This window comes from Eublepharis macularius, chromosome 2 (assembly GCF_028583425.1).
Source record: "Eublepharis macularius isolate TG4126 chromosome 2, MPM_Emac_v1.0, whole genome shotgun sequence".
Taxonomy (NCBI): domain Eukaryota; kingdom Metazoa; phylum Chordata; class Lepidosauria; order Squamata; family Eublepharidae; genus Eublepharis; species Eublepharis macularius.
In genome coordinates, this window is record NC_072791.1 from 148371913 (window position 1) to 148443642 (window position 71730).

Consider the following 71730-nt stretch of genomic DNA (forward strand, 5'->3'; position numbering starts at 1 on the left):
CGCAAAGTAGGGCGGCCGCGCAGTCATCCGAGGGATCCCCTGCCAGTGTTCCAGGGCCCCGAAAAAGTCCGCCTTGATCCGCTTGAATTTTGAGCGGCATTGGTCTGCGGATCGAGGGTAACCCCTCGCGCCAAGCTGTCTGGCGACCCTGGAGAAGAGGCTTTTTGTGGGAAGGTGGCTGCTGCACATGATGCGAGCCGCCTTGCCACTCTCCAGAAGTAGGTCAAGGAGCGCCTCAACCTCCCGGTCTTTCCAGAAGCGCCCCTTGATCGCCGCCATTTTTGCTCTGGCTTTTGCGGGGCTGCGTAAATGCGCGGGAACGCGACTGAGCATGCCCGAAATTCAAACTGGTTTTTGCTAGGAGGCCTGCGATTGGACAGTTGAGAGCGGCCATTTTAGGGTTTGCAGAAGTACTGGCTCTCATTTTGCACCTTTTCGCACCGGCGAACATATAGTAGCACAGCCAACCGTGCACAATTCGACCACATCCTTTTATCCCAAAACTGCTTTTTGTCCGATAACGCCATACAGAAAACAAAGATATCGTGCAGGCACCGGATCGCCCTCTAGGCCATGGGCGGGGGGGGGGGGTTATTATGCGGAGATCGAATGCCGCCATCTCACGGGGAGCGGAAATGATCCGGCGCCATTTTGTGGATGATCGAAGTGGCGAAAATCAGGCGGCACACGGCCATCCCTGCATAACCCATACACACTCTTTTAAGGTTAACATTTGGTTGTCTCACATTACCGTTCGACCAACCCACACATCATGCAATCGACATTCTCCATCCTGCGATGGGGGGGGTAGAACACCCTTCGCCAATGCTGAAACTTTGTTCAGACATATAGCGGGGTCGAAACGTGCCGCTGGCATTGACCACATTTTCGTATCTGCGCAAATGCGTCAGCCCAACAGCCCCACAATATACGGCCGCCCATCACTCCTCTGAACTCAAAAGTCGCAGGAGCCGCAAATATTCTCCCGCACGCTTAACAACACCAAACGAGACCGCTTACCCCCTGGTCTGTGCGAATAATACAATTGCGAGAGATGGATGAAATGCCCCCCCTTTTCCCGCTTCAGAAACGATCCCCGCAACGGGGTCCCCTTCAAACCCCAGAATGCCGCTGCCCACACACACTCAGTTGGTCACTGGTAATAACTGCGAGGCCACCATCATTTCATAAATCAAATCTTTATTGTCACCAAAGAGTCTGCATTGCAAAAGATACCGTTGCTGGTCACGCATTCCCGGGGCCCACAAGGAAAACCAGAGCATCACCGCCTGTCCCTTGCATACATGAATGCCGCCATCGCATCACGGACCTCCTTCCCCTCCTCCAACACTCCCCGGTCGTTCTCCCCGAACTCCAGACCATCGCCGGGCATTGTCAAAGGCGTGGGATCCCGCAATGAACCCAGCACGCCATGGCCTTTGGCCTCACACAAATTGTGCAGGATCACGCATGCAGTCACAATTGTCACCACGTTCTCCTCTCTGGCCCTCAGGCGATGCAGGAGACATTGCCAGCGTCCCTTCAGACGACCGAAACTGCATTCCACCTTATTCCTGGCCCGTGCCAGACACCGGTCAAAGTACTTCTGCTGTTGCGTGATTGCGAATTTCCCATAAGGTTTCATAAGCCATCGCCGCATTGGATACGCACCGTCAGTGATCATCAGTGGTGGCACAGATACACCGTTCACAGTCAGGGTCGGATTTCCAGGGACAAAAACGCCAGTGTCCATTGCCGCACAGATGGCCGAGTTGCGGAAGACAAAGGCATCGTGATTCTTGCCACTCCAGCCCACCTCCGCGTCCACAAAACGTCCGGTGTGGTCAACTGTCCCCTGGAGCAAGATGGAAGAGAAGTTCTTGCGATTTCCATATTGGTCCGGCCTCCCCCGGGGCTGACCGATGCGAATGTGAGTTCCATCTATCGCCCCGACACAGTGGGGGAACCCCAGCGCGGAATACCCGTCCATGATCTGAAACGCAAGGAAAAGAGGATCAGTCTAGACCCCGAGTCGGCCACGCACGACATGACCAAACCACACACACACAAAAAATCACTGCGGTCGTGGACTGGCCAATCATTGTTGCGATGGCTCGAAATTCTAAATATCGCTAGTGCGCAAATGCAGATATAAATAAAAAAAATTTCATTAGGGAACAGTCTACTTGGCAATGACACTCACCTTTCCGACCTCCTCCCCAAGGCAAACCAGCTTAGAGAGCAGCTCCTTCTCAATGGCGAAGCAGACCTCCAGCACAGCGTCCGAAACAGTCGATAACCCCAAACCGAAGTTGTCCCCCGCGACGCGGTAACATGCTCCAGTGGCAAGGCACCATACTGCCACGGCCACCCTCTTCTCCACGGAGACGGGCTCACGCATGTTGGTACTCTGCCGTTCCAAGGTTGGTCGAAGCACACCCACAAGCTCCATGAAGGTCCCCCTGCTCATTCTGAAGCACTGGATCCAATGTTGGTCGTCCCAAACACGCAACACTATGCGCTCCCACCAGTCCCAGCTGCGGGGATAGACCCAACAGTCCCGCGGTTCTCTAATGTGCGCAAGTGCATACCACCGCTGGTGAAGCCGATATCTTCGCAAAGCGGCCCTTCGAGCGGTTCTGGCCGGGTTGCCACAATGGAAAAGTAGTGTGGCAGCCCTTCTTCTCCGCATGATGTGCCACAGATGCGCTTGGCACAGCGCCGTCGAGCTCTGGAGCAGGAGAATCACCAGCTGAGCCATCATGAGAAAAATTTCTCTCTCGGGCGCCATGTCAGCTTCTACTGCTCACGACGCACTAAGACAATGATAGAGAATCCAGAAGAGAATCGGCAACCAATACTCTTCCTAAGAACTTCGCGGGTCGAGTTGACCGGCCAATCGCCAGCCAGTTGACGTAGCGTGGTCGCAAAGCTGCGCAATTGCGCAGCTGCGCAAAATACGTAACAAAAAAAAATAAAAAAAAAACACGGGCCAACGAGGGCCCCCGACGTCAACTGTGACGGGAAAAAAGCAACCAATGCCCGGCAACTGCAGTTGCCCGTGCGAGCAGCCGGGAGCGAGACTACACGGGACTACACGGAACACGATGGGACCAAACGCTGCAACGCGAAACGAAACGGATGGCCGGTAAGCGAATATAACCGCTAAAGAAACGCGATTTCTGCCCATCTGGAATCGGCCCTATTCTCCATGAATTTATCTAACCCCCCTTTAAAGCTGTCTATGCCTATGGCCATCACTACATCCTGTGGCAGAGAATTCCACATTTTAATCACTCGTTGAGTAAAGGAGTACTTCCTTTTGTCCTTCCTCAATCTATTGCCCATCAGCTTCATTGGATGCCCTTGAGTTCTAGTATTTTGGGAGAGGGAGAAAATGTTTTCTCTATCCAGTCTCTTTGTCCCATGCAAACATGTATCATGTCCCCGCTCAGTTGTCTTTTTTCAAACGAAAAACTTGCAGTCTGTTTAGCCTTTCCTTGTAAGAAAGGTGCTCCAACCCCTTAATCATCTTGGTTGCCCTCTTTACTTTTTCCAGCTCTGCAATGTCCTTTTGGAGATACTGTGACCAGAACTGCACAAAGCAATACCAAATGAGGCCATACCATAATTTTTACAAGGGCATTATAATATTGGCTGTTTCATTTTCAATCCCTTTCCCAGGACAGAGTATGCCTGTTTCGCTGAGTAGATATTTTCATACAGGTATCTATTATGATCCCAAGATCTCTTTCCCTCTTACTCTCAGCATGTACTTAGTTAAAACTTTTTGTTCCAATGTGCATCACCTTACACTTGTCTACATTGAACTTCCTTTGCCATATGGTTGCTGCTCACCCAGTTTACAGAGATCTTCTTGGGAGTTCTTCAATTGCCCTTGGTTTTTATCATCTTGAATAATTTTGTGTTGTCTGCAAACTTGGCCACTACACTTCTCACCCCTAATTCAATACCATTTATGAATAAAATAGAACTGGCCCCAATACTCATCCTTGTGGACTTCCCTGCTCACTTCCCTTCATTGGGAGAACTGTCATTTATTCCTACTCTCTGCTTCCTGTTGTTTAACCAATTTTTAAACCATAAGAGGACCCGTCCTCTTATCCTTTGACTGCTAAGCTTACTTGGGAGTTTTGGTGAGGCACCTTGTCAAAAGCCTTTTGGAAGCCAGGTATATAATATCTACTGACTCACTATTATCTACATGCTGCTTCACTTTCTCAAAGAACTCCAAAAAGTTGGTGAGGTAGGGACTTCCCATCCCCACTCAGATATGTGCATCTAAGCATGCACCACCACACTCACCAGCAAAAGCCTTGTATTTGTGTACTGAAAGGAAAAAGGGCCAAATGGCGTCTCCCGAAAATGTATGCACGAACCAAAAGAGAGGAACCCTCACGGGAGAGTCAAAGGAAAATGCTTAAACTATATTCAACAGCGTTTTGCTCATATAATTTCACAGACATTATACAAATATCAGGAACATTTCAGTGTATATCCAAACTTTACACCGCACCAAAGTGCTTAATAACCCTACAGTATGTACTGAAGTCCATAAGAGTCCAAAACAAAATGTCCTGCATCCTTCTTAATCCACAGCCGTACGCCCAATCCGGGGCCGGCTACAAACTCAGATTTCGTAAGCCTTCTTCTTCAGGGGCGTGGCCTGATAACAAGTAATAAATTCACACATAGCATTCAATAACTCCCACAATTGAAATACCTTCCTCCTGCACACATCCAGTGACCCCTGCCCCATGCCCAGAAGGTAGCAAAATTGGGTTACAGAGGTCTTCCCTCCCTGCCCCCCACCCCCGCATTGCCTACAAGAACTACGCCTTGCAAATCGGGTCAAAAAAGATTTCTGAACTACCTACCCTTGATTTTATATCCAGGTGCACAGTAGAAGCCCTGAACACGTTAGGTTCCTCAGAAGCCTGTCAATCTGCCTGGGGTCTTCTGTGAGAAAGACAGGCTATAAATGAAATGCATTCATACATATATTTTGTTGTTTTAGGTCTAATGAACCAGGGACCAGCATCAGCCACATAACAGTTACAACAGTCAGTACTCCTTTATCTTTTTCTTCTTTACAGTTCTAACAACTGAGGGAGGAAAGGGGGAAAAAAACACCACCTCCCGCTCCTAAATCCATCCACTTAACTGAAGCACATTTAAATTGTCTTAAGAAAAGTGAGTAATCCCAGTATCTTTCCTGCGTTAATAAGGGGAGCAGGTTTGTTTTAATTAATTCCCCCTTCCTACTGCAGACCCTCACTATTTTATTCCGGAAAGTCCACGGACTTCTAGGAACGAAATCTGAAAAGCTTAGTGGGCTGCAGAGGGAGAGGTAATCAGCAAAAATTACTGCCCTCTCTTAAGAAAACTTCATCTCTCATGTCTGCAAGACTTACATTTTCCTAATCGCGTGGTTGAAAACAGGCCGCTGTCTTTCCCGTACGCCCATCGATAGAGAAAGCGAAAGCCAACCAGAACTCACCTTTCCCAACACCAATCTTTCACTTTCGCAGCCGCTCCTATTCTAGAAGTAATCCGTTCGAAAACGCATCCGGAAGGAGGAGGGGATGCGTTGAATCTTCATTGGGTGATTACCGAAGCGGCGAAGGCTTTTTATTGGATGATGTTACTACCGGAGTGCTTTTGGATTTAAGAGATGTGCAGTTATTTATTAATACCACAGAATGAGATTTTTTTTTAACTAAAACAAAGAATGAAATGGGTATGGTACAGTTTTTCTATGCACTACACTGCAGCAACAGTAACTGAGAGGGTAGTTACCAGTCCCCCGAAATTCAACAGCACTTACTCCTGAGAAAATGTGCAGAGTACTGGGATTGCTCAACTCTCATTTCCTGGAAATTTCAAGACAGAAACCTGTTGAAGGTAGAGAAGCAGAACGATGGAAACTGGCCATTGGCACCCACTTGACCTATCAAATACCTGCAGAGCTCTACTGGATAATTTATCTGTAATACCATCTCTTGCAGAATAACAGTTCCAGCTGTCACTTTGCTAGGCCCTTCTTTCATGAACTAATTTACTGATGAGCTGAAAGCTTGCATTGGCTTTCTCTTTCTTTCAGCCGCAGAAACTCTTAAGATGGCTTAATACAACATGATTTAAATCAACAGCTACATAAACGAACCAAGGCAATAAAATATAAAAGTATCAGAGCCCAGATAAGAAAACCCCAAAGAAATGCAAAGGTTAAGAATGGTATAAATTCTACTACTATTGAATACCATGAAATGGCCAGGCAACAGGGATAATGCTTACCTTGTTGCCAGTGTGTGTGTGTTATGTGCCGTGTTGTCGCCTCTGACATATGGCGACCGTATGAATGAAAGACCTCCAAAACATCCTACCATTAACAGACTTGTTCAGATCTTGCAAACTGGAAGATGTGGCGAGCCAAGCTACAAGTGACAAATTACACTTGCCTGGCCAGTGAACAGACTCATGTGTATTCCTCCCTGTTCACTTGCCATTCACTTGCTCTCCACTTGATCAAGTGGAGAGCAAGTGAATGGCAAGTGAACAGAGCAATACACGTGAGTCTGTTCACTTGCCAGGCAAGTGTAATTTGTCACTTGTAGCTTGGCTCTCTGGCAAGCCATCTCAATTTAGAACTTCCTCTTTTCCTACTACTTGGTGCCTAACTGCTAGCAAAGTCAGGATAGACATGAAAAGAGACTTTTATAGATGCAGTACTATTCTGCCCTGTTTCATTTTCAGCCCTTGGCAGCATTTTGCTACACAGCACCATCATAAACAGACTCACACCCTTCTAAATCCATTGCCTTCAACTGCTTGACATAACTGCTTGATGGCTCTGTGTCTTTGTCACACCTTTAAGTTTTGCCTAGATTTCTTTAGTTAACAAACATTTTAAACATTAAGAGCAGAAAATGTGTTCCTTTGTCTTTCTGGATTTTAAAGAATGCACAGCAATCTTGTAGGAGGACTGCTAGATGATGATGAAGCTTCCTGTGGAGCATAGGGGGAAAATAGAGTTAGATTAGCTCCAGATATTTTACCTTTGATTTTAGTGAAGAATTATGAAAAGATCAGAAATATGTGTGAATTTAACATGTGGATCAAAGAGAATCTAACCAGAATTATTGTGAAATATACACATATTTTGGCAATGTCAAGGATTTAAAAAAATCAGATGGAACAGCTTCCCTTTTGTCATTACTTACAAGTGAGGAAGTTTTTTGTTACAAAAGCTAAGGAGTCCTACCATATAACAAAATTTGACAGACTTTGAACAATTATTGTTTAGCTACAAAAAAACAGGAGCTTTTCCCAAACAAATTTAAATTCTAGCTAATTTGGAAAAAAGAGATTTTACTTTATCAACTAAAACAAGAAAGGGAAGTGAATGTTCTAGAATCTCAGAGTATGGAGAAGAAACAAGGACGTATTGGGACTTGGACGAAGAGAAATTATTTGTCAAGTTCTGAGATGGTATGGCTGGTGCTGTTAGGTCCCATGATTGTGCTGTCAGAGTGAATATGAGACAGAGTAGGCATCTTTGTTTGTTGCAGGCCCTTGCCCCAGAGTCCGTGTTCACATTAGAAAGTGAATTTTGATTAATCTCAAGTATAGCCACAATGTATTTTATTTTAAATCCCACATCTAATGATCCCTAAAAGCAGTAGCCCAACTGGAGCAGAAAAACAAACTTCCAAAATGTTTCTTCCCACCTCACCCCACTGGCAAAACATACCGTTTAATATTATTAACCATCTTAACCATTATTAAATCAGAAACTTTATGTGATTGTATATACAGAAAATGGAACAAAGCTACTACCTGATATTTTATTCAGCTAGAGAATTGCTTCTTGAAACAAAGAATTGCTCCATCAGATGGCTATGACCTCTCATTCTCTCAGAGATAAATATTTAAAAATAACAAAATTGCACTGCAGTATATATAAATTGTCCAGCTGGCTGGATTTGCTCTGGACGGCAGAGATGTTGTCGAGACACTAGGTGGCAGTAGGACATCGGTTTAGAAGCTGCTCCAGGAGTCCAGGACTGAAGGTGGGGGGCAGTATTGCATTTCCCTTGGAGGAGCAAGTTCATAGCCTGGGGGTTTCTCGTGCTGGATCCAGAAGGCTCAAATCTCCTCTGTGTCACATAGCGCATTTTATCAGCTTTGGATGATCATCAGCTACGGCTGTTTCTCGAAAAGTGTGATCTGGCCTGTCAGTCTGCCCAGTGCATTTTATCTTGCCATTCCTCCAAGGAAGTTGAGATGTCATACATTATTAGACATACAAGCTATCATAACCCCTGTCAAAGCAGGAGAAGATATTAAAATGGTCCATCCCCTGGAGGCTGATGGGTTTGGGTGTATTCTTGCTTGCATTGGCTTTCTCTTTCTTTCAACTATCTCCCAAGATGGCTTACATCATCATTTAATCAAAAGCCACATAAATGAACCAAGGCAATAAAATATAAAAGTATCAGAGCACAGAAAGAAAACCTCAAAGAAATGCAAAGATTAAGAATGGCATAAATTCGACTACTATTGAATATCATGAAATGCCTAGGCAAAAAGAATAATGCTTACTTGTTGCCTAACTGCTAGCAAAGTGAGGATAGACATGAACAGAGAGTTTTATAGATGTAGCACTATTCTGCCTTGGGCCATTTTCAACCCTTAGCAGCATTTTGCTATACTAACAGTGAAATCCTAAGCAGAGTTACTCTAGTCTCCAGTCAATGGGCTTAGACTGGAATAACTCTGTTTAGGATTTCACTGTAAAAGCACCATTATAAACAGACTCACATCCTTCAATAGATTTAGAAGAATATAACTGCTTGATGGCTCTGATTCTATCCCAAAGACTGACTTATATTTTTAAAATGTACTAGGCCCAAATCAGTCTAGCACTTGTCTTTCTTCACAACTTTTAAGCTTTGCCTGGATTAGGTAAACAGTTTCTTTAGTAAGCAAATATTTTAAAAACGAAGAGCAGAAAACCTGTTCCTTTATCTTCCTGGATCTTAAAGAATGCACAGCAATTGTGTATGAGGAGTGCTAGGTGATGGTGATGGTGATGAGTCTTCCTATTGGATGTGGGGGAAATGGGCAGCGCAATCCTCAGGCCCGCTGGGGTGCCAGCATAACTGCAGCACTGACGGTCCCTCCCTAAGGAGTTTGGTGGGAGAGCTGCAGCAGTAGCTGGTCCCAGCAAGGCATGGCATTGCAGCTGCTAAGAGCAGCAGCCCCGCCATTCCTCTAACAACCCCACCAGCATTCACAAAGTGCCATGCCCCCCCACCCCTCTATTCCCCACCCCCAGCCTGGGAGCAGGCGGTTGGGGACCATGTACCCCTGTAATCACAGCACCTGCATTGGGGCACCCAGCTGGGCTGGCTGCCTGGTCAAGCAGCAGTGAGGCATGAGGACTACCCTTGAAGGTGCAGCCTGTGGTGTGGGGGGCCTGTGGCAACTGCCCCACCAGAGGGGAGGAACCCATCAGGAGAAACCCACTGAGGGCCTGGCCAGGGCAGCCCCAGGGCCCAACATAGGAACAGCCAGTGGATCCCCCTGGAGGTTGGAGAGGGGGCCATGGCAAGCCTAGCAAGGTGCAGCCTGGAGAGAATGCTTCCTAGTTGCCCTGGCAAAAGCAGCAGAATCCACCAATTGCAGAGCAGCTGCAGTTGACAGTGCCATGATTGGCAGGGGAAGGCATAGCCAGTCCATGGGCTGGGCTGTGTTCATCGTTGGCAGATGCCAATGGCACTCCCCTGCCCTGCAGACAGCAGATACACAAAGCAGACAGATCCCCACAATCAGGCTTGCTGCAACTCAGCAGAGGCACCTGCCTTGAGAGGAGCATTGTCCTATGGGGAGAAGTACACCACCCACCTGCTTGCCCAACCCCCATGTCTGTTAAAGGCCAGGCTGGTAGCTGAAGCACTGCCCGCAGACTAACTCCCCCCACCTCTGCTACTTCAAGAAGTGTGTACCCGCCTCCTTGAAAAGTTAGACTAGAAAGGCAGCAGGACTTGGCGAGGGTTGTGCTCACAGCCCCCAGCACTCAGGATCCACTGCCCTAGTCTCAAAGAGACAGCTCCGTAGAGGCAAGTGGGGAGCAGGTTCTGAAATGAATCACAGGAACACCCATTGGAAACAATGGGAAAGGCTGGAAGGCCCATTGGATATGATGGGAGCCACGAATGCCCATCGACATTCAGTGGCTCTGTTGAAATACATTGCTCCATCAGAAAGATGCAAAGAGAATGTGCAGTGGACCCCAAGAGCCTTGCTCTGGTGCCAAGATGACGACCTCTAGTGTTGAATGATGGCCTTCAGGACCAGCGAACCTGCACCATGGCACCGGCATACTTACACCAGTGTCAGTCTGGGATATGCCAATGTAACTCTTAATTGGCTCCCTAAGCGCTTTTGTGTCCACCCCCTCAGGACTGCGCTGAGTTAGAAGTAGCTCCAGATATTTCACCTTTGAGTTCAGTTTATTTTTACTGAGGAATTTTGAAAAGGCCAGAAATGTGTGAATTTGATATGTAGATCAATGATGTTTGTTGTTTGTTGCCATCCACAAACAGGGACTCATGAACAACCATGAACATGGCCCTGTTCATGAACATGTTCGTGGTTGGCTGTTCGTGGGGGCCAGCAGGCTCTCCTTCAGCCATCATCCAAGTTTGGTCAAGATCCCTACGGCACCACTCCCAGAAACCTTACCGGAGCAGGCAGCACAAAAGGTACCAATAATAAATAATAGCTTGGCCCAGAGCCTGGCAGCAGCCCTGGAACTTGAAGAGGTAGATGCCTATCCCACCACACACGAAGAAAATTCAAGCTCCAATAAACTCTATCAAAATGCCAACAGCAACTGTCTCTCCTTCTCCACTGTCTGTAAAGTCAGAGCTGGGTGCCCCCTCCCGCCGGTCTTTGCTCCCTTGTTGTAACAAATTTGGAGCTCCACACTTGAAAGGAAGACCTGCCTATCAAGCGAAATTGGGCTTAGATTGAGGTTTCCAGGGCAACAGCAGGAGTTCAGACAGAGTTCAGACAACCCTTCCTAAGTTGCCAAGGGAACTGATTGCAGGTGCCGAACAGCAAGACAAACAGCAACGAAGGAGGCTTGCAACGACCACCTGTTCGTTTAGAATGGGGCCTCATGAACAGCTTGTTCGCAAACAGCAGATTGGGCTGTTTGTGGCTTTTTTTTGTTCGTATTGCTGTTCATGCCTATTTCTAAACCAGAACTATTGTGAAATACACACATATTTGGTCCAGAGGAGTTAGCCGTGTTAGTCTGTAGTAGCAAAATCAAAAAGAGTCCAGTAGCACCTTTAAGACTAACCAATTTTATTGTAGCATAAGCTTTCGAGAATCAAGTTCTCTTCATCAGATGCCTGATCAAAACTGGGCAGATACAGAAGAGGAGGGGAGAAGAGAGAGAGAGAGGAAAGAACATATATCACAAAGAGACAGAATGCAATTAGCGTGGAGGCAATCAAAACATTACTTTGCTTGGAAATGTAAACATCTCCTTTTGGTGTGCAGTCAGTTTGCCGTATTAGTTTGTAGCAGTGAAGGTATCCAATTCCTATGTAGTATAAGCCTTCGATAACCACAGCTCTCCCTGCCAGCTGCATCTGACAAAGAGAACTGTGGTCCCCGAAAGCCCACACCAGGCATCACTGGGCTCCCCCAGATCACGTAAATATGTGTAAACACATATTTGGCTATGTCAGGAATTTTAAAAAGTCAGAGAGAACAGCTTCCCTTTTGTCACTGCTTATAAGTGAGAAAGTTTTTTGTTACAAAAGCTAAGGAGTACTACTGTATATAAAAAATTGACAGACTTTGAAAAATTGCTATGTAGCTACAAAAAAGGCAGGAGCTTCTTCTAAAAAAATTTAAATTCTACCTAATTTGGAAGAAAGAGATTTTACTTTATTGACTAAAACAAAAAAGGGAAGTGAATGTTCTAGAAACTCAGTGTATGGAGAAGAAACAAGGACTTATTGGAACTTGGACGAAGAGAAATTATTTGTCAAGTTCTGAGATGGTATGGCTGGTGCTGTTAGGTCCCATGATTGTGCTGTCAGAGTGAATATGAGACAGAGTAGGCATCTTAGTTTGTTGCAGGCTGTTGCCCCAGAGTCCATGTTGTTCATGCTAGAAAGTGAATTATTGTGGGTGAGAAGTTGTTTAAGGTTAAGGGATTGTCTGCGGGCAAGAAAAAGTTTGCCTCCCAATGTCTGAGAGCAGTATCATTTTCACATACAGCTGTCAGCTAGGGTTGCCGGTCTCCCGGTGGGGGTAGGGGATCCCCCGCTCCCAGCCTCCTCCCCCTAACACAACTCACCTGGTCGGGAAAAAGGCATGGGAATGGGCCTCCCAGGGCGTGTTCCTGGCATGGTGCGATGATGCCATTCCAAGGAAGGACGTCATTGTGCAGACCCTGGGAGTGCTCTGTTTTAATATTTCCCCCACAACACCAAGTTCAGTCCAAGGAAATGGAGTCCCTCATCAGTGTCTGCTAACAATCTCCATTTTATCCTGCTGCAAAGCTGGCAACTGAACCACTGAGTCATCTCCATTGGGTCTTGAGAGTGACATCTGTCGGGTGATGCTGGAGCAAACTAACTTTTAAAGAAGTGTGGAGAATTGTTTGCATATTAATTTCCAGTGCATTTTCATGGCCTCCACCAATTCAGGAAGCAGGAAATAGTGGAGGATGGGACTGGAGCTCAGACCAATATGCTCCCTGATAAGATGGTTTATGGCTCCTATATCTAATACAGGAGAAGCACACAGTGCAAATGTAAACATGAATTTAAATGACAGTTGATTCTAGGGCTTGAGATTAAGGGAATAGCAGCAACCTGGCTGTGATACAGAGGTCACAGAGCATGTGCTGTGGGGAAGGCTGTTTCCATATTATCCACATGGACTTTTCTTTTAAAAACATTAGCTGACTATTCCATTATCGAGTTCCTGGTTCCACTGGCAAACATACAAGTTTTCTTTGGGTTCCCAACAGGCTCGGAGAACAACATTGTGCCTCTTTAATGGAGGTTTAATGTGTGGAAATGGGCAACTCAACCTTTTCATGGCATGGAAGTAAATAACATCATCTGGTAAAACAACATCCCATTAAGCCTCTATTAAAGGCTCAGGACATTTTTTTTCTTTCTCCAAGCAATTGGCAACCTTAGTTGCTCCTCAGGAAAAACTGGGTGAATCTAGGTTTGTAGCGTAGCTGTAACTGGGTAACAGGGTTTCCAAAAATAAATACAGAAAAAAAGACCAAAGTTCATTCTCTTTCCCAATCAGCATTATTTTGTGTGAAAAATATGGGTTTCTTGTATAGTTCAACTTTCTGAAAATTAATTTATGTTGCAGACACATTGGAAGGGGAGGTTGTGACTGTTAGCAAGTTATGACAGCTCCTTTCTTAATGTTGCAGGTTGGAGGTGGGGCTATGACCGAATGAGAATGATTCAGAACAACCTTGCACTGTAGTCCAATGCTGTTGTTATCCTTATTTGTAGTTGACATTTAAGCCACATTTTTAAAAAGAAAGTACAGGCTGTGGGGTGTGAATTGCAGAAATGTCACTGGGGGACAAACTGCTTTCCCATTCTGGAAAATTCAAAAATGTAGGGATTGTTCACCACCTTTCCCAGTGCTATTGCTGATCAACTTTGCATTCTCCAAGACCTCACAGACACCTGCATTTTCTTTTAAGAAAAAATTAGAACAGAAGATCCAGAACAAATCTCCCATTGTCATGTGTAGTAAGATTATTTAAGATTATTAATTAAATAGTGTTTGAAAATGCTGCAATGGAAGTTTCATTATATGAGCTTGAACCAGTCCCATATTCTCAATTTAATCTACACAGAGTTGTTACGAGGGAAAAAAACAGAGGAGAGAAGCATGACGTAAGCCACATTAGATTCCCATTTGGGGAGAAAGGTGGGGATGTTAAATAAAAATAAACTCCATAATGTGCATTAAATCTTTATGAGAAAGGCAGACAAGAAATGTAGAAATTAAGTAAGAGTCTCTCAACACAAGACATCTTACATGAAGATGCTCAAGTGAAAGATCTTAAACTTGTTCTCCCATTGGGGGTACACATGCACTGCTAGGGAGACAGAGTATACTTGAATATAAGATAGGGTTGCCAGGTCCCCCTGTCTCTGTAACAGGAGGTGGAGGACCCAACACCTACCTTGCCTGCTTTGTGCATGTGCGCACGTTCCTAGGCCCATGTAATGACATCACTTCCAGGAAGTGATGATATCACACAGCCCACAGCCACCTCCTGGAGCACTCCTGTGCTCCATGGGGGGCTGAATCAGGCCTGATTCAGGCCCAGATCAGCCCAGAATGGGCTCGGATCAGCCCGGAAAGGGCTGCTGCATTGAGTGGGAGTGCTCCCGAGCACTGCAGCGGCCCAATTCAGGCCTGGATTGGGATGCTGCAAAGCGTGGGAGTGTTCCTGAACTCCACAGCGACCTGATCCGCACCCAGTTTGGGCTGGATCAGGCTCGTGGGAGCATGCCACGCCACCCAGGAGTGTGACCCCAGAAGGGTGCTTCCCCCACCGGCCAGGTAAGCAGGGGTGGGGGGTGGAGGGTGGGAGCGGGGAAAGCTTGTGTAGAGAGGCTCACAATAAATAATTCTAGCCAGTGCCCAATTGACTGAAGGTTTCTTAAGAATATAAGAACATAAAAAGATCCCTGATGGAACAGACCAATGGTCCATCTAACCCAGCATTTTGTATCACATAGTTGCCAATCAATTACTCTGAAGGGCCAAAAACAGGGCATAGAGCCTGAGGCCTTCCCCTGAAGTTGCCTCCTGGCACTGGGATTCAGAGGGTCACTGCCTCTGAATGTGGAGGTTCACTTTAGTCACCATGGCTAGCGGCCACTGATAGACCTTTCCTCCATTAATCTATCTAATCCCCCTTTAAAGCTATCTAAGCCTGTACCCATCACTATGTCCTCTGGCAGTGAATTCCAGATTTTAATTGCTTGTTGAGAAAAGGTGGGGGGTTTTGTCCATCCTGAATCTACTGTCCATCAATTTAATTGGATGCCTGGTCTCAAATTCTAGTATTTGGAGATAGATCCAGAGGAGTTAGCCATGTTAGTCTGTAGTAGCAAAATAGTAAAAGAGTCCAGTAGCACCTTTTAGACTAACCAACTTTATTGAGGCAAAAGCTTTCGATAGTCACAGCTCTGCATCTGATGAAGAGAGCTGTTGCTCTTGAAAGCTTATGCTACAATAAAGTTGGTTAGTTGGACTCTGGTATTTGGAGAGAGAGAGAAAAAGTTTTCTCTGTGCACTCTCTTTACTGTCTTGCATGATTTTATAAATCTGTATCATACATAGTGTTCCCCATCCACCTTGTGGTTCTGCTGGACATCATCAGGGGGTCCATGAGAGATCATTAGGGTTGCCAGCCTCCAGGTAGTGGCTGGAGATCTCCCAGAATTACAACTGGTCTCCAGGCCACAGAAATCAGTTCACCTGGAGAAAATGGCTACTTTTGGGGGTGGGCTCTATGGAATTATGCCATGCCAAAGTCCTTTCCCTTCCCAAACCCCACTTTCTCTAGGTTTCTCCCGGTTTCACCACCCAGATCTCCAGGAATTTCCCAACCTGGAGCTGGCAACCCTACATGAAAGAAATAAAAATCTGAACTACCATAAAAATTCCAAATATCCCTCCAAAGATCATGGTTATCAGGTTACATTTAGTTGTACTGTGTCTGTGTTCATTTTGTATTGTTATAGAGCACTGACAATAAAAAGGATAATAGAAATGATTAGAAATGATTAAATACGCAAACCCCACTGGCAACTTTTTCTGGCCTGTAAACATTTTCATAGGAAGGGGTTCCTTGGCATTTGAAAAAATAATTTAGGGGTTCCTCCATGGAAAAAAGGTTAGGAAACACTGCCTTATTATCCCCCCGCCCCCAGTTGTCTCTTTCCCAAACTGAAAAGGCACAGATCTTCAACATTTCCTCATAGGAAATGTTCTCCAATCCTCAAAACATGGTTTCCCCTTCTGTAATATTTCCAGTTATATAATGTCTTTTTGTAGCGATGCTGACCAGAATTGTATTCCAAATGTGGCTGCACCATAGATCTATACAGGGTACCTGGAGCCAAGCCCCTCCCTGCCCTGGACTTACCTGCAAAGCCCTGGATGGTCGCAGGAGCAGCGGTGGTGGGAGCCCGGGAGGCCACCAGTGCAACGGCATCGCTCGCAGCCACCTCTGGAGCCCCAGCAGCAGTAGCGGGAGCCACCTGGCACAATGGTCCAGCTTACAGCGGCCCCTGGAGCCGCAGGAGCGGTGGCAAAGGCCAAGCTTCTTGGCTGCAGAGGCAGTTCTTCACAAGAAAGGAGTTTAAAGGTGGCTGCTAATTTGTTCGCCAGAATACCCCAAAGAATCTAGCAGGAGAAGCTGATTATGTTCTTCTAGCTAAGATTGGCCATTGCTTTTAGAGAAAGGGTTTTTTCAGGCCTTGATTTAAGTAAAATGGATCACTGTCAGGGCCGGATCTACATATTTTTTGAGGGGGGGCAAAAGTGAAAAATGGCACCCCCTTATATTTTTTCTTCATATATACATATATGATCAATGTTTTAATATAGATATATAATAAACAACTCTTAAACCACAGAATAAATTGTGTTGACTTCTATGAATTGTTAATAATAACAACTTTACATTATCTTATCCATCATTAGCTAAGCATTCCTCCTAGAATTCTTTTTGTTGTAGGGAGCTAAGGGGGTTCATAGGCAGACATGCATGTTAGATATTAGGAAGACAGAGTTTAAGGAACTCAGAGGCCTGATAAGAGTCATTCCATGGCAAAAAATACTGGAAGGGAAAGGAGCAAGTGAAGGGTGGGCTCTCCTAAAACAAGAGCTATTGCAAGCTCAAGCTGTCAATATTCCAGTAAGACAAATGTGGTAGGGAACTCACAATGATGGGGGGAAATTTAAAGTCCAACAATGGAAGCCCACTACCCAAATAAAGAAAAAAAGATTCAAATTCTTTATTCTAGAAAAATAACATTTATTGGTTAGCCAAGGCAAATTTCTGACACCCAAAAGAATCCACAGCAGATGCAAAGTAGAGATACATGAAAAGTAAACTCTCTTGCTAGGGCATCATGTCCTTAGGAGAAAATACAGATAACTACTTAACTTCAACTAAAAGTGAACTTTTCTGGCTTTTTTTCCTGCAAAACTTCTCACTGCATCATCATAATTTATGGTATTTGCCACATCACTTTCAATAGACAATATAGCCAGGCTTGACAAACGCTCCTGATACATTGCTGACCTGAGGTAGGTTTTTATAAGCTTCATTTTGCTAAAACTTCTCTCACAGGATGCTGATGTTGTTGGTAGAGTGGCATACGTTCTTAAAGCTATACACAAATTAGGAAATGCGTCCTGTAAATCCTTTGTGTAAATCACAGATAATAGATCTAGGCAGCTCATTTGTTCTGTATTTTCAGAAAAAATTATGAGTTTGATCTCTGAATGTTTCAAGTTCACATTTAAATTCGTCAATATTTAAGTCCTCTGAATATTTTTTTGCCAAATGTTCTGCAGCCACCATTAAGTCTGAGCTACTCATTTTCATCAATTTTTCACCACCAAGAAAAGAAAAATCTGTGTTTAGTCTTTTGGTGTTTTCAAGTCTTGTATGCAATTCTGTTAGTATTCTGTCAAAAACCATGTTAATCTCATGCTTGAATTGTTCTTCTGTTGAAAATGTACAGGCCTCATCGCTTGCAAGTTCACCTGCCATCTTCTTTGTCTTGGATCTTCTTCTCTCTGGTAATGCTGCCTCCACAGACATTGTAGTGGCAATATTTGTTGTATCTTCAAGCCAGCCTTCAAAGCCAGATTTTCGCAGTCGCTGTAAGGTAGTGATCAAACCTTCCATCAAGGAAACTGACCTGTTCAGTATGATGCCACTCTTCTGAATTTCTGTATTTACATGATTAATCTCTCTCAAAATATTGTTCCATATTACTAGATTCAGAATAAACCTAAAATCCATTACTGAATGTAAAAGGCTTCCTGCATCAGATTTAGTTTCGGGAGGAACTAATTTCTTCCAATGCTTGAGCTACTTTACCCAAGTTTTTTTTAAGGGCACTCACAGCCTCCAACTTTGCAGACCACCTTGTCTGGCTGGTTCCCTTTAAAGTGCTGTCTGTATACTTTTTCATAATTTCCCAGCGTATTGTAGATGATACAAAAAAACAAAACACTCTTTGCATGATTCCAAATAGATGCGATGCTTCTGGACACAGTGAGGAAGCATGAACGCCTGTTAGGTTAAATGAGTGAGCTAGGCATGGCACAAACCCAGCCAACTTATTTTTTTCTTGAATTCTTGCCTGAACTCCTTTGTAAATTCCAGCCATATTAGATCCATTGTCATATGACTGTCCTCGACAATTATTTATATTAAGGCCATCACTCTCTAATTTCCTTAGAATTTGACTAGCAATGTAGTCTCCAGTCTTTCCATGTAATTCTATAAAGTCAATAAAGCTTTCCTTTATTTCATATATCCCACCTTCATTGATTTTCACAAAACAAATGATTTGACTCATGTGCTCACAGTGAGATATATCAGGTGTACAATCAAACACGATAGTGAAGTATTTTGCAGACATAATATCCCTCAATATTTTTTTCATGGACTTTCTGAGCCATGAGTTCTATTATCTCGTTTTGAGTGGTACTTGATAAGTAAGACACTTGCCCTTTTTTAAAGTTATCCAACATGTTCTTTAACGTAGAATTGTGCTTTGCTAAAAGAGCTATCAAGTTCAGGAAATTTTCTTGTTTTTTTGAAGCAAAAGTCATGGTGAGTGTGTGTGGATTCTCAAGAGAACCTCGAAAGGGAAGACAATTTGTTGCCAGGAACAGGACTGCATCAATTACAACGTGAATAATTTGGGTCCATTTTTGCTTTTCTGCCTCTATTGATGTTTCTAATGCTTTGCTAATGCCACTGCAACTTTTGATAGTTTTCAAAAGAGTTTTCCACTTAACAACACACACCGTGTGCACTGATGATGATTCCTGCTGGAGTAATTTTTCCAGGATCTTCTTCCAATTTGTAAACCCCGTGGTTTGTAAGGTGGACAACGTTCCTGCAGTGCTTGCTGCATCAAGAAACAGCTTGCATGGAGCACAAAAAAGAGCATTCTCAATTTTTGAATATATTAACCATCTTCTTTTGGTTTTCTCACCATTTGGTAGCTGTTTATACCACACTGAAGATGTTAAGTGCCTGTTTTGCCTTTCTGTTGATAATAAGTCAACACAGCTTGGATATTTTTCAGCTTGTATGGCAACCATTTCAGTTAAAAAGCACCGAGTTTTGTCATCTATTTTATTAGCAGCTGGCCAAGTGCTAGGGTCTGAGTATTCTTTTGATAACTTTGACTGCAGAATTCCTTCACAATCAGTTGAGGTTTCTTTTTCTGTGTAGGTACTGGAAACAGCAGATGAACATGAAGGTCCAGAAGAATCTTCAGTAATTTCTTGGCTTTCAGATTCTGTCTCTTGCTGTAGAGTAACTGTATCACTTGACTTTTTAAACCATTTTTTCATTGAGGCGGCAGTTTGAGCAGCCAAATGTTCCTTCTCTTTCGCTCGCTTTCTGAACTGTGCACCTGAGGGTTTCTGCCTTGGATTACTCATGACTGCCAAATGCTTTCTTGAAAAAAGTGGCCTTTTTGTTCTGAGAGGGGGACTGGGAGGACATAAGTTAGGAAAGGCTGAGAACCACTGCTGTGGACTCCCTATTCCACAGGATCTGCAAGACGCAACAGTTGGCCCCATAAGTAGCGTTGCCAGCTATTGATTCAGATATTTCTGGAGATTTTGGGGGTGAAGCTTGAAGTGTGTGGGGTTTGGGAAGGGAGATGCCTCAACAGAGTACAATGCCATAGAGTCCTCCCTCAAAAGCAACCATTTTCTCCAGGGGAACTGATCTCTTTTGGCTGGAGATCAGATGTAATTATGGGAGATCTCCAGCCTGGAGGCTCGCAACCATACCCATAAGGCTGGATGCTAAGGACTGTTCTTACTGGAGGTGTAAAATGTCCCCGCATTTTGACGCCATAGGAAAAAGGTCTCTCCTCCTTTTTTTTTGCTACAGAAAAATAAACTAGGAAATTTTGGGGAAAATTGATATGTATGCAATACATAACTTACTTTCCTGTCAAACCATTTATTTTATTGATTTAACAACTTAAAATGTATTAGCATATAGAAGTGTGCTATGTTGAATCTCTTTTGGCTGGAGATCAGATCTAATTCTGGGAGATCTCCAGCCTGGAAGCTGGCAACCACCATACCCATAAGGCTGGATGCTAAGGACTGTTCTTACTAGTGGTGTAAAATTTCCACAAGTTTTGAAGCCATAGGAAAAAGGTCCCTCCTCCTTTTTTTTGCTACAGAAAAATAACCTGGGAAATTTGGGGGGAAATTGATATGTATGCAATATATAACTTACTTTCCTGTCAAACCATGTCTTATTTTATTGATTTAACAACTTAGCATATAGAAGTGTGCTATGTGGAATAATTAAATTTAAAAGTATAAAGTATATTAGTATTAGTATCCCATGCCCCTACCTTCCTGCCTTGTTTTGATCATCTCCTTCCGTGCTGATCTCTGAGCAAATACAGCAAATAGAACGGCACCCGCCTGCTGATGGGGTGATGGAGGAGCCCCCCTCCCCCTCCATGCGCACGTGCACTCTGCGCCGTCCCACCTTTTGGTGCGGTGGCATTTCAAGCTCTTCTCATCCCAGGCAGCAGCGCGCAGACGCAGAGACGGGGGGAAAAAGCGAGTGAGTCAGGCACGAGCGCCTATTTGCTGGGAAGAGAGGCAAATGCAGATCCCCCTCCTTGCTGGCACGCAGGCCGCCCTCTCTTTGATGGAGCAAATGTTTGCTTTTCCGGCCGAAGCCATAAGCCATACAAACACCAACAAAATATGAACTGTACACTTGAACATACCCAATTCACATAGACATAACTCGTCATTATCACTTTAAACTATCTAAACTCAGGGAAATCTTGTTTCTTTATCACTGTGGCTAAAAAGGAAGCCACTATAGCAGAGGTTTGATTGTCAGGAAAGTTATCAGACAATAACACTGAGATTGCCCAAGGAAGGAAGGGAAGCTTTTCTTTTAACATAATAGGAATAATAAATCTCTCTCTTTCCTTACTCCACTTAGGGCAAAAAAATATTATATGATCCAAGGTCTCTAACTTTCCTTGTCCACAGTCACAAACTCGTTCAGAATAAGGGAGTCCAGAGAAACGACCAGAAAGCACTTTAGAGAGGAAGGAGTTAAGTCTAGCCAATGTGAAGGCTCTGCATTGAGCTGGAATCTTTAAAGAATAGCAATAAGATGGAATAGCCTCTGGGGGTGAAAGTCCCAGGGATAAGCCCGAACATGTAGGTCTGGCTCTCTGGAGAGTACTGCTGTAATCGAGATCCTTTAGTTTTAATTTTATAACTCTGAGGGCCTCATTTGTCTGTAAAGATGTTATATCAATATCCAGAATTTTTAGTTTCTGGTTAATTAAATTAGTGCGGCTACTCTTATAGGTATCCTGCGAGATCAAATGTGCAAAACCTACTTTCCCTGAAATGTCCTTGTAAATTTCCTTGTTCAAGAACAACTTAAAGGCTGTAATCCATGCTCTCTTCTCAATTGAGGGTTGGGCGAATTCCACCCCAAGTGCAGTACCTGCTACGTATCTCGGGACTGCCGCTATCTCCCTCAAAAATGTGTGTAGAGGGGTGTCAAGGTTGTCAGATACACCTTCAATCCACACTCCACACCCATAAAGTATCTGTGGGATAACCTTAGCATTAAAAATCCTAATGGCTGCTGGTATATGTTTTGCTCCTTTGGAGTAAAAGAATTTTTTAATTGCCATTGATGAAATGTTTGCGGCCTTCAGAGCAGCCTGAATATGTGGTTTCCATGATAGATTGTAATTAAAAGTGATACCAAGATAACTAAAGGAGGGGACTCTCTCCAAAGCCCCTCCCAGTACTCTTATCAATTTGGAGCCATTATGGAAGGACCTGGAAAATCTCAGGACTTTTGATTTAGCATAATTAACTTTAAGTTCCTCATTATTACAATATGTGATAAATGCGTTAATTAGTGATTTTAAACCTAATTCTGTTTTGGAGATAAGGAGAGCATCGTCTGCGTATAAAAGAATCGAAATTGGAGTATTTGCTAGATAAGGGGGTTGTCTGGTATGTGATTTCACAAATGGAATCATATCATTAATGAATAGATTAAATAAGGATGGAGCCAGCAAACAACCTTGTTTCACACCTTTATCGGTTTGAAAACTTGGAGTTAATTGACCCTGCCAGTTGTACCTAATTTGGGCGGAAGTATCAATATGTAAGTTCATAATTAAATATAAAAGTCTTTTATCTATTGTAGATTCTTACAATTTATGCCACAATCTACAACGATTAATAGAATCAAATGCCATCTTCAAATCCATGAAGGCCGCATAGAGTTTACCGCTGGGGGGTGCCAAATATTTGCTTGCTAGATGGTGTAAAACCAAACAATGATCCATAGTCGAGGCCCCTGTAAGGAAGCCTGTTTGTTCAGGGTAGAGTACTGCTTCTTGATCCATCCAATCCGTTAACCTATCAAGAAGTTGTGCCGCAAAGATTTTCCCTGGAATAGAAAGTAGACTTATAGGACGATAGTTATGAGGGTCGGACCTATTACCTTTCTTATAAATTGGGATTATAATTGAGCGCTTCCAGTCAGACGGCATGGAACCTGAACTATTTATTGATGAAAAGATGGGAGCTAAACAAGCCCCCCACCAATCAGGGTTCATTAGGAACAATTCAGGAGGGATAAAATCCGGTCCGGATGCTTTGCCCCGTTTCAGACGTTTTATTATATTAGTTATTTGGCTTGGAGAGACCATTGGCCAAGTTCCAATGTTCTCATTTGAAAAGCAAGGTACTGTGATAGTGGTCTGTATAGGTTCTTTTGTACTCTGAAAAAGGGCACTAAAATGAGAAATCCACTGGTGTGTGGTGATATCTGAGTTTTTATGTGAGTAAGTAGATGAATTTTTGACTAGTTTCCAGAAAAGCTTATGATCATTTATGGAGCAAATGGAGGCGCCTGCTGGCTGCCGGAGCCTGGGGGGGCGGCAGTGGAGCCCTTCCTCTTCCCCTCCCCCTTCACGCACATATGCCTTCTGCTGGCTGTCCCACCGTTTGATGCGCTTTGCTCTTGAGAGTTGAGAGGCAGAAAAAAAAACAAGAGGATGGGCTGGGCACGAGTGGCTGTTTGCTGGGGAGGTGAACTCGGATTGCTCTCTTTGCCTGTTTGCCGCCCCCTCTTTGACGTCGCCCGGGGCAGGCAAACCCCCCTGCCCCCCCCCCAAGATCCGGCCTTGATCACTGTATAGCCCTTTGCAGGTATACGGTTTAGTTAAGAGATTGGTTTTTTATACAGTGTATCTGACATATCTATAAAAAAACTTAGTCAGCCCAGCTAGTAGCAGAAAAGACACATCTCCAAGAAAGGGAAGTTGGCGTAGCTTAGATTTTGACTGTGTACCTTCCTGCCCATTTATTTGCAAGCCAACAGAGACTTACTGTAATGAGATCTTTCTAGCGTGAAAGAAAGAGTCATGTGTAGAACTGAAACCAAGAGAAAGATGTCCACAGTGACCAAGTCAGCAAAGGGTCTTGTGGCACCTTAAAGACGAATGAATTTATTGTGGCATAATTGTTCACAGGCTAGAGCCCACTTACTCATAAATGGGTGCAAAATTGCAAATAAAGCAAGGTGGGGAGAAGATAGGAGAAATGAAGTCAAAGTATCCATCAGTCTCAGCGTGCAAATTGACTATGCAGCAAAATAAGTGGAGTCCACTTTAAAAGAATAACAAAATTTATTCCAGCATAAACTTGCATGAGTCAGAGCTCAGTTTCTCAGACACATGGAGCAAAATAAGGACACAGTCAAAAGAGTAAATGCCCCAATCAATGTGTGCATGGAGCCTCCCAAATGCTGATGAACTGGCAAAGTGAGAAGAACAGTGTACTCAAAAGTTTCTGCGCAGGGGCAGTTACTTTCTAAAGTGAGCTAGGTTCTCCCAAATCTTAAGCCGTATCCAAGCACAATATCTCAAGTCTCTATACAAAGCTGTATCATTCCCCTTACCACACACAAACACCCTCCACAAATGTTATGAAAGAACAAAAACTGTTGTATTTCTGAAATTATATCAATAGATCATATTATGGTTATGGGGCTTGTGACCTTGACTGGATCCTTCTGCGCCCAGGTAAGGTGAAACCTGTCTGTCCCCATCACCGCTATGCTATTGAGCCCAAGTCCGATAACATTAAATCTGCATGTGAATTCTAGCTTAGCAGCTTCATGCTAGAGTCCCCCCTGGAAACTTTTTGCTGAAGTAAGGACACTGTTGATGTCAAAAGTTCAAGGAGGGTTTAAATGATCATCCACAATAAGCATTCCTTTAAATATATCCAGCGCAGGAAACTAGCATCGCGCAAGTGTAGAGTTCCCAGGTGTCCGTCTCATTTGGAATACTGTGTGCAGTTCTGGTCACTGTATCTCCAAAAAGACATTGCAGAGCTAGAAAAAGTACAGAAGAGGGCAACTGAGGTGGTTAGGGGATTAGAACACCTTTCCTATGAAGAAGGCTGAAGAGTCTGGGAAAACTAAGAGGAGACATGATAGAGGTTTGAAAATAAGGCACAGGGTAGAGGTAATAAATTTCTGAATACCAGTGCCAGGAGGCAACTTCAGGGAAAGGCCTCAGCTTCTATGCTATGTTGTTGGCCCTTCTATGCCCTGGTTGGCCATTGTGTAAGGAAGGATGCTGGACTAGATGGATCAACTGGTCTGATGAAGCGGGGCTTTTCTTATGTTTTCTCAGCATTTCCATTCTTCACATGTGATTTGGATTTGTATCCATTTATTCTGCTGCTCAGAAACAACATATATCACACAGAGGATGTGTAGGTAAATGAGCCATTGATGGTATGGCTGGTATTATTGAATCCTGTGGCACTTTCATTAGACTCGGGGACAAAATTTCAGGGATTTGTTGCTAGCACAGTCTGCTAGGTGCATATAACAAATGATATAGTTATGAATGTGGAGTATTCACGCGGGAGATTCTGAGTTCTTTCCTTCCTGTTCCTTGGTCCCCTCCATTTCCCCACCTCCTAGCCACCACTGAGCTTCTTTGATAGCTTTAAAAAAATCAGTACCAGCAGCAGCAGCAGCAAAAAGCTGTCTGAAAGCCTTCTGATGGCTGAGGGGGGTGGCAGGGATGAAGGGATGGGGGACATGGCACTGGATGTGGGTGGGGAACCCCCAAAATCTGTACCTTCCAATCCACACCATTATCAAACCCAGTTTGAGCATAGGGATCCCATTCCCCCAGTGGGGCGGAGGATCCTCCACTTTCACCCTCTGCCCCCCGCCTCCACTTACCTGTCCAGCAGGGGAGGAAGGCATGGGAGCAGGCTTCCTGGGCACGCTCCTGGGGCAGCACAATAATGTCACTTCCGAGAGTGACATCATCACGCCACCCCAAGAGCATGCCTGTGCTCTGCAGCGGCTCTATTTTGGCCCCCAATGGGCCCATTTTGGCTCGTTTGAGGCCAAAAGCAGCTTACTGCAAAGTGCGCCCCCACACCCGCATGATAACATAACTTCTTAGAAGTGACCTCATTGTGCTCAAAGCATCATGGACCTGGCAATAAGGTAAGTGCAAGGTCCCCTGCCTCCCACTGGGAGGCTAAGGGGACCTGGTAACGCTATTTGAGCATGATCCACTAAAGCAAGTTTTGGAAAATATCCAGTGAAGCAGAGGAAACCCAGGAGGCAGAGGACTACACAATGAGGTCCTGCAAAAGCCACCCCACAGTACTGCAGTAGGGGCAGAGTAGAGCAAAATGTCTGTGTAGAAGCAATGACTGTTTGCAGTTGTGACAAACTCAGTCTGCTCATCAGCTGACTACATTTTTGTCCTTTAAATAGAAGCATCATAGAGCCTACCTAGATGAGATCTGTGACCAGTTCTTCACAGGAACACATGAAGCAGGCCGCCTTAGCCTGAACCAGGCCGTTGGTCCATCCAGCTCAGTCTTACCTACTCAGACTGGCAGTGGCTCTCCAGGGTTGCGGGCGGGGATCTTTCACATCACCTACTAATTGATACTTTCATCATTTGTTGAACAGAAAGAGTAGCTGTACAAGGCCCTAATTGGGACTGGGGCAGTGTGGAGAGGAGAGAGGGCTGAACTTTTCTACCTTCTCATGATTCTGCCAATAGACCTCCTGCACAGTTACGATCTTTGGAAAGAGGGGAGGAGATTGGCAACTGTCTTTTGCCCATCTTTTGTTTTCTTTTGAATCTTGTCAGCAGAGTGAAGATGGAGTCAGGTTCGACTGGCAAAATTATGCAGGAGCTCTGCCCCTCCCATGCAGCCCTGATCCAAAGCAGGGCCCTGCTCACATGCTATTGATATTTTTAAAAATGCTTGGAAGGCTGCCTGATCGTGGATCTCCCAGCATCTCATCTAGTGAGACACAAAACAGCCTGACTTGGGTTGACATTTTTAGTATTTATTTATTTACAGCAATATACTTAGCTTTGATGGATCCAAGGAGGCTTCCAATAATATCACTAAAACCATCTTATAGAAAAATTAGAAATAGCAGGTAGCAAAATACGCTTGTTCTTACACAGATTCAGGGTGGACAAAGGTAGGGTTGCTATCTCTGTGTTGGGAAATTCCTGGAGATTTGGGGGTGGAGCATGAGCAAGACAAGGATTTGGGGAGGGGAAGGACCTCAGTGGTCTTCACAGCTGACCCTCCAAAACAGCCATTTACTCCAGGGGGACTGATATCTGTAATCTGGAGATCAGTTGTAATTCTTCTGGGAGATCACCAGCCACCACCTGGCCGTTGGCAGGGACAAAGGGAAGGAATTAATCTTCAGTCAACAAGTAATTAAACCATGGAATTCATTGCCAGTAGCATAGTGATGGCCACTAATATACTTGGGCAGATTCATGGCATCTGTGTTACTAGCCACAGTAACGAAAGGGAACCCCACATCCAGAAGCAGTACACATCTGAATACCAGTGCTAGGAGGCAACATTAGGGGAAGGCCTTGGCCTGTTTGCTCTGCTTGTTTGGCCCTTCATGGTATTTTTCTACAATGGCAACTGGTTTAGCCAGTGTGTAAGATCCAGCAGGTCCTCAGCTAAAAGGCCTATGGAACAAATCAGGCTTGCACTGTGTCTGGAAGCTCAATAAATTAAGAACCTTCCTAAGTTGTTCCAGAGGATAATTTCACCATGTGTGGGCAATCATGAAGAATGCTCAAAAACAGGCAGTAGTTGTCATAACCTACCAGCAAGACAGAATTGTAAGCAGATCCTGATTCCTGGAGCAAAACTGTCACATGGGGGCATACTGGGAGAGAAGGTCCTGCAGGATGAATATGAAGGTGTGTAAAAATGCAGGTACTGGATGCTGTCACTTGATTAATGAAGCCTTCCCCTTCTCAAGCACTATTCTGTTAAGAAAAACACAAATAGTAAGACTTGCATAGTCAGAGCTTCAGTGGGTTACACAAGGCAGAGATAAGTTTTCTATTATTCCCTGTTGGCAAGTTATGAACATTTGTTTCCAGGACGGCTCTTCAGAAAAAGGTTTAGTTCTAAAATTAGACGTTTTCATACCATGGGAGATATTTTCGTCAAAACAGCCCATTCATTCGAAATACAAGCTGAATGCTGCTGGACAACAACTTGATTGTTCTGAGGTCTCGTGGGCAGTTCATAAAAATGTACTACAACCACACAACTCCTCCTCCGATGATAGTGTGCTAGAACATGAGATGGGTGCCAGGATAGTGGGAGTAACATACCGAGAAGGTCACGTTCAGTGAAAGATGTCTTCTTTATCCACTGACTCCAACTCAAATTCTGCCCTTTGTATGGCTTATGGAGCTCAAGCATTCCCTTTGTTGGCCCTGGAAATGCAATATTCCGGCCACCATAGTGCGAGCCCATTTGAGACAACTTTACTGCATGATTGAGGCTTACACATTACAAAACATGTTATCATGCAGTGCCATTACGAATCATTCTCACTCAAAGAACAATGGCATAGTTAGCGAATTCTTCTGACGGAGCAGTTAAAAGCTCAGGAACAAAGCAAGAGATGCAGCCGAAAAGGGAAAGGCAACATCAACAGAATTCAGTTCGCTGGAGCTGGAATAGCCACAGAAGCTGTTACACAGATGATGGGTATACTTGTAAGAAAAGCAGAGAATGTCACTTGTGATACTGGTCTACTTTGCCTTGTTGATAGTCCACCAGCAGTGGCATCATAGGTACAACACACTGAAATAATTTTAAATAAATGAAAATTATGTTGCTCTTTTTTTTTTTAATATTTTTTTTAATTAAGCTTTATAACATACAACAAATAGAAATCAACGATGAACATCAACTGTAACACAACAACTAATCAATAATAGTTTACAAGTTTTGAAGAATATGAACATTACAATAACTTTTAAACAAAGCATACATAATATTACCAAATATCAGAAAACTGAGTCAACGTCTGAGCAATTCTTATTTTGGGATGTAAATCATGCATGTCTATAAATTCAAGAAAAGGGAACCATTTGTCATAGAAATTAGACCTGGCAGGAAAGCGTTCAGCATTGAGGAGATTGTCATCAATTTTATCCAGGATGAAATGGTCCCATATCTTAGAGAGCCACATCTCTTTAGTTGGCACTTTCTTTAGTTTCCAGACTGAAGCTATCGCTGATTTTGCTGCAACTAAAAAAATTGTTATAAGATTCCTGATAGCTTTTGGGATCTGCGGAATATTCCATTGGTCTAGAAATATAATTGAAGGCGATAATGGAATATCGTAACTCGTAATCTGTTTTATTACTTCCAATATTTCTTTCCAAAATGTGGCTATCCGTGGACAACCCCACCAAATGTTGCTCTTTTTATTGGGTGCATACTGAAAATGTTTTTGAGATAAATGAAATGATTTTTTTTGGTTAATTATTTTCCTTCTAGTCATCAAACTGAGTCACCAGAAGGGAAGAAATGGTTTTGAGAAAGTGACTGGGGGGTTGATGCCATGGAGGGCTCCTGGCAGGCAGGAGCAAGAGGAACCATGCCCCAGTGGTGCTGCTGACACTCCCATAGGGGCTGCTCAGCTCAGACTCAGGAAGTAGCAGCACAAGGGGAGGGCCCTGGAGGGGTCAGCTTTTGCTTATCATTGTCATCGCTGCAGGCTAGAGCTAAGGCAGGTGTCCCTTCTGGGTTTGCTCTTGGGCAGCCCCTGGAATGCAGTTGGTTGTGCGGATTGCTGGCCAGGCAGGACAATGAGGCTTAACTCAACGGACTGTACCATCAGACACACCCAAGCTCTTGTGGCAAAGTAGTGACTTGCAGAGAAATATGTGGTAAGGCTGGGCAAACTGTTTTTGAACGGCTACACAGAACTACAGATTTCCACACACTTTGCTCCTGAGGTATGGAAAATTCTTCTCACCTCATAGCAGATGATAGCAATGATCAAGATATCTGAGAATATGAGAGAATTCACACCAAGGTAGGTTTGGCCATCTGATTCTGTTGTTTCATCAAAGCTTGTCCGTCACTACAGACAAGATGTTCTTATTGAGAAGATTCCCAAGATTCCCGATTCCCAAGGGCATCTGGACTATTTGAAAGCCATTGGCATAAATCCTGCCACTCCGTCTCCCATGTTACCCTTGTCCATCATTTCAACATCAGTTATCAGGAAACCCCCACCATCACAACTGCTGACCTTAAGACTACTGCTTAGGAAGATGAGTCAACTGATTGTTAAAACAAGTGAGCAGCTACATTTAAAGAGTGATACTCAATTATTCTCCAAAGGTTAAGTATTTACTTTTAGGCACAGCCACACTGGGGAACATATTCAGATCTGCATGAGTTAAGGCTCATGTATCAGCTTGCAGTGGCTTGTGTACTGACAAGCTGGGGCCACAGAGCAATTCAGCATTTATTCTGGAACTGGCAGTTAGTGAGCACTATCTGTCTTCTTCAATTGCCTTTTTATGCAAGTAAAATCTTATCAAAACAGCCACACCCTTCATCTAACTCCTGTGGAAAGTCTCTCCACCCCCCACCCTTTCAATTAGCTAGCTGACCTTTCTGTTCTTGCAATTTGTTTTCCTCATGCTCTAGTCCAGTGACTGCTTCCATATTCAGAGTTAAGATCAAGCACACAACTTATTTTGCAAACTGTAGTTAGAGTAGCAAATTTGCCTGAAGGAATTACAAAACTTAAGTGTACAAGGTGCCAAGTATGGCCTAGAAAACAGGAGTTTCCACTTCTCCCTTGGCCACAAATCACTGGATGCTCTGACCAGATGCTGGTTTATTTCTTTTTCTGCTGGGAGAGGGAAATTCCAAAGTGGACTTGAGCCAGTTCTAATGCAAATATATCAAAGTGAAGCCCGGGCAGAAACCATGTCAGTGGCTGCAAGAGAGCACCAGAGGGGGTTTTTCAGGACAAGTTTCTCTTTCGCTTTTGAGTGGAGACAGTAGAATGAAGTCAGATGACTTGGTGACTCATATCCCTCGAGGCTGGGCACACCCAGCAGAGTTTTGCCTTCAACAATGCGATTGGACAGCCAAAGTTTTTTTCCCTTCCTCTGCTTCCCTTTTAAAAATCACTAACATCCTTTAGAGAAAACAATCTCAGTGTGTTTGAGAAAGATACAGCAGCTGTGGAAAAAATCAAAGGAACTGGAGACCAAAGAAGAGAACTTTTCCTAGGACTGGGCAAGTAAGTGACCTTTCCCTCCTTCCACAATGGCTCTTTGGCTCTGGCCACTTCTGATGTTCCTGATGGCGGAGGACACAGGGGCGCAGGATCTTGGTTTCCAGGCCTGTAAGACTGCTGGTGACTTGAAAGTGCTGGAAGTGCTACCAGGGGGTGGCTGGGACAACTTGCGCAATGTGGAGATGGGAGAGGTGATGAGCCTCGATTATTCCCTGTGCCGGACTACTGAAGATGGAGAATACCTGATTCCTAATGATGTCTTTGTGGTGCCCCACAAGAAGAGCACAGTGGAAGTGCACTCAGAGCTTATTGAGAACTGGATGGTGTATACAGATGCTTTTGCTCAGTCCATCAATGCAGAGGCTTCCTTCCTGTCTGTGCTTAATGGCAAGTTCTCAGAGAGCTCCCAGAAGACCAAGATGCACAATGTCTATGATGAAACAATCACCACACGGGTGCAGGCACGGTACCACATCTATTCCGTGAAAGCTCACCCATCCTTCACCTTCCAGAAGGACTTCCGTCACCAACTTGTGGGCATAGGCAACCAGCTGGAGAACAACCAAAGCCGAATTGCTGACTACTTGGCAGAGATGCTGGTACTCAACTATGGCACACACGTCCTCACAAGTCTGGAAGCTGGAGCCAGCTTAATACAAGAGGACCAAGTGAAGCGCAGTTTTGTGATGGATAAGGAGACAGAGAAGGGAGGAATCACTGCCTCAGCATCTGCCACCTTTTTCAGTAAGATCAATGTGGGAATTGGGGGCTCTATACAAATCCAGGATGAGCTGACTAAGAGCTATGTGGAGAATACTGTGGATTCCAAGATTGAAAGCTTGGGCAGTGTGCCCTTCTATCCTGGCATCACCCTCCAGAAATGGCAGGAAGGCATCCCTAACCAGTTAGTGGCTATAGGCAAAGCTGGGTTTCCTCTGCCATTTTTCATCACCCCCGAGGCCTTGCCAGAACTGCCAGGACCTACTGTAAAGCAAGTAGCCACCACAGTGGAAAATGCTATCCGCCTCTATTATGCTGTCAACACCCACCCAGGCTGTGTCAAGCCTGATTCTAGCAACTTCAACTTCCAAGCTAATGTAGATGACGGGTCATGCCAAAACCCCAACACTAACTTCTCTTTTGGTGGAGTCTTCCAGGAGTGCCATGGTATATCAGGCAAGAACACAGAAGAGCTTTGCCAAACTTACCGTATCCAGAACCCTCTGACAGGTAGCTACTCTTGCCCAGCTAACTTTTCTGCTGTATTGCTGCATGGAGAGGAACGTACCACTAGCAAACCCCAAACAGAGTGCCATGAAGAGTGTGATTCCTGCTGGCTGTTCTTTAGCTGCTGCAAATCTGTGTGTGGTACGCGCTACTATGCCAGCACAGTGCAGTTCAATGCCTATTGGTGTGCTGCTACAGGAACAGTGCCTCAGGGCTCAGGTGTCCTCTTTGGAGGGCTCTATAGTACTGGGCAAGAGAATCCCATTTCCAGGACCTATGCCTGCCCATCCTACTTCTTCCCACTAGTTTTGTTTGATAATCTAAAGGTGTGTGTGAGCAGTGACTATGAGATGGGATCTCGCTTTGCAGTGCCATTTGGTGGCTTCTTTAGCTGCCAGGCTGGTAACCCTTTGGCTGGGTTATTGAAAGGACAGAGCCCAGGGATCCTCCAGGACTTTTTCTACCAGGGCTCCCCTTCCAAATATCCCATGAAATGTCCAGTTGGATATAGCCAACACAAGGCTTACTTGAGTGATGGCTGCCAAATCCTCTATTGCTTGCAGGCTGGAGCACTTTTTGGCCAGCAGTTAGCTCCTGTCAGGCTCCCACCCTTCTTACGTGTGCCATCCTCCAATGCTAGCCTGCCTGAAACCATCCTGGTGAGTTCTGATGGCAGCCAGGCCTGGGTGAAAATACATCAAAGTGGGATCTGGAGACTGGCCAATGACACAGATGAAAAGGAGATGGCACGTCTTTTCCAGGGACAGTTGAGTTTGGGACCAACTGGGGGCACCATTGCTGGAATCTCAGTGGCAGTGATTGCTGTCTTGGCTACAGCCGTTGCCATAGCTGTTTACAGGGTCTGGCGCTACAAGAATAGAAGATACCAGGAAATGCAAAACCCACATATAGTAGAAGACCAAGGCAGCTATGGAGCCACAGCATCTTCACCACAACTCAGCGCTGCCTGAGGCGTCTTGTCCCTGGAACAAAGATGCGTATTTTCAGTGGGGGTGGGAGTAGTGGAGTATGACTCCAGGAAGTGGGCAAAATGATAACTGCCGGCCAGGGTGGGGGGAGAAGCAAGTTAACTTTTCTGGTACAGAAACTAATGTTTACATAAATAATTTGGGCAGAATAATAACCATCTCAAGAGGTGATAGTTTGCATATTGTTAGGAGAATACTTGTCAAAGTAGCAATTAGTGAGGAAATAAGGTGGTAGTAGCTGCAGATGTGTTTAGGAGGGTTAGGGTTAAGCTTATTTTGCAGTGAAAAGAACTTCAGATCATGGCAAAAAGTAATTTAATAACAGTCCTGCATTTACAACAAAAAAGTCTACATCTCGGGGGAGGGGGATAAAAAGCAAGTCAGGGTTGGTGTGTGATTTGGATTGCAGATAAGCTCTCAAACAGACACTTTCTGCTTTGTCTGTTCATAAACTCTTAAATGAATCTGTACAGAAGTGGGGGCGGGGGATGGGACAGTATTCCTTGGCTGGCAACTGGGGCTTCTTTTTATCTGATACAATACATTGTTATGCTTTTACCTCTGGTGAGATCACTTTTCATCACTATACTATGTTTTTGCTAATTGGATGAGGAGTATTGACTGCTAATAGATTGGGCTGCTGCAAAGTAAGTGGTTTATGGATAGGGATGGATAGAAAGAGGCGGGTCAAGCCAAATATACTTAATAGTTTTGTAGCAGGAACCATTTCCGAAGACTTTTATCCACTCCCTGAACTGGGCCCTTGTTATGTTTTCGTCCCCCCTCCTCAGAACTCAGATGAGCATACAGATAATTATTTTATTTAGGTATTTTATTTATTTTATTCATTTAATAACAGTCCTACTAAATAGATTGGGGGGTTACCCAAGGCTTCCCACTGAGTTTCATAATCTAGCTGAGATTTGATGCTAGCAATCCTTAGTCCAAGACCAACAGTCTGCCTCTATAGACCTGGGGTATATTTTCTAATAAGAAAACAGACAAAAAAGCTTGAAATCTCATTTGCATAGACTGTAGCTAGTTTATACATTCTGTGTGGTGTGGCGTATCAGACTAGGATTGCCAGGTTCCCTTACCCACTCAGTGGGGGGGGGCTGGTGTTTACCTTTTTATTGCTCCCATGGTGCCCCCGCACCTGCGCAATGACATCACTCCTGGGAGTGACATCATTGCACCACCCTAAAAGCGCTTCTGCGCTTCACAGCTGGCCAATTTTGGCCCCAAACAGGCCTGATTTGGGAGTGACACCATCATGCCGCCCAGGAGCACGCTTGGGAGACCCATTTCCTGTGGCTTCCCCCCCCCACCAGCCCGGTGAGTGGTGGCAGGGAGCAGAGGGTGGGAGTGGGGGATCCCCCACTCCCACTGGGGGACCTGGGATCCCTAACACAGGGGAGGCCCTGGATTTAATTGCCACTCAGGAATAAACTCATTTGGTGTCCTTTAGGCAGTCAGTTTCCACCTAACCTACCTCAAAGGGTTGTTATGAGGATAAAATAGAGGAAGGGTCATGTATGCTGCCCTGAGTTCCTTGGAGGAAGGGGGTTGGGATACAAATGTAACAGATGACAGGCTTTTTAGAGGCCTTTCTTTTCAGTTTACTAAATAAGGGAATTTGAACTACTAACAGTGTGATCCTAACCAGAGTTATACCCTTCTGATTCTTTTGAATTCAATGGACTTAGATTTGATATAACTCACTTTACTAATAAAATGATGAGATTACCTAACTCCTGAACAGACAGTGTGCAAGCATGTGATCTTTCTGGCGAGTCAGCATTGTGCTGACTCAGTTTTTATTGCTTTTGCTTACACATCAACAGCTACTCCCATTCTTCAACAGAAGCCAAAACCACAGATAAGCATGTGTTGTAACAAACTTCTCAGAATTCAGTTAAAAACAAATTGGTTTGCAGTATAAATTTACAGTGACGTGGGCAACCATTGTTCAATCATTGCCAATTTATTCCCCATCCATTCTTGTTTCTTCAGTTGATAAGAGGTCTGGGGCAGGGATCTGTATTCTGGCTATACACCTTTGCCTACTATCATGTGTATGGGTGGTACCATGTGCATTATCCTCACCTTTCTGCCAGCTACATCTTTAATTTGAACAGGAGATGAAAACCCAAAGCTACCCCCTCTGTGAAGATAATTTCAGATGAGTAACTGTGTTGGTATGCAGTAAAAGGGCAAGATTCAAGTTCAGTAGCACTTTAAAGACCAAGCAGATTTTTTAGGGTATAAGCTTTTGAGAGTCAAGCTCCATATCTGACAAAGCGAACTTGACTCTCAAAAGCTTGTATTCTGGAAAATCTCATTGGTCTTTAAGGTGCTACTGGACTTAAATCTTGCTACCATGTGTGAAGTTGATTAAACTACCAGAATCCTTTGCTTTTACTTCCACAATTTCTACATATTGTTATCCCCATAAAATGCGGATGGGGGCTAATACATAGACTTGCATAAGGCCACCTAGTTAGTTGAAGGCTGGAATGAGATTGGAACCAGGGTTTTTTCAGAAGACAAACAGGATTATTATTAACCACTTCCGTAACTACATAATGATTGTGCATGTGATCATCAGTCTGGAAAATAGGTAGCACAAAATTGTGCTGTGGCCCCTTCGTATCACAGCAATGTTGCAAGTTAAAACACACAAAGCAGAGAGCACAATAAGATTGAGAATCCATTTTGCTTGAAGTAAAGGACAGCAGACTCTTGCAGAAAAAGGGGAACTTGCGCTATCTTAAGCATCAAGCCCACCACAGAAAATGCCTGCCAGGTGTTTACCCGCATCCTAGACACTGTTGCATCTGCTCAGAATATCATCAGATGTACTAGCAGCCAAATTTCAGATACTTACATCTCCAGCAATAAGATACTCATTAACAAAACCAGTCATCACAATATGCTTCAGGGTTCAGGTAAGATGCTTTCTAATACTGATGGTTAGTAATATTTGTTGAAACTGACGTGAAAATGTATCAAGAGGTGGCGGAGAATAACCTATACATGGGACTCCCTAATTGCAGTGAATATTGAATTACAGCATTGACTTACAGTCCAGAGGACACACTAGTATTAAATATTCTGATCACCATCCACCTTACACAGTACGATTCTCCTATCTCCTCCCTGCTGTGACAGCTCCAACTGCTACCCTAAAACCTTTTTTTAAATAAAATTTTTATTTTATTGAAACAAAAAGGGGATACAGAAAAGAAGGGGGGCAAAGGGGGACAAGCAAAACAGGTATGTAGCTGTGTGCTACAAAAATTATTAAGATACACAATACAAAAATCACAACCTTTATAAATATTAAGATAGTGATTAGAGTAATAAATTTGTTTAGTATATATTTTTTCCAATTAAACAACCCATAAAGAATTCATACCTATTTCTACTCATTATATTAATAATAATAAAAGAGACAAAGAGAAAGAAAGGGGAAAAAAAGACAATTGTTCACAGTGAGAATGCTTATTACTTAATAAAGCTAGTCGTCTTACCCTCTTGGATTATTAAGGTAAGTACTGCCACCCTAAAATCCTGTTTGACTATTAGAAACAGGATTTGAGGGTATCTCAGGCTGCTGCAGGAGAAGGCGCGAAAGTCACACGCTGTGGGTGAAGCCCTTGCATCTTCAGAAATGCTGTTCTGCATCCAAGCCACTGACTGGAAGGACGGCTAAACAAGGAAGATGTTTCTTATTTTCCTAAAACAGTAGCTGCAGTTTCAGCATTTAAGATTGCCTTTTTGGGTTGTATTATTACATAAACATGTAGGTTTGCCTATAGATCAGCTGGGGAATTAACCAGCAGGGGATTTGTATTTAATGAATGAATTTCTGTGCGCTTTTCACTTAAATCAGATATGGGCATTATATCTCACTATGTGGTGGTGTTATTTGAATGTGGGGCTAGTGAGGCACCAGATCCTTTGAGGTAACAAGGGCAGCTGAGAGCGACTCTTATAAAATCACAAGTGAGCAGAGGTGTGGATCCAGGGCCAACATAGCTTGCAGGTTCTTGTGGCTTCTGTTCAAGTGGCTCTGTTTGAGAGCACCACCCTGTCAGTTAAGCATAAGGGTGGGTGAAAAGGCTACCAGGAGAACATTTTCTAAAGCTACTTGGTTATGAGCTTTTGTCAATTTTCACAAATTGGCTAAGGGTCAAACTAGATGTGAAGATTTTTTTTTAAAGAGTTGAGTTTGGTTTTCCCAGAATCAGCTCGGGTTCCCTGAAGCCACATAGCAGCTGTGGAGAATGGCTGTTTAAAAATAAAGGAAAGCCCAAATGGCCTCAGAATGCCACTGCATTGTGTGGGAGAAGGGCATGCTCCTGTCTCCTCCCTCAAAACATTTCCCATGTCAAAATAGCACAGAAAGGGTATTTCCCTGTCTTCACTGCTCCATATACACAGAATACTCCATGTAGAGCAGCAAAAAAAGAGATATGCCACACACACACCCTGTTCGTTATTTTGGAAAATGGCTTGAGGGTGAAGGCAGGAGCCCTTCCTCCCCCTACGGTGGTGTTCTGAGGTCGTTTGGGCTCTCCTTTATTTTTAGCAGCTATTTCTGCTGTGTGGCTGTGGAGGACCCAAGTTGGGTCTGAGGAACCCGAACCCAACTCTTTAAAAAACCTGCACATCTAGTTAGACCCTAAGTTCACTAGAAGATACTCCTTTCTTCTTGAGTCTATAGTGCTTCACAGCAAAATGTTTGAACTGCCAATGGTTGCATGCTCTCCTATTGCTAAAGCAGAGTGGAAGCAGAGAGCCTACCATATATAGGATGACATATGACAGTTTCTGTTCTGCTCCTTGTGTAGGAAAAGGCATGCAACTTGCATGTAAATAGTCAAGTGCTACATGGGTTACTTATTCCATGAATACACAGAGAAAATATATACATTTGTGACTATCTAGGTCACACATTGGCCTGCAGGGAAAGACTGCCAGGCAGAGAAGTCCAGCTGACAAAGCATGTGAGGGGTAATTGCCAGATCTATCTATGCCTGGTCTAGGAAAGCTGAAATTACTGAGCAGATTGTTCTGCTGTATAGTGTATTAAAACAGGGGAAAACAAGACAAGGTAGGACTTTCTCTTCCCTTCCTCCACGTCACATGCAATGCAAGCAATTCCAGGCCTGGATATGCTCACCTTTAGCTGCGTTAACAATACTATAGAGCCCTTGAGGACTTACAGTTAGTCATGGGAACCTGATGATTGCATCTCTTGGGACTAAAAACCTTATCCTTAAGCGTATTTACTTTGAAGTTCAGTTCAATTGAGAGCAACAGGCCTTAAGAGGCTCTGGTGTCCAGGAAAAGCTTTGAAATGTGCTGGGCTCCAGGACAAGACAATTGTGTGTTGCTCCATCCCCTTCAAATAACATTTCAGAACTGAACAATGCAGGAAGAGAAATAAGACTCCAACCCACTACTGACATTCAGTACTAAGAATCAGCCTTGGAACAAGTGAAATAATAATTTCAATAAGGGGTTTTCTGAGTATGTGCAGACTAGAAAGTACCGTTTGCAGTGGTCAAACACGTGGAATTATGCAGGGGGGGTTAGCTGCTTTGAGCAGAGTTAAGCTCTAGCTCTTTGAGCAGTTAACTACAGGGATCAACAACCAATAAGATCAGTCTCTCTTCCCATGCCTTCAAAAAGGGATGTACCCAAAAACAAAAATGTAATCTTACATTTATTGGAGAAGATAATACACCATGGAGCACAGCACTCCCTTCTTTCCTTGAGAATGTAAAACAATTCATTCAGAAATGTTGATTGCAGAAAAAAAACATGAATAGGGATAAGGTCTTGAATAGTGAAACTCTTTGAGCTAAACCTGGCCTGGAGCAAAATGTTCAGGAAACAATTGCAAGCATTATGATTATATTTAAGAAGCGCAAAGTTTTATGCAGGAATGGCTGTTTTGTGAATGTTTGTACTTATGCTCTCTGCTGGTGGCAATGAGACCTGCACTTCTCTTTTCTTATCCCCATGAGAAGAAATGGCCTGAAATAAAGAAGCAATTTTAAAATGTGGGCGGTTCCAATAAGCACTGCAAATGCACTGTAATAGACAGAGCAAGCATTGTTTTAGTTAAAAATAAAGTAATTTTATTTAATAAAAATCAGTATAACACATTTTGGTGCAATCTGTTTAATAATGTTATATTCTTTTTTCCATACACAAGAATTCTTCAGGCAATGAGAAAAACAGCAATCATGAAGTAGTTATGATGTTTTTCAAGTTAAGGATTTCAGAGTTTGTTAGGCTTAAATGTATCCCCATCAGTTCTTTAGGTATAAAAATAAAGAAACTCCCACAAACATTAGCATTCACGAATTTCTGAAGACATCAAAATTTGGAAGGAACATTTCACATGTTAAAAAAATATGACAAATCTAAACTTCAAGTTATACACAGCAATAGTCAAGCTACCTTTTAATCATTTTAGTGAAGTGTATTCGCTGATAGCCATAAGGGGAATCCTTGAGCATATGGATGCAAATCTAAGCATATAAAAGGTTTGTTTTCATTATGCAATTCAAAGAGAACACTGTTTTTATTATGAGCCTTTTGCAGAACATGTTGAAATCTCTGGATTTGATTTTTTTAATTTGATAACCACATTGTCTCTGAGAATTACATTTGTTTGGATGTTCACAGCTTCTGTGGGGCGGGGAGAGACAGATACCAGGTCCAGAGTCAGACATTGATTTCTGAGCCCAGCACAGATTTGTAAAACTCATAACTCTCTCTCTCACACACACAATCCTTCAACCCTGCTTCAGATCTCAACTATCATTAAAAATTTGCCTCTTTCTGCCTCAGCACATTTACCACCTTCTAAGATTATTGAAGCCAGTGAGTTTAAAAGAATGCAACTTTACTACTCTGTACTGTATATCATGTTAATTGGATTTCAGATCAGCACTGCCTGGCATCCCTAGGCCCTTATCCATACACATAATTCATCTGTGGAAGAATCACACACCCTCCACATCCTCACACAACCTGTCATCTTCCATCTGTGCAGAATTTTGTATGGATCTGGTACATACAATTAGAACCTGGGAATTTCACCTTTATGACTAGGCCATGGGGCTCATTAGGAGAACACCTGCTCTGCATGTGGACAGTCCTTGGCTAAATCCCTGGCATAATTAGTTGAAGGATCTCAGGCAGCTGATGTTGCAAACTACCTTTCTAGGCCTCCAGTCATGGAGAACTTAGTACTGTCTACTCTAACTAGCTGGTCAATTGGCTCCAATGCTCAGATGGTGAGTTTGTGGGTCCCTGCCTCTCCCTCATAATTTATTCAGAGGGCACACTGAGATCAATGACTCATACTCTCAGGTAGGCATACAGAACAGCCCCAGTCACATTCCCCTTTCCACAAAACTTTTATCACTCTCTTGTCTCTTTCCTTCCAACAATGTTCTTGCCAAAATATCCCAAATTCGGACAAAATAATCAGTTTGAGAATATATGTTTGCTTTTTAATGATGTGAATGTTTAGATTCTGGGGAAAGAATTTGGGTCATTTTGCACAGAATACAAATACTTATTTCATTTATACCCCATCTTTCTCTCCAGTGGGAACCCAAAGGAGTTTGCATTATTCTCCTTTACTCCATTTTATCCTCACAACAACCCTATGAAGTGGGTCAGGCTGAAGGTACGTGACTAGCCCAAGGTCATCCAGTAAACTTCCATGGCAGGATGGGGATTTGAACCTGAGTGGGGAATCTCCCAGATCCTAGACCAACACTCTAACCCTCTGCACAATGCTTCCATGCCTGCAACATACACAAGTCCTTTCCACAAAGAATCCTGCTCTTAAAATTAGCCAAGTGGGTGCAAGTCATATGTCCCCTTTCATTTCCTTCCTGGGCACTAATCAAAACCTCTCTTCTTCCACCTTTGCTTACAGTCATCAGCAGAAACCCAATTTTAAAAAGATAGTCTTCTACCCCATTAAATTCTGCTTTGCATGCTTTTGCATTAGAGTTACCAGCCCAAGGAAAGCTACCTATGCAGTGTCCCCCAGCGCGACAACATCGCTTCTGGTTCATACCGGCGATGCTAATGCAAATGGATGATATTTTAGGATACACCTGAAACTCCATGGCTCTTCCATGATTCTACCATGGAGTTTCGGGCAAATATTAGATTGTCACCCTGATACATCGATATCAATTCCAGTTTGCTCTGGAAGTGACATTGCAATGCTAGGGAGGGGGCACACCAATTTCTCCCTTTTCTTCCCCCCTCCCCACCACTGTTCTAGCAAGTTGCAGCAACAGCATTGGGCTGCCGGCAGGAGGTCTCCCACCTTGGCAGAAAACATGGCCTACCTATTCCTCTAGACTAAACACACTAGACCACTCACTTGCATCAACATCTGAAAATCTCAGGTGGCTTCTAAAGTCCAAATCTGAAATACAATATATTCCTGTAAGATTGTTTAATCAATGTGAATGGCTCTGGGCTAAATAACAGGGTTACCAACCTCAAGGTGGGGCCTGAAATTCTTCCAGAATTACAACTGATCTCCAGGCTGCAGATATTAGTTCATCTGGAGGACATGGTATGTTCAGAGGGTAGACTATGGTGTACCACAGAGTCAAGGAGAAACAAAAATCCTAGAGTGATATATCCTCCTTGAGCTTCTCCTCCTCCTCAGACTCTGTTGTTCCCAAGCACTGGTCTAAATCTACAAAGGTTTCCCAAGCTGGAGTTGGTAACTCTATTAAAGAGGGTTACCCTGTACCCTTCTTTACATGTATAGTATTGCAATACAATGTTAAAAATTCAAGTTTTTAATTGAAATGGATGAGTTCTGATCATTTGCCATGGCAGTATTGTGCTCCCACTCATAAAAATAAAAGCCTTTCTGTGGGCGCCACCAAGGAAAATGGAGATTCTGAAGATAAATGGTATGCAGATGGGTGGGACTCTTGGAAAATGCACATCATCACTTCTATACTGCTGGAGAATGAGCATGAACTGTGCTCTTCCAGTAAAGATCAGAGAAAAAACCAGGCAGAAAAGCAAAGCAGTGGTCACCCTGGAAAACAGGACAATTGGAGCATGATACTCCCTCCTTAAAAAAAAAAACTTGTTTCAAAGCTAAGGGGAGCAAAATTTCCATGTGGATCCACCACAGGACAAAACAATATTAGAATGTTGTTTCTAAACTATCGTGGAAGTTTCCTCACTGGGAGACAGAAGATGGTCCATTGATGGCTTTATTTGGAGCACCTGTTAGAGCTTAGTAGAAGTAACCCATCTCAGGTGAAGGAAGAGCTGGGTGCCTGCAAAGCAATACTAGTTTTTGAGAGTAGTACAGACAGAAAGAAGGATTCAGACATTGCTGTGAATTGGCTGAAGTACCTGCAGAATTTCTGTTTTTCTCTGAAAGAAGCAGACCAGCTGTCCTCTGTAGGACTGCCTGTTTGATCCCACCTGTGCTCTACTTGTATATTTGTAAATTAAGCAAATATTACAGCACTGCTATAATTCCAGCACTCTCCCCTTCAAAAGAAACCAGTGCAAGTAAGTATTGCTCCTGGAACTTCTCACCACTGACAGAACTTTCAAACAGGTCCTTTTCTTAGAGTTTTCCCTTTTGGTTCTGGCTCCATACTGGCTCAATTTATCCCCTGATTTCCATACTCATTGTTTGCCCTTAGGTTTCACTTTGGGTTTTTGGGTTCCCTCACCACTGTCTTTTCCCCAGTTCTTTTGCGACCGCTTTTACCCTGATCTTTTTTCTGGAAGCCAATTTTGAGTCTATTTTTTCCTCCTGCATCATGTTTCTTTCAAGTTTTGTTTGTCCCGCCCTCTCACACCCACTGTTCAATGATTGGACATTCATAATGAAACCACTCCTTCCCCCGCCCCTTCCTGGGAATTCAGAGCATCTGCTCCAGCTCTTATTACAGATCAACATAGCAATATGAAAATGACCATTTAAAAAAAAATTGGAAAAGCCCTGGTGGCCCAGGAGAGGGGTGGTGGTGGCTACTTATGGCACCAGAAAAAGCAGCACAGCTTGCTCTGGGCTTCATCTCAAACAGAGGTCAGTTTGCCCCCCAGCTGCCAGTCTGTCTGGGCAGGGCTGTCTGGTTTGGAGCACAGCAGGAAGCTTCAGTAGGAGTGGTAAAGCTGCTCCCCTTTTAGACTTCCCCATGCAAAGAATTCCCCATTTGATCATTTCATTTTTTTTAAAAAGTCACCCCTTATATTGATAAAAGCATGCACAAAAAGGAGAGGATGCTGTGATATCACCAATGATGACAGCACCCTCAGTTGAAAATCCTGGTTGTTTAAGGCACACGGAGAATAAAATAAACTGACTTCACAACTGTAAAAATGCAAAGGGAGGAGAGATGTGTAGTAGAACCATACCCAAACCGATTCCAATCCTTGGGTGTTGACTGCTAAGAAAACCAGGAATAAGTTGAGTGTGTGAGAGAAAGTCCTTAATGGAATAAATTAAGCTACCAATTTCCAAAAGCTATAACAATTTGTTTGCCTTAAAATGGTCAAGGTAGCAAGTTACCCCCCTAATAGATATTCATGCTCAGTGTTATCCAAACCGTCTCAGTACAGGAATTTTATCTGCTACAAGCTCCTCAGCTACAACAACCAAGAGAATATATTAGAGATACGTGAAAGCTCTATTTAAAAAAGTGGTTTAAGCCTGCAGAGTCTTAAAATGGAATACATGGATGTACTACGGACCTCGGCTGTAGACCTAAAAAAACTTTCCTGGAAACAAGTCCAATTAAATGAAATAGGACCTATTTATTTATTTACTTCATTTATACTCCATCTTTCTCCCAGTGGGGACCCAAGGCAGCTTACATTGTTCTCCTCTCCTCCATTTTATCCTCACAACAACCCTGTGAAGCAGGTTAGGCTGAGAGCATGTCTGGCGCTCAGTCATCCAGCAATTTTCCATGGCACAGTGGGGATTCAAACCTTGGTCTCCCAGATCCTAGTCCAACTAGGATCTAACTACTAAACCTCACTGCTGACTTACTTCCAAGAAGACCTACTTAAGCATACTCCCTTAATTAGATTGCACAATGTTACATGCAAAACAAGTGTCAGGATATAGAAGCAAAAAATGGCCACACTCCATCTGAGAATATATATATAAAAAACAGCATATTGATCAGATGTCATCCCAACAGTAATCCCTTCTAAGGTAGAGTAGAAGAAAAAGTGTTGAAACATATTTAAAAAGCTGTATATTAATATTAGATGATCCAGTAGATGAAGAATCAATAGAAACCTCATAAAAAGGTTTTACATGACTTGTTTGTGGACCAACATATCTACCTACAGTCTTTGTCTAAGCAAAGTTAGAACTCAGTTCTAAGAGACATACTCTATAGCTGTATCCTTAAGCATGCTGCTTCTAAGCTGAATATTTCACAACAAACTTTGAGAATTTTTTTCACTAACTGGCTTGCGACAATAACTTTTAAAAAAAGTTTCTAGGAATGTGCATCAATTCATGTCCAAGTTCAGAATGTGAAATTATATGGCATAAAAATGGTAATGGTAAAATTGAAATACCAAAGAAGCGGATTTGGCCAGATTCTCCTCACTGTTGCAGCCCAATCCTGCCTCCCCGCCATGCCCATGAACTTGCTGTATTTCTGCTGTCCCCAAGAGGCGGAGCTCCAGCCAACGATACCACTAAGCACCAATAGCTAAGCAAGCTGCTCATGTCTAACACATCTTTGGACCCAGTTTATAATTTCAACGGGGATGTATTCAGATGGATTAGTTTAGATCAAACATGTCTTCCTCTGAACATTTCTTTTGATGTAAACTACATGCCACTAATTATTTGTAGCTTAAAAACCTATCACACTATACTGATGAAAATGTCAAAGTAGCCAGTGCAACGCAATAAATGGTGCTGAGTTTAGAGGAGAGACAGATTATAAGGATAGAAATCCCTCCTTGGCTTTGAAACTGTGTTTGGCCCACTTCATTCCACTTCAAACTGTGACAAATTTGCTACAAGCTCTATTGCAACCCATCCTGAGCCCTTTGGTGAAAGCCGGAAAGAAGTCTTAATCAATTAATAATCAATAACCAATTATCAACCATGTGATCATTTCACACACACAAAAAGCCTGATGGTGGAAATACATCCAGAGTTAAAACTGTCGAGGATGGATATCTCAGGATTATGTAGAAGGAAATAATACTAAACATCTAGAAAGCACTACTCACTTCAACCCTCACAGAAGGCTCACTCTGTTCACACCATGTCATTCTAGTACATCACCGCTGAGGACAGGGAAGGCCTTTGAGAAGGTAAGAGCCTAACAAAGAACAGCCTCACTTTTTCAGAGCCAAGCAGCAGCTCACATGTGGGATGGCCCCTGTCTGAACAGGCTTGGAAAGTTGGCGTAGGTCCCGGACAGACCTAACAGACCAGTGAGCCAGCTCCTGCAGCACCTTCATGCCTCTCAGTTTCTTCTCAAACAAACCCCTTTCACGAGCACCCCTGATACCTTCCAGCTCTTTGGCCGGCACACTGTGCTCCAACATCACCATCAGTTCTTCCAGCTGGTAAGCCAAAGCAGAGACTTGGAGCAAGACTGACTGGATAGACTCATGGAAATCTAAATCATTTGGTGTCAAGGAGGACCTCTGCTCTTCCAGGATCTCATTCAGCAAGGTCTGAAATGCCCAATATGCCTTCAGGTTGTCTCCCAGCCGCTCAGCATCGGAGGCTTCACTCCATTGTTCAGTACTGGCTGTTGGCACACCATCCACCAAGTCAAGGCTGAAGTTTTTGTCCAAACCCTGCTTCTCGACCTGAAAATACGGAAGGGGGGGGATGCATTTTTAGAAGGATTATTTTTCACACTTTCTCTTTTACAGACACTACCCTGACCGCAGATCCTTCTGCCAAAAATCCCTCGATCCCTATCACCAAGGAATAGGGCATAATTTCAACATTTAACTAGTTGGCAGGAAGCTCTTAACTGTGTGACGTTGCATGTGCCCAGCATTACATGTGCACCATTCTCATGTCAGTGTAATGGCCATCCATGCTACAGATCCCTGGGGTGATAACCCTGTTGGTGTCATAGCTGAGGGCCCCATTTAAATGAGATGCTGGGCATGTGCAATGTTGCCTGTTAGCATTGTGGGCCTGAGACATTAACAGAGACACCAACGGTGGGGATTCTTCAAGGAAAAGTTAAGGCAGCAAACAAATCTGAGTAACAATAAATCAGTTGATCTCAGTCTATTGCACAAAGTTGGTAATGGAAGTGTTGGGAGAATGTGAATGGGTTGCTATAGCCAGTGCATCTAGGCAGGAGCTAGAACAGACTTAAAGCTACCCCCTACAACTCATTCCCCTATGAAAGATCTGGCACTTTCCCACAATTCAAGTGACAGCAAAACTGGATATGAAGGAGCATCCATGTATACTTCATTTCTATGTCCACTATTAGCGTGCAAAGCAGCAATTGGAGGAATTAAAAAAAAAGAGGTGAATATACAAGTAAAGGGAGCTAAAATTCTGTCTCTTTTTTCTTGCTGGACTAAGATCACCTTTTCTCCATGGTCGAATCCACATTACTCATTCTAAGTCGCATGTTCCCCGCATTCCCCACGCAATCCCGAGTGCCGGTCACATTACCTCATTAAACAGACGCGTTTCATTTGCATTTCTCCCAAATATGTGGTCACAGGTTTTCAACGGGAGTTTCACAGTGGCCGTGAACGGGCCAATGCGCAATTTACGCAGTTTTTTTAAAAACCACCCCCCTTCCTGTCTCTCCAGCCGTTCCGAGAGTTCCTATTGGCTGATTCAACTTGCAAGTGCTCCGTAGTCTGCAAAAGACTGTTTTTGACTTCATAGCATTGGATTTATTGATTATGCTGTTTCTGAATCAAATCTGGTAGTTTGAAAAATCATTTTGGGGTGAATCCATCCTCAGAACGGACTCGCGAAACTTCCTTTTTAACTGTTTTTTATTTTTTTTATTTTATATTACTGTAATATCGAAATTACGAAATATCAAAATAATGACACTCCAAGGAAGTGAAACTTCAGTAAAATTCAGGCACTGAACTGTCCTGCATAGGAAATGCCCACGAAAGCTTCCCACATGCTTCCAAATTTCCAAAAAGGAAACAGGAGAGAGCCATCAGTGCTGTCAGTGGGGGAAAGAGAGGCATCATTATCTTCAATGATGTTTCTTTATAAGGCAAGATCGAAATAATGGAAAAGTGCGCTTAAAAAAAAAATGGGCCGGAAATAAAGGTCCTGCCCCAAAAAGCGGTTTTCGAGCGGCCGTGTGACCGGAGGGATGCGCGAGAAAGACGGATTAGAAGCAGGAATGTGAACGAAGAGGAAAAAATTGCGGATTGGAGGCAAACGGAAGATATCCGATAAACATGCGGGTAATGGGTGAATGTGGATTCGACCCCTGTTTTGCATCAGAGCAAGTAAACACATCTCTGAGCAGCACAAAACAAAATACTAAAGGGAGGAAGCAGACCCATACCCAACTCAACCCTGTAAGCTGGGAGTGAATAGATCAGTGAAGCTCAACATGGGGGCCATGAGCACTATAAGGAGAGCCCTGCTGGATCAGGCCAGTGGACCATCGACTCCAGCATCCTGTTTCACACAGTAGCCAACCAGTTCCCTGGAGGACCAAATAAACAGGGCAGAGAGGACGAGGTCTATTAGAAATAGTTATATTTTGTTTGGTAGCAGAGTTACCCAGTCAGAAGCGTTTCCCCCAAAGGGCAGTAATTATGGGCCCCCCTAAATCTAAACAACAGGCCTTTTACCACAACAGATTCAGCTGCTATGCTCATATCCCATTTCCTTTCCTAGAATCTATACCCATATTTGAGCAAGTGACGTCTATTCTGTTTTTTGCCTTTACCCAGGCTTGTATCCTCCCCACAAACTTTGTAATCAATATCTGCAAATCTACCTGGCTTAAAAAAAGTACAAACATTAAAACCGTACAGTCTGCAGTGGCCTTTGGCTACAGCAATAAAGTTTGGTTGAAATGTTTAGTCTTTTAAACAAAATGACCACTCTAAATGGGGCTTGGCTCAGGTGGAGTCAGGCAAGCAGAGAAAATGCACAAAAGTTGTTGCTGTCTTTTAGAAATCCAGTAATCAGGACAACAAGATGCTATTAATATCTTGGCATCGGAGAGCAGAAGAGAATCTGTAAGGGAGCTTGGTGTAATGGAAGAGATCAGTTTGGTGTAGTAGTTAAGAGCATGGGACTCTAATCTGGAGAGCCGGGTTTGATTCCCCACTCCTCCACTTGAAGCCAACTGGGTGACCTTGGGCAAGTCACAGCTCTCTGGAGCTCTCTCAGCCCCACCCACCTCACAGGGTGTTTTGTTGTGGGGATAATAATGACATACTTTGTAAACCGCTCTGCGTGGGCATTAAGTTGTCCTGAAGGGGCGGTATATAAATTGAATGTTGTTGTTGTTAACCAGACAGTGTTGTGTAAGGATGAGGGTCATGGAGACTTGGTTTTAAATCCTTACTGGGTATAGTTCATGCTTTACACCAGAAGCTCTTCTGCTACGTGGGATATATCAGTTATTAGTATCAGACTTTCTCTAATTAGGGGAGTTATATACGTAGTACCCACAAGATGGCACTATATTATATAGAGTGATGGCACTCATCATCTCCCACCCAAGCTAGATCTACTACTGTTTCCCAGCCCGTTAGGAAAGCCACTCATTTCTCTAGTAGACGGCTCCCAAAGTATTCCGCAGTGAATGAATTTTGCTCGCATATGTGGACTGTAGTGGGGGATGGAAATTACTTTTCTCGAGCGTTTCCTGGTCTCGCCTTACAATATGTGGCTGTGCCCTAGCGCTGGAGCGCTCTGGCCGGCACGCACCTTTTTGTAGCGAAGTAAGAGACCATGGATTATAAATGTGATTTGGAAAGGTGGGGGTGGACTGGCTCAGGTTACAGGTGGGTGGTTATGCCTTTCAGCAAAAAAGGAACAAAAGACGTTTTGTCTCTTGAAATTCTATGCTACTGTGTCCCAGTAATTCATCCCCCTTACTGTTAAACGGGGGCAGGGGGAGCCGACTGTAGCCTTCGGATCATCCGATGCCCTTCCTCAACAATCGAATTTAGCTAAACCCAGTTTAGGTTACAGTCTTAGCAGTTTTAAACAGAAGATAGTAATCCTAAACAGGCCTGGAATGGTGGAGAGTGCCCTCAATTCATAGATGACTTATGGCAACCCCTCACAATCTATTCCGTGAGGCTTGCTCCCAGGAAAGGGTTCTTACGATTACATTGTAAATTTATTTATTTTCACTTCTGTTATTTATAGCCCGCCTTTCTTATTGAGACTCGAGGCGGATCACACAGTGTAAAGTCCATGTGATCGACAGCTGGGACATTCAAACAGTCGGGGATGATGCCCAGGAGGATTTGACTAAGCCCCTAACCAGAAATCACTACACTTGTCTCTTAACTGTAAAGATCCAAATTAAAGGCATCCCAGACCGGCAATGCTAACTAGGAAAACGTGTATGATTTGTGAAAGAAGAAATAGAAGTACATGAAACTCATTCTTCTCCCGGAGAAATACTTTCCCCCGTTACCTTGTAAGAGCTTCACATCAGCCCATCCGTCTGGTTTTGCAGGCTGCAAGAGCTAAAGCCCCCCGGGGGGGGGGCGGAGGAGCAAGCCAGACGCCGCTTTGCCGCGCTTGAAATGAAGCGAGGGGCGCCTAGCCCCCGAGAGGCGACAGCCCCCCAAATACCGGAGGTGACTTGTTTTGAAAGAAGGCGACTTACGTAGGCTTCCAGGAGGCGGCTGACATCGGCGCGCATTTTCCTCAGGAGGAGGACGGTCCGGCAGCAGAGGTCGGTGTGGTGCGGGGAGCTCCCGGGAGACCGCCTTGCCGCAGCCATCCCCCGGCTCGGCTGCTCCGCAGGCGACGGTTGAACGGCGCTCACGCCGGGCTGCTTAGCCCGCAAGCTCCCCGCTTCGCTGGCGCATTCCAGCCCGGGAGAGAACTCGCCGGCCGCTTGTGCGCCGCCCCGCCTCCCTCCGGCCACCGCGGGCTGCACATTCCCGGCTTAACCCTCACAGCTCGGCCAAGGCGCCCGTTCACCTTGCCGCGCCTCTCGCCCCAGCCCGCGCTTGGCAAGCTGCCTGGACCACGAACGGCTCCCCTTCCCCGTGTTCTTTTTCAGCGCCTGATGTCGATCGGCCAGCAGCCAGCGCAGGGACCTGTTAATCCCAGGAAATGCCATGCCACAAAGCCGTTGGGCGGGCACGATAGCGGTATGTTGCAGTCAGCACAAAGAGAAAGATTCAGGTCCAGTAGCACCTTAGACCAACTAGATTCCCAGGGTATGGGCTTTCCAAAATCAAAGCTCCTTTCTTCATTTAGAAGTTGGGTATTTAAAAGTAAGGGTGTAAGGTATAATGCTGCAATTCGCTTGATAGAGTTGATGTGTGAAAAGCAGAAAATTAGCATCTGTAGTGAGAGAAGAATCTAGTCCCTATTAAGAGGGGGGGGGGAGTTCCATTGTTCAGAATTTGCAAATAAACTCAACACAAAGGGGAGGCTTCTGGCACTCTAGTTACCTCTGGATCTTTCTTGTGAAAGCATTCCCTTCTTGATCTAAGGCCAACAGATCATTCCCTCCCACATGATATAATAAGGTCTTACCAGGTATGTAGCATTGCCAACAAGAAAACAAATCTTTTGTCCTGCCTGTTGTCTGTTTCCTCAAGGTGCGAAAGGTGTGCAAGATGGAACAACAAATAATTTTCTGTCATTTCCTTTCCAACACTGCTGCTTTCATTCACCTCTTAGTTTTGGGAGAACATTTTAAACTTAAATCCTTTTAGCAAGGCCTACCCTGATCTGTATTGGAGTATAGTCTGCTCCAATTCCATGTTTCTTTGCTTAGAAAATTTTAAAGTATTTTAGCTAGGTACACCTGAAACTAATTCTACAGTCCATTTTTCTTTAGCTCTTATTAGCTAATGGTAAAGATGTTGCATGGTATAGTACTTAAAGTGTCAGAATAGGATCTAGGAGACCTAGGGAGCAAGCCTAGGCAAGTCTACTCAGAAGTAAGTCCCATCTTATTCAATGGGGCTTATTCCCAGTGAGAAATAGGTCAGATGAACACTACATACAGCTTCATTACAACATGCAGCATGTTTAAGGCCAAAGTTCTTTGTTGACCGGTGTTATCACACCATAAACATTGATGAGGAGAGCTACTGGATTCCAGTGGGGTTAGATTTCTGTCCTGAAGTAGGGAACCCTATGTGCTAAGCATCTGTATCTAAGTAGGTTTCCTTTGAAATTTTAATGTATCAAAACAATATAATCCCCTATAAAATACCACTTGATGATTTCTCGTCAAACTCATGTCTCAAACTAAAACAAATAGGAAGGGTGGGAGGTGAAATTCCAGGGAGAGGGGGGCTATCCCTCCTCTTGCCTCCTCTCATTGATAACTAGTTGAATGTTAGGTAGTAGAAACCTCTTGCTGACACGTTGAATTTATGGGGGAAATTTCATCACTACTGTAAGCTCATTCTCGTCTGATTAGTAATCAAGAAGCTTCTATTCCTGAATATAAAGGACAGGGAACAGTAACAAGGCATAGGCATGTCAACCATGATTCCATTACCTTCAAAGGGTGTTAGGACCATATTTTTTATTCTTGTTTCATTCACCATCATACATTATATTACACCAGACAGAAAGACTGGAGAAGAGCATGTGCAGGAAGACTGGAGAAGATGCCTGTGCATTACAGTCCATGGTGGGCTGGGGAGAACATTCAGAGATGCTTCCCAGTATACCTATTCCTTCCCATATTTTATCTGCAGCAGTTTTAGAAATCACAGCTCAGTAGCAGATCTTTGCGAACATCTTGTTCCCTCAGATGCACTCTTGTGGAGATTCACCAAACCCTCCAACTACTGGACTCTGTTCCGATGACAGCACTGATCAGTAACAACAATGGTAACAATCTTATGCTCCTTCCTCTTCCTAACAGTTAAAGCACACCTCTTCATCGTAAATCCAGCTTGCAAAAATCAATTAAAAGGAGACTAGAATAAGGGGCAAAAAGAATTTGGCAAGCAATCTCATCAAATAGGTGAGAGGCCACACCATGAATATTTTACTGGGCGGGGGGGCTGGAGTTGGTTTGTGGTATCTTTAAGACACGAGGATGCCAATTCTCTAGGGTAGTAAGTGATTCCTATAACACTGATGCCTTGCAACTGGCATAATTAGTATTGCTAAGCTGAACTGTAACAATGATTTACAAGCAGTAATTTCAAGCAGCGAACAGCTATTACCCATGCTATATTGCCACATGTACAGGGTTTTGTTAAACATTATTACATTCTAGGCTATCCTTCTGGAACACTAGCACATGTCTGCATGCCAGTTATCAAAGGAGATATTTTGATCTACAGAACTTTCCTTTTAATCCGTTTAGATTGTCAGTACCAATTTAAGATATTTTGACATAAGCCTCTTGTCTCTGCTTTCCAGTTACTTACCTATTAGCCATGTATAATGTACTCTATCTTACAGCAAAGATGAACAGAAGGAAATGTGAACAGTGAAATCCTTTACTATTGCCTCCCCTAGTCTTCCTGCACTAGATAAGGTACTAACTCAACCATTCTCCAATCTACTGCTGAGTGATTCTGTCTGGAACACATCATTTGGCTGTCTAGGCTGTATCAGAGATAACATACTCTTCTCCTTAACTCTCAAGTCAGTTTGAGATGAAACCAAAAGGATTCCTGTAGCTTAACTAACCGTGTTAACCAACGTTTTGAGGACCAAGAAAGGATGCTATGGCAGGATCACCAGGAGCTAAGACCCCATTTCAATGCAGGAGTCTGATGCAGACTAACAAGGCAACTCTGATCACACTCTACTCCTTGATGGGCACTGACCAGGGTGGTACTACCCATCACATACCCTTTCTTGTACCCTCAGCAGCAGGGATGTAGTAACTTCCTTCAGCATTTAACATTCTTGCCATATGTGTATATATAAGCACACTTCAGGCCCACAGCTTCTGAAAATGCAACTTAATTGTAAAGCAAATACAAATTTTTATTTTTGTGCTGCCACTAAAGCTTTTGCTGTCAGCATCAGCACTAGGGTGACACTCCAGACTAATGCGTGCAGTGGTTAAAATATTTTATGAACGTTCTGGGCATAGAAATGTGGAATACCTTAAGAGGACAGTGATTCCAGTTGCAAAATTGAACAGCCAATCATTTATACTCATCCAAACATTTTTATTCTATTGCCAACTCCCAATTCTTTATTCCTGGCCCAGAATTCATGTTATTCTCATTCTTCTTTGAAACCAGTTTTTTTTAAGTCAAGCAGGTATTCAATATTTGAATACCGTCAATTGGACCCTACAAACTGCAATCTTTCCTCCTTTTTCCTTCCTACAGCAGTCCCAATACCCTGAAAAGTCAATAGAGAGCCTGAAAGCACCAAGATGCAGATAATTGCTGTGAGGAGCAAACAGACAAAAAAAAAAGCCCCCACTGTACTGCAGGAGAAAAAACAGTGATCCAAGGGAATGCAAGTGAAGCAAAAGGATTATTCCCCCCGCCCCGCTCCCAAACACAGAGATCTCCACAACCTACAGCTTTGGCTTTTAGGTCTTGAGGGACTGTTGGGGAAAGACAAGTGCTTTTTGCATAGTTCTTATGACCAAGCACAGTGGCACCAATCTGATTAATCCACCTTCCTATATAGCTTGACTTAATACAACCCCTGCAGAGATCACATGAAGCTGCCTTACAGGAGTCAGACCATCTATCAAGGTCAGCAGTAGTATCTTCTCTGACTGGCACCAGCTCTCCATAGTCTCAGATTAAGGTCATCTACAACTTGATCTTTTAACCAGAAAATGCTGGGGATTGGGCCTGGGACCTTCAGCATGCAAAGCAGATGCTCCATCACTGAGCCATGGCCCCTCCCCAGAACTGCATACAGAAATCAAATGTGGGATAAGGGTTAGTGTTGGACTGGGAGATATAGATTCAAATCTTCACTCTGACAAATCTTTCTGGATGACTTTGTCATTCTCTCTCAGCCTAACCTACTCCACAAGGCTGTTGTGAAGACAAAGTAGAAGAGACCTATGTGCGCCTTAGAGGAAGGGTGGGATGAGAATATACTAGACAGCCAGAAGATGCCATGGCATTTTACTCTAATTATAGATGTCTTAAACAGTTTAAGAAAGACAAGAGATAAAAAAATAGAGTATCCCTTTTTATTATTTTATTTACTTTTGTATACACAACCCTTTATCAACATAGATTTAACACTGCCCCTCCCCCCCCAGCTCCCCTCCCCAGGTATCCACCATCACTGTGTGGGAAGCTCTGTATGCAACAAGGCTTTTAAGCAATCAAAGACTTGTCAATTCCACCATCCCTTCACTATACACTAAAAATAGGGGTGTGCCACAATGCAACACAGCTCTGTTGCCACCCAGTGGCTACTACTTCAGGTAGTTCTGCTATTTATCGCAAATCCTGGCTCCTGTCTTCTGGTAGGATTCACAACGCAAGTGCAATTTACCCCCAGCTCTTCACCATCTCCTTGGAAAGCACTGCCAAGGGTTTAAAAAAATCTCCCCTTTTACCACAGACTTCAGTGTTGTGCCATTGTTCAGAAACAGCAGCAGTGAAACATCTAAATCAGATGGACCATTTTCATGTACTAAGTATGCTAGTCTTTGCAAAACTCCTGAGATTCCTGTTCTCACCAGTTCTGTTCTATTGCCATTCAGGTGAAATGCTGGAGAAAATCCCCATTCATCCAACTAAGCAACACGCTTGTCTCTGTTCCTTAAAAGGGGGATGCACACCATCCCCAACCTTAATAATAAAGGATCCAATGCTTACAATTCAAAGACTTTACAGATAAGACAAGACTATGGAACTGCACCTGCAGTGGGTCAGTGTCAAATTAGTTACTGTAAACTATCCCATGTTAAAGAAGAAAAGAGATTATATAGCTTAAGCTCCCAGCACCATGCTTCCTTCCCAGAGGAAAAAAGCTTAATAGAAGGAAATACAAATAATTTATTGCAACTACAATAATAAATTGAAGCAAAACTGCATGCGTATGGTGGGAGATACATATGGGGAAACAGTAGGAAAGTTTTCTATTAGGAACAAATTGGTTTGATTTATAAATCCAGAGTGGAATTTGTAATGGTCTTATCTACACTGGAGTGCAAGAGGCTGTTGTCATTAAATACAAGATGGTTACTTTCATACACACATCCACATGAAAGCAATCAACTGAACTGTCCCAAAATGGCGGTAATGAGACTGACAAGTAAGTCAAACGGGGAAAAAATACTTCAAATGGATCACCTATTAACCATCTACAGCATCTCTTACCTGGAAACCTACAAGCCTGCATAAGCTGAAAACAGTTTATATAATGAATTCTCTTGGTTACAATGAACGGTATTCCACAGAAGGGAATCTCCTTAAGCAGAGCACAGGACAAGCTTTCAATCCCAGACACCTTTCTAGTGTGACTTTATGATAGAGAATCCATATCAGCATGCACAACAAGCAGCTGCTATGCTGCATGCAGCACACCACCAAGGAGATCGTTAAAGACTCTAGTCATACTAGAGAGGAACAGAACAACCTAAAGCCTGACAGGCTGCAGCACATGTGCAGTTCTGACCCAGGTTGCCTCACTTTATAGTGCTTCACGTAATCCCCTGCTGATGCTTAGCTTCCAACTAGATATAATATTGAGGCTCCTCTTCAGATAACGAGGATTATAAAGCTGTGGTTGGAAATGAGTGTAGTTGCTAGCAAGTGCTACAACAGGATTTAGAACTATGTGAGGTAGAGTGCTGGACTAAATGCCTTTTTGTCCTTTTAAGTATCAAAAAACTGCTCTAACACAAGTTGGCAACACAAAACTCTTTAATTATAATCATGCTCTAGAGAACTCCTCAGCTCAGTCCTTGGACGTGTGAACATGCTAGGTTATTTTTAAAAAACCCTCTAGAATTGCAAGGATATTGTGCCACCACAAACTCTTGGATAACAGCCAAGAGCTCCCAGCATTCATATCTTAAGAAATATTTAAATGTCATTGTTGCCTCCATAATTTCCTTAAACTTATTTCATTCCCTGATGAGACTTATGCCACTAAGTTTCACAGAAATAAAAAAGATGTGCATGTAAGTGAGAAGACTGGATGTATGGCTGAGGAAAGATGGAGATGCCACCACTCGATGTCAGTTTTGCCTCAAAACAGATTTGAAAAGACTAAGTCAAAATGTCTAAGAGGCAGAGAGTGTTAGAAGGCTAGCCACAAAGCTGTTTAGCAGTTAGTACAACCTCAAGACAAGACTTGTTGCTTTTCCAGGCATTTGCCTGTCCAAGCTACAGAGAAAGTCAAAGCGAACAATGCAACATAGTGAGATGGAGGTTAAGAAAGCTGAAGGATTAATGACTGCAGACATATGAAACAGCCATTGCTTCTCCTCAACCAAATCCTTTCCCCCTCCAAAAAGTGGTGAAGTAAACAGGCTCCTTACTGTTTACCAGAAAGGGCAATGAGACTTACTCCATGACACTAGCACTTTTTCCCATTGGGGAAAAAGGAGAAATTCCTAAACATGGTTTTCTGCTCCTGCTGTACATAACTTAAAAAGAGATTTCAGTTTTGGAAGGGAAAAATCTCCCCTAAACAGCAACTAAAACAGCCCTTAAAAAAATTCAATAAATAAGGAATCCTGTTATCCCAACTTAGAAAAAAACATGTTCAAAGTGCAAATTTACTTTTACCAGCCTAGCACCCATTCTCCCTGCCTCTCTCACACAGACTTTTGCATTGAGAGCAATTGTACAAAAAGGATGTCACCCCTCATTAAGAAAGTGTGCACCATCAGTGTGCCAGTATCCCCACTCTTCCTTACCAAAAGCAACATGGAAGAATGTCAGAAAGAGGAATAGATGCTGTTTTACAGCTCATCCTGCAGAGGGATCCTAAAGTGCCAAATTATACTCCCAAGCCCCAGAAGGAAAAGTAAGAGCCGGCAAGGGTCAAAGTGTAATAATGCATAGAACGGGATGAGTGACTGAAGCAAAGGAGAATTCCAAGATTGAGATACTGGTCCAGAGCACAAATACCTTCAAACTTGCAACATGGTCAAGAAGCAGGAAGTTTGCTTACTTTGGGAGGGCAGGGAAAGGGATAGGCTCTGGCTGCTTCCCGTCACCACATTGCAAGAATTCCTTTGCTTTGTCAGACTGTCTGTGTAAAGGCAACATTCCTCTCCAAGAAGGGACTCTGAAGAATGTGCAGTGATCCACTCAGGGAGGGGGTGGTTGAGAGGGGGAGCAGGCCCTTTAGTTATCTGACTAGTAATTTTAATTTGTTTAGCTTCTCTATGTTGAATAAGTTTTTTTCCTTTTATTCTTTTAAATACAAGTTCGAGTTGTCCCAACACCCATGTTCTCGCTTCCCACTAAGGTCCTGTAGAATCAGAATCTTCAATTAGAACTTCAGTGGTGGCTCCAAGGATCTCTGTGTTCATGACCAGCCCTTGTGTACTCTCACCACTACCACTGCCCACAAAGATTTTTCCATCTGCCATCAGACTGACACGGTCACCCCCACTGCAGTATGCCTTAGGCATCCCATCAGGGTTCAGCAACAGACACTCTCCAGGAGTGGTGTTTCCAAGGGGATCTGGAAGAAGGGGAAGGCCCTGGCCATCAGTGGGTGGGGCAACAGACTCTGCATTGGTGCCAAGGATGTCAGTGCTGGTGATGAGGGCGCCTGCATTAGCTGCCAGTGCTTCAGCAATAAGCACCTCAGGGTGGCTCTTTGCCTTATGTGCCACAACGCTGTCCTTTTTCTCAAACTTTTTTCCACAGATGTTGCATGAGAACTGGTAAAAGGTATCTGCATCATGCTTTTTCATGTGCCAGTTCAATGATGCCTTCTGTCGGCAAGTGAATCCACATATCTCACATCTAGAAAAAATGGGGGGAGGGACAGAAAAGGCAGGTTACACTTATCATGGTAAAAAATTGATATTTACAGAATAAATGCAACTAGAAAATGAAAAGGCAGCCTAAAAGAATAAGCAGCCATTACAAAGACACAGTTGGAACAACCCCGCATCAAAACAGTGAGCAAGGCAACAAGACACTACTCACTGTAATGGCTTTTCGCCTGTGTGGATCATTCGGTGAACTGCCAGATTGTGAGAACTCTTGAAAGCACGAGCACAGTATTCACAGATATAGTCCCTTTGATCTGTAAAGTAGTACATGGTATCTCACAGTGAGATTTGCTCCTCAAACAGACCCACATTTTTCCATTTGGAAATGGCCTTGTGCTCCCATTCACAATACTATTAACATTTTCTAACATTTTCCCTTTAAGAGAGTGATGGTTTTTCAAAAGTAATTGGGAACTACTTCTCAGCTGCAAATATGAAAGCACATAGGAGTTGATAGAGGGCAAAAACCTTGTCCATATTTATGCAGAATGCACTTATCAATTCCAGTTTATTCTTCTTATACCAAAGCAGACAAAGCTCAGCACCGAGCATTTGAAAGATTGCACTATTCCTTTCTGCGCAGATCACGGGCAGAAAAGAGTCTTTGCATTGGGTAATTCTTCTCAGTGGTGATGCTGATGTCACATTCTGCCAGTTTTAAAACTGGTTGGCACACCACTACCCTCTCTACCATATATGCACACATACTCATCCAGACACTTCACCCCAGCTACCTCCACGGAGGTGGTTTGGGTTAGGCCAAAGGCAAGGCAAAGTAGTGGAGAAGGTGTTGGAAATGGCAAGACAGGAGGTAGAGAGGGCCTAATCAGGCTGAAAGGGACAAAGACATTCCACCTTTGGATTAGATAAAACCGAGTTCTTCAAAAGTGGGAAGAAAACAGTGATAATTAGAAACAGTAATTCATATTAAATTAACGGTCTGTGTCTACTATTAAGTTTTTCCTTTTATTCATATCAGTTGCAAATTTCCAGTGTTGCATAATGGCTCTCATTCCAGTGCAAAGGATAAGTTCAATGTCATTTGACTTATTCTTTCAGAAATAAGGGACTATGGTAAGGGAAAACAGCATAATATTTTTCCAGCCTTCTGAAACAGTTTCCCTCAATATTTTGTATGTATATAAGTAGCAGAAAATAAAATGAATTCTGCGCTCTTAACACAACTGTAGCACAAGTAGAAAAAAAGGCACATTTTAAACTTGCTTATTATAGTGAATGTCTGAAATTTGGAAAGTATCAGAATTCACATGTCAACACTGATAATCTCAAAGATATTCTATAAACATTCAAAAACATACATATGTATACCAGTTAAACAATGGTCTGATGTTCACTTATGTATGCTGAAAAGTAGAGAACCTATTCTGATATTCAGAAAGTGTGCCTGGGAATGTTAATATTTGTACGTGGACATGAATATCTACCAAATTTTCAACATTAATACAGTTTATGTTCAAAATTTGGTAAATACTTATATAAAGTAGATAAGAATACAAATCTACGTTTTGCTCATTAACACTGGTATATTTGGGCATGCAGTGAAATTATATAGATTGGTAAATTCTGCAGATTCATTTGCAAAAATTGGCTGGGAGAACAACTCTTTAATGCAGGGTCGGATTGACGGGGGGGGGGGGGCGCAGGGGAGGGTAGTCTGCCCCCAGTGCCTCCAAAGAGGGGGCACCGGGGGCAGCTGCTGGGAGTGTGGTGGAGCTGGCGGCGGCAGCGTGCAGGCGGCTGAACGGAGGGCTGGGAGTCTGTCCGCACCATTCGCTTGTCCCAGGACAGAGAGCGCAAGGGCAAGCCAGCCACCCCGTTAGCGGGGCAGGCAAATGGCGCGGGTGGCCTTGCAGCCCTCCGCTCAGCTGCTGGCTGCGCTGCCACTGCCAGCTCCGCAAGCTGGGGTGGCCAGCTTGCCATGCAGGCGGCACGCACCAGCTCTGCGTGATGTCACAGAAGTGACATCATCACACAGTGCTAGAAATGCGCACACATTACACATGCGTGGGGGGGCAGAGGCCGGACTTGGGTTGTCCTGGGTGCTGGCAACCCTAGATCTGGCAGAAATAGACTAAATGCTCTTCCAGGTGCAGGACTAAACCCAGTAAATATCAAAATCCCTGATATTGGTATATCGCCATAAACTGAAAAGAAACCTGAACAACATCTTAAAGTCATATAACAGGATGACCTTCAAAGGGTACAGCTTCGCAAACAGAACAGCTCTATGTTGGTAGAGATTTTTTTCTTTCATGCTCTGTAACAAAGCAATTTTTACACAGTGTGCTTTGCATACATGGATTAAAGCTTCTCAGGCTCAAGAAGAAAACTGTCATTTTTCTATTCTTTCCTAAGCTGTAACTGAGAATTGTGGTCTTTAATCTACATTACCTGTGTGGTGTTTGGCATGCCGCAAAAGTTGCTTCTGGAGTCGAAAGAGACGCCCACAGGAGGGATGGGGACAGACATATTTCTTTTTCAGCAAGTGCTGATACTTGATGTGATGCTGAAGTCAAGGGAAGTTTTAAAGGTTTATTAGTCTTGGGGAAAATCTACCAGTAAATAACTAAAACCATTTTGTGAGAAGGTAATTTAGAGTACAGAAGCAGCAGGAGAGAAAAGGACATGTCTGTGTTTGATATCCTTTGAGGGAGAAAGAGGAGAGAGAACAAATTTGAATACATGCATGCAATCCAGATAAGAATGAGGTGCTGTAGGTTAAGAGCAAGACTGCTAGAGGAGAGGGGCTGCACTCTCCTTGATGGTGCAGGTTTGCAATTTAAGGGGTTCTGCAAGATCCTGGCCTACAACTGCAGGCTCAGGTCTTCTTTGTGACATGTAGTGAGCCAGTGTGGTGTAGTGGTTAGAATGTTGAACTAGGCTCTAGGAGACCCAGGTTCAAATCCCTGCTCTACCATGGAAACTCATTGGGCCAGTCATACTTTCTCAGCCCTACCCACCTCACAGGGTTGTAGTGAGAGTAAAATGAAGAAGAGGAGATAGATGTAAGCCACTTTGGGACCCCACTAGGGAAAAACACAGAGTATAAATGAAGTAGACAATAAGCAGTGTAGCACCTTTTATCCACTTTGGCTGAAATTTCAGCTGGCCCAAAGTACAGCAGCAAGGCTACCACCACTCCTGTGCTGAAAGATCTACACTGGCTGCCCACTGATCTCTGTTTCATGTACTGCATCTTACTTTTAAGGCCCTAAATCGCTTTGGGGGCAGGGTACCTAACGGATCACCACTTCCTGTACCATCCATCCTGCCAATTAAGAGTCTCCCCATAAACCTTGCTCTCTGTGCCTCTGCCTGCAGAGGCGAAACAATTGGCAAATAGAGATGGGGCTTTTTCAGTAGTAGCTCCTTGCTTATGGAAAGCCATTCCCCTTGAGGCTCATCTAGTACCTGCTCCCTTTTATATGGCAGGCCAAAATATTTTTTTATTCAGAATTTTAATTAAAGGGTGAACTTATTCCTAGACTCCTGCTAGCCTGAGAACAATTTTATAAGAATAATTTTAAGCTGCTGTGTTTAATGCCCTAGTTGGATTTTAATAGTTTAATTTGTAAGTGATGACTGGGGAAGGCAATGGCAAACCACCCAGTAACAAAAAGTCTGCCAAGAAAACATCACGTTGCAACATTCCCCCTATGGGTCAGTAATGCCTTGGTGCTTGCACAGGGGACTATCTTTACCTAATTCATAAGTAACTTTAAGCTGCTGCATTTATTTCATCAAGTTTTATTTTGAAAGCTGCTTCAAGAATATTCTCTGGAGAGCCAGCATAGAGATTTTCCAAACAAGGTGAACTAGATGCCATATGGAGCAAGGAAATGGTTTCAGGAAAGTGAGTTTAAGTGCATGTGTGCATACAAACACAGTTCTGAATTCTCTTCTCCCAATGGCTTTGTTAGTTTGCTTGTCAATAATAAACAGGTACCTGAAAACTGTAGCTTGTTAATATGCAGTAACTCAACATAAATTAATAGTGCCATTACAATGGTCTATGAAGGAAGTTTCTGGTGCATTTTGTTACAAGGAGCAGCAAATGCAAGTGGAAACAAAGAAACCTGTAATGTAAATAGTAGCAGTGTATTACCCCCAGATGGCTACAAACTAGTAGTACAACTGTTCTTACCTGTAGATACCGAGGATGTGCAAGAACTGTACCACATCCTTCCATCTCACAGCGAACGTACTGTATTGGAGGCTTTTTCCTAAGAAAATACAGTCAGAGTGGAACAGGCATAGGAAGCAACAAGCAATATTTTAATTTTTTTTTAAAAAAATACAACACTGTACTTTTCTAATGCAGACATTGGTGAGGATTATTCTTGTCTCCTATACTCCGGCCTCTTATAAGAAGCAGCCTTTCAGTACAATCCTAAGCACAGTTACATCCTTGTAAGTCCACTGACTTAGAAAGGTAGAATTGTGCTTAGGACTGCACTTTTACCACAGATTCATTACCAGGATCAGGACTTCTGCTGAAAATGTCCCATAATTGCTGTATTGCCTAGTTTGACAATAGTAGTGCTACCCATTCCCACCAATATTTGTTAAAAGGAGTATTCAAATAATTTTATCTTTTAAGTTGCCTGCCACCCTCAGAAGATGTCCTTTGGCTCAATTAACATCTAGAAATTAGAATCATACAAGAATCATAGCCACAAGGACTTGTAGGGGGGGCATCTCATACCCCACCCCCCATTTCCTCTGTCCCTTCTCTGAAAGCCCACGTAGCTTTCCTTTCCCTGGTCTCCTTCCCTGCCCCTCAGCTAACCTACCTTTATCCGCCACCTCCGGCAGCCTCTCTCTGGGTAAACTCCAGTGGAGTTGTTTGGAGCTGGCTGTGTTGGACCCAGCTGTTCAATAGGGAACCTGCAAGGACTTGCAGGGGTATGTTAATTTATCCTTTATCCCCTCCTCACAGTATTTCCTCTTTCCCTCCTCCCAGCAGCCTGCATATCCTCATGTTTCCCTGCTTCCTTCTGTTCTTCCCACTCACCAAGCATCCTACCTTTTATCTGCCCTCCCCCCATTTTCAGCTATGTTCATTATTTATTCACTTCATTTATACCATACTTTTCTCACCAACAAGAACCCAAAGCAGCTGATATTATTATCCTCCATTTTATCCTCACTACAACCCTGTGAAGTAAGTTAGGCTAAGAGTGTTTGACTGGTCCAAAGTCTCCCAGTGAGCTTCCACAGCAGAGTGGGGATTTGGGAACCTAGGTATCCCATATCCTAGCCTGAAACTCTCACACTGGCTTCTGTGGGGTGGCTTCTGTTGAACAGTAGTTATGGAAGTTGAGTGGTAGCAAACTGCCAGGTGGTTGCTGCAAGGCTAGGCCCAGTAAGTCCTCCCTCAAAGGCTAAAACAGCCATGGAAAAGCCATGCCCCCTCCTCCTGCCTTTCACTGACAAATGCTGCCAAAACTGTTGCAGTTGGCCACTGCAAAAGTTGGCTACTAAAGGCATCCATTTTTCAAAGCTACAGTGCTTACTAGCCTTTTAACATTTGGAGGTGAGTGTGTCTTTGTGTAGATTTCAGATTTTTCTGCAAACCCTGGGTGGTTTTCATGTTTGTAGAAAGATCTGTCTTTTCTGTTCAGGCTCCAATCTTCAGATTTTAAGTATCCACAAATTTAGCCATACTGAGAATTTAATGATGATATAAGATAATTCATTATCACGTTAAAGGGAATTGCTTACAGTTAGGAATGTGGTCTTGTTTAGCTTTCTGTCCACAATAAACACTACATAAGCATGGATTTCTTGATCAAGTCCCATAATGAAATTAAGGACAGGGGGGGATCACTAACAAATATGTTCAGCACCTTTATGGAGTTCACAGTCTTGATTCTGCAAAACTGAATTCAGTCAAACAAATTACATACAGGAAAAGCACCATAAGAAAATGTAAACCCAGGTTTGCAACTTGCAGTTGCAGAGAGAAGTGAAGATTCTCCTCAAAGAGATTATCATTTAAACTCAATTCTTCAGTTTATTTAGACAGCAGGAGCACCTACTATTTAAAGCTTTCTGCTGACAGCAGCACAGAAGCCACATCCAAATGGTACCACTGGATCTGCCTCCCCAATTCATACAGCAGAAATCAGATAATCACCTTCCATTTTTCATACAATGAAGCAAAAGACATAGGGTCTGCCTAAACAGCAACTCTGGATAACAAGTGGTCGCTTAACTAGGATTATACTTTACTCTAGTAAAATAAAAGAACGTTGGGGTCTTGAAGGACACTGGCAATAGTTAGTCCTGTGTATATTACAAGTTTTGTTCTAACTTTATGTTATTTGCTTTTTAGTTTTATTGCTGGTATTTTATTTCTTTTATCCACTTTGGGTCCTATTGCATGAGAGAAAGGTAGGCTTATATATGTTTGAAATGAATTAAACTCACCTTCTTTTGGGTAGTCTTGGGCTCTTGTCGTCTTTTCTCCTTCTTCCTCTCCTAGGACAAGAACAGAAAGACAAAAACACATTTCCACTAAATCAGACCAAACAACTTAATGCTACATCCAAGCATACAGGTGCGAAGCCCTCAGGATTATATTCCAGGAACTGAAAGCAGACTTCAGTTTATGGAATGCAACTCCACCCTTCGCAGCTATCCTATGTTGCCCACAGGGTTTAGCAAACCTCTAGGAACAGCTCTGGACTTGATGCAAGAATCTTCCATGTGTTAAGTGTGTGGGTGGGTGGACCTTGGAAAATACACCCCCTCTTCTGGCAGAAGATGAGCAGGGTTATATAACCCAAATTGTGGGAATGTGTGTTTTTTGGGGGAAATTCTATTAATATAGAATGATATATACATTTTGCCTTTGCTTACTAGCCAAGCCATCTGTGGTTGCTACTATCTCAAGTCTTGCAGCATAAATAGACAACTTGGGAATAAAGGAGCCTTGGGCTCTTGCTAAAGTTCAAGCAGTGCCTCATGGTTCCTAGTGGCTTATATAGAAGTCCAATGAAAAGGGATAGAAACCCACCCTTGTGTTCATGGATAACTCGGTTAGGAAAGGAGTTCTCTCTCTTTCCTTCCCACAAAAGCCTAACACAGAGAAGAGAAACCACCCCTCCCCATGTTTCCTATGGAGGAAAAGGAGTGGTAGTGTCTCTCCTGGGATCTGGGCTTATGCTGGATGCAAAAGGAAGCTCACTACTAGCAAGCAAACAAGTAAATTTTCTTAGTTTATTTTAGGAATTTCTACCCAGGTTTACCATTAAAATAACCTACATCTTCTTATGGCCAAACTACACAACACAATGAGGAAGTAAATCAATCAGGGTTTTCCTGAAATGATTCAAATTCACTACAGCCACATGGCATCTGTTGCCTTTATCATCATTTATATGCTGAGTCAGTCCATCCAGCTTTAACATTTGCCTAATCTCCCAGGTCCTAAAGATGACTTGTAAATGGTCTAGAATAATAGGCTTTACAGGCAGACCTGTAAACAGGCGCTTATAATCAGACTGGAAATCAATTACTATAGAGAGAATTTCCAACCCATTGTTAGGGGCTACATTCATAGCCTCGCAACTGGATAAGGAAATACCATATCAAACAGAATGCAAAGAACACTCTTCCACTTGTGAGACTCCTGACCACAGAATGCATAGTGATATATGCATTTCCCGTACCAGACTGGCCAAGTTTCAGGTGCGTAGCTGTATTAGTCTGAAGTCAAAGAGCAAGATCCCGGTCCAACAGCATCTTAAAAAACAATTAGATTTCCAAGGTATGAACTTTTGAGAGTCAAAGCTCATAGCTTAAGGGTTAAGAACTTGCAGAAATGCCAAGATATTCTTTAGGTTTTTGTATTAACTGAAGATATAATATGCTAAATATAAGTTAAGCAACTGTTTCCATAATAATCCACAATCAGCTGCAATAAGAGGTATTTATCCCACTTTTATTGCTGTGTAACTTTGACAAAAGTGATGTTTTGTATCCCTTGCTCTGCACAATGGGATTCAAACTGTATCCTAGTCTAAACACATAACTGATTGTGAAGAGGCCCCAACCCATGTAGATTCTTAAATCCAATGATCAGGATCAGTTTGGATCAAAACAGATATTTCTGCAAACAGGGAGCAACCCCCCCCCCCCAACTTGCAGAAAAATCTCGTAACTCAAGGAAGTACACTGGGGTTTTCAACCCTCCCCCAACAAATACTCTGAACAACAGTATTTCTGATACATGTGCAAAAAATGCAAAGGCCAGTCCTAGGCAGTGCCACAGTGAACCAGAACAGTGAGGGGCACAGCAACAGAGCATTGATCTATGACGGTCCTGGGAATCATCATGGCATGCTGATAGAGGCTGCTCATGGACAGTACCATGGTGTAGCAAGCCAACCTGGGAATGGTGAGCGCTGCTGTGCCCCCAACCAAGCCAGTGATATCTACCACCGAGACACAGATAAGCTACGGGAGTTGAGGAAAAGCCTATTAGGAAGGCACTGAAGCAAAGGGCAAGAGTGTTAGGAAGAGAGGGAGCAAAGCAGGAGAGTGTTTCAACTGGGCTTGAGGGGGGGGGGGAAGGCAGAAATACTGGCCATCTGGAAGGGGGTAGGAAACCCGATGAGGGCCCCCTGCAACTCTACCTCCCATGATTTTCACAGGGGACTCTGATTGTTATTTCAGTATAAGAGTGCATTTTCAATAGTACTTAATTATTTCATAACACAAAGACAGCCACAAACCAGTCTTCTCTTGCTAGTCTTAAAAATAAACTGGAGTTTTGGGCGGGGGGTGGGGGTGGGGGAACAATACAGGAGCACAATAGTTTCAAGCGTCTTCAAATCAAAAACTACACAAGAGAATGAAAAAAGTCTGTCCTCTTCCATGGCTTCTGTTCACTGAAAGCTGCCCTCACTGCCATATACTGCGCACATTCCAAAGTCAGGCCTTCATGCCCCTCAGCACCATAACTGGAACTCCATCAGTTTTGCATTCTCTCACCCTCTTCCACAAAAACAGAAACCCTCGAATTTAAGACTGGAATTGTGATTAAAGCTCCACTCACAGAAAGGACCTTTGCTACCTCCCTTTTCACACTGCAGTATCTTGAGCAGCCCCAACAGCTGCTCCAGAGATTGTGGAGACCCTGGGGAATGTGGAGGCTGCAGTAGAAAGAATTGGCAGAAATAATACACCAACCCCTTTATGGGAGTGAAGCACCCTTCTACTCATGCAATTCAAGTGGAATTGGAGTGCAATACACAAATGGCCCTTCAATATTTGCAGTCTTCTCATCAGAGCCTCACTTAAAACTTTTTTATCAGCCTGTTCACATCTAGTGTGGTTGTGGCACCAAAATCACTGAACTTCCTCCCCTCTCTATCACTGTCTTCTGTCAGCAAGTGAAGACATTTGTTTTGCCTGGTGTTCCCTCACTAACCCTCTTTCCAGTTTGTGTGTTTGGGCTTTATATACATATTATATTTATATACATATATACAATGTTTGTGTGTGTACGTTTTAAAGCTTGTTTTAATGTTTTTAATTGCTCATCACCTTGAAGAATCTAAGTTGCTTGAAAAGGTGGTATAAAATGTTTAAAATCAATATTAATGTGGGATCCAAGCAGCAGCAAGCTACTCATCTAGAAACAGATTGTGTTGTGAAGTGATAAGTGAAATCATCAAACTAGTTGCTACTTGATATCTTACAACTAGAGATGGGCATGAACCACAAGATGAACTAAAATTTGTCACGAACTGGGCCAGTTCATGCTTCACAAACCAGTGGTTCATGGAAGCCCATTTCCCACGAACTGGTCTGCTGGTTCATTTGGTTTGTATTAAACCCCAATACCCCTTAGCAGCAGCAGGGAAAGGGACATTTCCATGCCCCAATCAGCTGATTGTCGGGGATCTCCTCGACAAGCAGCTGATCCAAGCCTGCGGGGGTGAAATGCCCCTCTCTGTGCCACTTCAAAGCGGCAGGGAAAGGAACACTTCAACCCCTGGATCAGCTGCTTGTTGGGGATCTCCCTGACAAGCAGATGATCCAAGCTGGCGGAGTTGAAACGCCCCTCTCCGTGCTGCTTTACAGAAGCACGGAAAGGGGCATTTAAACCCCACGAACCAGTTCACAAACTGGGACGAACCATGAACCACATGGTTTGGTTTTTTCCCGGTTCGTGCCCACCTGTACTTACAATACTACAGTTACAGATCAACAACTTACTTGGGCTAACCTATTTTCAGACTTTGGTGACACGGAAACAGGTTGTCACCACTGCACAGTTTTAGTTTTACCTGCAGTTGAAAATACAGTATAAGAACAAGCGAGCATACACACAAATGTACAGAATCTCTTACTTTCTGGGTGGCTCTTCATCTTCCCGAAATTCACTTTCTTCTTTGACTTCTATCTCCACTTTAATTTCTTTCTGTTTCTCTTTTTCTTCTTTTGCCTTCACTGATTTTTTCCTTTGTTTGGGAATTTCTCTGCAGACACAGACATAAAAATTTTCACAAAGACTTTCCTCTTTAAATAACCTCTGTAGTTTAATTACACCTTGCAGCTTTTGGACAACTGATCAGCATGGACCTTGAAAAGTTTCATAATTCCTATTCCTGAAAATAACTAATTGGCACATATTTGATTTCTTTTTCAAAGCAGACACAAACAATAAAGATTTGACTTGAGTTCTTATTGACAGACATTCCCTCAATGGATCAGACAAGCAGCATACAATCCCTCTGCCAAAAAATTGAATACAAAGCACCTGTCTAAATGCGGTTTATAGGTTTCATCTCTTGGATCGTCTCTGAAAGGAACCTCTTCTTCACTGATGAGCATTTCTTCTTCATCACTGTTGATAGGAGGGAAAAAGGGAATGCTTGTATTATTTATTTACATACACAATATATTTTTGGCCAGAGCAGACAACAGAGTTAGACAGTTTTATTCAGTGACTTATACTGACTGTTGTACACATTGCATTCTGTATGGAAAGAATATGGAGAACAATCAGATTCCTATGACAGATCAAACAGCCACTTCCAAATGCATAGCGGAAGGAGCCTGCTATCTCATCTATTAACTTGCATCAAGGCAAAATAAATAATTCTAATTATCCAATAACATCAATGATTTCATTGCACATTTTTGCAAAGTAAGCAGAACTAATAGGATCTAAACCCCTTTAACTTTTTTTCCTATCCTACTATATAAAAGGCCAACCGTGTTCCACACAACTCACTTCCTACCCTGGTGCACCACCAGAGGACATTGCTGAGGAGGGAAGCCAGAAGAGGCAGGCTGTCCCTCCAAGAGCGGAAGGAAGCCCAGGCCGGGATCAGAAGCGGAGCAAGTAGCAATGCCCGCTCCCCCGCTTCACCAAGCTGGGATCAGGTGTGACGCAGGTGACAATGCCCGCCTCCCTTCATTTGGCCGGGATCAGGCACCAAGAAGATGGCAATGCCCCCCCCCTTTATGTGGCTGGCAAAAGGAGTACAGCAAGTGGTAATGCTCACCCCCCACCTTCAACCAGCGAGGATCAGGAGTGGAGAAGGCGGCAATGCCCGCCCCCCCTTCATCTGGCTGGAATCAGACGCAGAGCAGGAGGCAATGCCCACTCCCCCTTCACCTAACCGGGATCAGTAGTGGAGCAAGTAGCAATGCCCACTCCCCCTTCACCCAGCCAGGATCAGTAGCAGAGCAGGAGGCAATACCTGCTCCCTTCACCTGGCTGGGATCAGTAGCAGAGTAGGCAGCAATGCCTGCCCTCCCTTCACCCAGCCGGGATGAGAAACAAAGCAGGTGGCAATGCCCTCCCTCCCTTTACCTGGCCAGGATCAGGATCAGTTGGCAATGTCTACCCCTCACCTTTACCTGGCCAGGATGTGTCACGGAGGAGGAGGCAATGCCCACCTGCCCACCCTCTTCTTTCTAGAGCCCGTTGTATTTTCCCCCACAATGGTCTTTATTACTAGTTAGTCTTTTAATCTTCCAGCTGACATGTTTTCTGCTTCCTTATTTATAGGAAGCTTAAATTTCAGAGGAAAGAAAGATGAGCATATAAAAAGCTGCCAGGGCAAAAAAAGAGGATGAATGTTCCTTTATATGGCAAAATCAGGTAGTAACATTACTGAAACTCTGATGCCTCAAACCACGTGGGCTCTAGCAATTGACATCATTAAAACAAATCAAAAAGAGTCTAGGATAATAATTCCAAACCGTTCCACAACAGGGTGAAATCTTCCCACTGAGACAGGATGCAAGCAGTCTAGTAAATATTTCAGAAAGAGATTTTGAGTAAAGATCATAAAGCCTGTCAGATACAGCACATGGGTCTCTTAAAATTCTGCTAGCACCTGAGGAGTCATTTCTGAAATCAGAAAAGATTCATCCATATTTTTAAATAATTGTATTGTAACTCCACCCTCCATATGTTTTGCCACAAGGGACTGTATTAACAAGGATCAAACAGCAAACAGTCACCTGAGATAAATCAGTGACATCTTGGGATATATCTTTAGAGATCACCTATTTAGCACGTTGAATTCCTGAACTGGAATAGAGACTAAAGGCTCAGATTAAGTAAGTGGGCTGGTCCATCTCATGGCAAATTCAGAGCTCTTTGAACGAAAGATTTAGCATATGAACCATTTAATGCCACCTTAGTGCCATTTGTTACACCTGTATTCCTCCTATAATTTACTAAAATGTCATTTTAGCCTTCTGAAATTTCTACATTCAAGCTAGTAATCTTGCAAATACCCCAGATGGGGAAGAACATGCCAATAAAAACTTCTTACCTGATTCCAGATGGAGAAGGATGCTCTTCAGTGACTTCTGAAAAGAGCAAGCAATATTCATTAAATGTCTATTTAGTTTGAGCAAGGACCAGTATTTGCAGTGTCTCTATCAGTACAGAACTATTTGAAAATAATGTAACACTCTGAAGTTCCACAACATAACCCAGGGAAGTGCTTCTTACAATGATTTGGGCCAGAAAATTTGCTGTAATGGATTCTTTCTACATAACTTTTTCCATTTCTAACTTTTCCATTTCTAAAAATGTACTACTTTAAAATTAGCAATGTAACAAATATAATTATAGCCAAACTGGAAAACTAAAAATCTCCTGAAAGAGATTAGTGAGCATAGCTGTTTAGGTGTTGTCAGATTAGGTGCTAAAGCTTTTTTCTTCTTAAAATGTAAAGAACATAAGGCAGCAGTTTCCAAATTATGTGCTGGG

The 71730-nt window shown here is 43.4% G+C and overlaps 5 protein-coding genes across 5 annotated transcripts in view; 1 reads left to right on the forward strand and 4 right to left on the reverse strand.

Annotated features, from left to right (window-relative positions):
* LOC129323493 (uncharacterized) overlaps nucleotides 1-279 on the reverse strand; it is a 2992-nt gene extending 2713 nt beyond the window's left edge. The window contains exon 1 of the mRNA XM_054970030.1: nucleotides 1-279. This exon is cut by the window's left edge and continues 61 nt beyond it. Within this exon, the coding sequence (XP_054826005.1) occupies nucleotides 1-279 (279 nt within the window).
* LOC129324584 (serine protease FAM111A-like) overlaps nucleotides 1-4982 on the reverse strand; it is a 16094-nt gene extending 11112 nt beyond the window's left edge. Inside the window, 1 exon segment of the mRNA XM_054971910.1 lies at nucleotides 4899-4982. The gene's annotated coding sequence lies outside the window, so the exon portion shown is untranslated.
* A 25954-nt stretch (nucleotides 4983-30936) lies between these two features.
* Nucleotides 30937-35042, forward strand: LOC129324845 (macrophage-expressed gene 1 protein-like). The gene has a single exon (XM_054972261.1). The coding sequence runs from the start codon at nucleotides 31093-31095 to the stop codon at nucleotides 33259-33261; it is 2169 nt and encodes a 722-aa protein (XP_054828236.1). The 5' UTR covers nucleotides 30937-31092; the 3' UTR covers nucleotides 33262-35042.
* Nucleotides 35043-45687: 10645 nt separating this feature from the next.
* On the reverse strand, nucleotides 45688-50291 carry CNTF (ciliary neurotrophic factor). The gene is made up of 2 exons (XM_054972091.1): nucleotides 50175-50291; nucleotides 45688-46170 (listed from the first exon to the last, which is right to left on the reverse strand). Exons 1-2 carry the CDS (start codon nucleotides 50289-50291, stop codon nucleotides 45688-45690), a joined length of 600 nt encoding a protein of 199 aa, XP_054828066.1.
* A 7048-nt stretch (nucleotides 50292-57339) lies between these two features.
* Nucleotides 57340-71730, reverse strand: part of ZFP91 (ZFP91 zinc finger protein, atypical E3 ubiquitin ligase) — an 18962-nt gene continuing 4571 nt past the window's right edge. Inside the window, exons 4-11 of the mRNA XM_054972092.1 lie at nucleotides 71288-71324; nucleotides 69253-69339; nucleotides 68843-68971; nucleotides 64911-64961; nucleotides 62623-62701; nucleotides 60870-60984; nucleotides 58612-58711; nucleotides 57340-58425 (exon numbers count right to left, since the gene is read on the reverse strand). Coding sequence (XP_054828067.1) covers nucleotides 57915-58425; nucleotides 58612-58711; nucleotides 60870-60984; nucleotides 62623-62701; nucleotides 64911-64961; nucleotides 68843-68971; nucleotides 69253-69339; nucleotides 71288-71324 — 1109 coding nt within the window. The 3' untranslated portion in view covers nucleotides 57340-57914. The remainder of the gene's footprint in view (nucleotides 58426-58611; nucleotides 58712-60869; nucleotides 60985-62622; nucleotides 62702-64910; nucleotides 64962-68842; nucleotides 68972-69252; nucleotides 69340-71287; nucleotides 71325-71730) is intronic.

Bases quoted from the DNA above. Each gene is read 5' to 3' on its own strand.
- LOC129324845 (XM_054972261.1), top strand. From the start codon at position 31,093: ATGGCTCTTTGGCTCTGGCCACTTCTGATGTTCCTGATGGCGGAGGAC.
- CNTF (XM_054972091.1), bottom strand. From the start codon at position 50,291: ATGGCTGCGGCAAGGCGGTCTCCCGGGAGCTCCCCGCACCACACCGAC. The intron at 46,171-50,174 runs GTAAGTCGCCTT...CCGTATTTTCAG, and splicing joins GCCGCCTCCTGGAAGCCTAC to GTCGAGAAGCAGGGTTTGGA.